General features: G+C 43.5%; 3 protein-coding genes, 1 long non-coding RNA gene and 1 pseudogene across 9 annotated transcripts; 3 read left to right on the top strand and 2 right to left on the bottom strand.

The window, feature by feature from the left end:
* Positions 1 to 21,657: 21,657 nt before the first annotated feature.
* Positions 21,658 to 25,895, top strand: GSTK1 (glutathione S-transferase kappa 1). Of its 2 annotated transcripts, XM_032867070.1 has the most exons (8): positions 21,658 to 21,783; positions 22,345 to 22,426; positions 22,626 to 22,754; positions 23,046 to 23,146; positions 23,315 to 23,350; positions 24,978 to 25,094; positions 25,468 to 25,561; positions 25,818 to 25,895. In XM_032867070.1, the coding sequence occupies exons 1-8, from the start codon at positions 21,712 to 21,714 to the stop codon at positions 25,865 to 25,867; spliced, it is 681 nt and encodes a 226-aa protein (XP_032722961.1). In that variant the 5' UTR covers positions 21,658 to 21,711; the 3' UTR covers positions 25,868 to 25,895. The 2 variants fall into 2 exon arrangements, with proteins under 2 accessions (XP_032722961.1, XP_032722970.1); XM_032867079.1 differs by lacking the exons at positions 25,468 to 25,561; positions 25,818 to 25,895 and adding an exon at positions 25,247 to 25,371.
* Positions 25,896 to 28,150: 2,255 nt separating this feature from the next.
* LOC116873352 lies at positions 28,151 to 40,526 on the bottom strand. Its single transcript, XR_004383796.1, has 2 exons — positions 40,084 to 40,526; positions 28,151 to 28,346 (listed from the first exon to the last, which is right to left on the bottom strand). It is a non-coding gene; the product is annotated as an uncharacterized LOC116873352 (long non-coding RNA).
* Positions 37,939 to 39,916, top strand: TMEM139 (transmembrane protein 139). 3 transcript variants are annotated; one of them, XM_032867111.1, is made up of 3 exons: positions 37,939 to 38,086; positions 39,029 to 39,278; positions 39,497 to 39,916. In XM_032867111.1, exons 2-3 carry the CDS (start codon positions 39,046 to 39,048, stop codon positions 39,876 to 39,878), a joined length of 615 nt encoding a protein of 204 aa, XP_032723002.1. In that variant the 5' UTR covers positions 37,939 to 38,086; positions 39,029 to 39,045; the 3' UTR covers positions 39,879 to 39,916. The 3 variants fall into 3 exon arrangements, with proteins under 3 accessions (XP_032723002.1, XP_032722981.1, XP_032722992.1); XM_032867090.1 differs by having other exon boundaries at positions 37,940 to 38,110; XM_032867101.1 differs by lacking the exon at positions 37,939 to 38,086 and adding an exon at positions 38,499 to 38,542.
* Positions 40,527 to 41,378: 852 nt separating the features above from the next.
* Positions 41,379 to 55,676, top strand: CASP2 (caspase 2). 3 transcript variants are annotated; one of them, XM_032867044.1, is made up of 11 exons: positions 41,379 to 41,526; positions 44,558 to 44,708; positions 45,001 to 45,168; positions 45,321 to 45,402; positions 45,990 to 46,084; positions 46,347 to 46,523; positions 51,367 to 51,495; positions 51,636 to 51,726; positions 54,916 to 55,065; positions 55,216 to 55,325; positions 55,457 to 55,676. In XM_032867044.1, the coding sequence occupies exons 1-11, from the start codon at positions 41,453 to 41,455 to the stop codon at positions 55,586 to 55,588; spliced, it is 1,359 nt and encodes a 452-aa protein (XP_032722935.1). In that variant the 5' UTR covers positions 41,379 to 41,452; the 3' UTR covers positions 55,589 to 55,676. The 3 variants fall into 3 exon arrangements, with proteins under 3 accessions (XP_032722935.1, XP_032722943.1, XP_032722949.1); XM_032867052.1 differs by lacking the exons at positions 45,321 to 45,402; positions 45,990 to 46,084; XM_032867058.1 differs by lacking the exons at positions 54,916 to 55,065; positions 55,216 to 55,325; positions 55,457 to 55,676 and adding an exon at positions 51,812 to 51,876.
* Positions 43,783 to 44,497, bottom strand: LOC116872675 (annotated as a pseudogene).
* Positions 55,677 to 59,399: the final 3,723 nt, after the last annotated feature.

The raw sequence follows: 59,399 nt of genomic DNA, 5'->3' as shown, positions 1-59,399 counted from the left end.
CCAGACATCTCCATTTGCCTGGGATGATCTCAGTTTGTGCCTGTTGTCACTGAGCACCCTTTCATTCTCAAGGATATCTTGGTCTGGATGAAAAATTACATGGTCACCCTAGTTAAGGCACCCTACTGATCCACATTGAAGAAAAAGGAGGGCTAGTGATGAGTGTAGTATGCAATCCAAGAGGTAGAAGGGAAACTGGAATATAGGGAAAAGGGATTCTGGAAAGAAAGGCTGGCCAGAATTCTCAAACGCCACAGAGACTTTAAAGAGAATGGAGGCTGCATACACTATTAGTGGCATGACAGGTGGTATTCCGATTGCAGAAGTTTCCGGAGAAGGTGAGGAAAACAGTGAGGGAGTTTGCAAAGACCAATAATTCCAGGACATTGTCTGGAGACAAACATGAAATACGGGGTGGCAGGTGGGGTGAATGGATGGTCAGCTAAATGCTTCATTTTTCCAAATGGTAGGGGGATAAAAGGAGAAGAGAGGAGGAATGAGGGCAAGAGTCATGTGTGCAGCCACAGAAAGAAAATAGGAGGAGTCCAGAGTAAAGAAATGTCTGTTTTGCTGTGCTCCTGAGTCTGTGGCTATGCAAGTGTGTCTGCCTCTGGTGTTGTCAGTTCTAGGTCTCCTTGAAGCGATGGGTGGTGCAGGGGCAGGTGACCAGGGAGGGCCTGTTTGAGAAGAAGGAAAACATCACACTTCACTGTCACTCTTTAGAATGATGGCATAAACACAGTCTTAAAGGGCTGTGCACAAAATAGGACACCCCATTCCTAGATATCTTGGAACCAGACAGTTAGGAACTGGGGGGTTTCTTGTATTTGGTGTTTTTTAAATCAAAATTATAGAGAAAAATGTGAAAAGAAGGCTACTGATCATACCAAGGCTCCCAAATGAAAATGAAACATCAGTAGCAAAGACTAAATGCTGAGTATCTGGGCTCTCAAGCACATTTTTCTGAGAAAGTCCCTTACATCTGTGAACAGCAAAAAAAATTATACACATACGCACACACACACTCAAGTACATCTCTTTAAAGTTCCAACAGCATGGGATTTATTCAACTAGAAAAGAAAAGATTCATGAAAATAAATAAACATTTTTCATAGTTTTCCTAACTGATATTTATTTCTGTGACGATTTAAGGCTAGGTTGGTTGGTATGATAAGACAAATCAGATTCTGAAGTGTCATTCCAACTCCTAAACAATAGAGAAATATCTTTTTTTCCAATAATACATGTATACCTATCTACTGAAAAACAGAGAAAAACAATTTAGAGCCACAATGTGATTGATATGAACAATCCCAAGATGAGAAACTATATAATCCCTCCCCATGCTTATTATGAGGAAATATTATGTCATTGTTTGCAAAAGCCAAAAGCAGCAGAGAGCTAACAAGAGCTTCAAGGATGGAGACGTCAGTACTCTTAGTTGCCCTACCTTCAACCAGATAAAGTTCCCTCCAGTCCATCCTTCCTTCCTTCCATCTTTTCTTTTTCTTTCTTTTTGTACAACACACCTAAATTTCCGTAATGGGCCATGACACCCTATTTTCAAATTGGTTGGCTTTAGACAGAAATCAGAAGTCCTAGGATGCCTGGGTGACTCAGTCAGTTAAGCTTCTGCCTTCAACTCAGGTCATGATCTCAGGGTCCTGGGATCAAGCCCCATGTTTGGTTCCCTGATCAGTGGAGAGTCTGCTTCTCTCTCTCCCTTGGCCTCCCCGCTGCTCATCCTCTCTCCCTCTCTCTCACTCTCAAATAAATAAATAAAATCTTGAAAAAGAAAGAAAGAAAGAAAGAAAGGAAGGAAGGAAGGAAGGAAGGACGGAAAAAAGAAATCATAAGTCCTAAAGGATCTAATTTGCAAACTCTACATAAGAGCACTGTACCCTGAGAGAGGTTCAGAAGTTATGGTGTGAAGAGTTCCTTTACCCACAAAGTCACTCTGGACATTCATCTGCCATGTGGACCAGCAGGGGGATGTTGGTTGTCACATGACTCCCATGTAGAAGGCCCAGAACAGGGCAGGGTGTCACAAACCTGGTTGAGTCCTGGAGAATGAAAACTAGAGTAGCAGCCAGGGCCAATCTAACAGCTGGGACTTGAGAGACAAAGAGTTGTTCCACAATCCCACAACAATCTTTGCCTCCTAACACCTCAGTATCTGCTAATTCCCCTGTGGTTCCTGCTTTTCTGGGAGTGGACTCTGCAGAAATTCTCTCGTATTTTTCTCTCACACACTCTTTACTTTGGGCTGCTGGGAAAGAACCTTCTATTGAATAAGGGAAAAGGAACTACACATTCAACCAACCAGTGAGTCTTGAGTTGGGGGGAGGAGAGAAGAAACCAAGTAGAAAAATCATGGCAGAATGGGAAGAAAGACTGAGAGTCCCATTAGACTCCTGTTTCTTCCCTCTGGACACAAGTGGACTCCTTAGAAGAGAGGTAGGAGGAATGTTAATTCCTTACATGCTCAGAAAGGTTGGTTTGTGGGAGAAGGAGGAAGGATAAACAAGCTGGGGCACCAGTCCTTAGTGTTGTAAGGCTGAGGGAGCTCTCTGGACCCCTTCACTAGACTGGGGACAGGTTGCTTCAGATATCAGAGGCAAAAGTCAGAGGAAAGTGTGTTCATCCCCATGTTCTTTGAGGAGAGGTGACATGTTATATGATTAGAAACTTCTACTAGAAGCAGGACAGAAGCATCTTAGAGCCTAGAACGTGGCCCAGGAAGGGCAGGTGGAGGCAGAAAAGAGCAAGGGGTAGCACAAGAGGTGTAGTGTGGAAAGCCAGAGTAGAAGGATTGGGAAAGGGAAGGGGTAAAAGTGCTAAGTGCTTGGCCAGGTTCACTTGGAAGAAGTACTCTACAGATCCTACCTGGCCCTTGGGAGTGATCCCTGCAAGCAGTAAAAGGTCTTCCAAGAACTTTCCAGAGGAAAATTTCTGGGCAGGGCCTTTCAGAGTTCAGCATGCTATACTGCCCAGGAACTCTGTGTCTGTGAAGCTAGCCTGTCAGCCTGGCGGGGGGGGGGAGAATGGATTTTTTGTAAAGTTTCTTGTCTCTCATTTGATCTTTCTTTCTTTCTTTCTTTCTTTCTTTCTTTCTTTTTTAAATGCCTTATAAATATTCTGTCCTATCTCAGTTGTGTTAGGAAAAAAATAAGAGAAAAGTGATTTTGGAAACAGTTGAAAAGAAAAAGAATCAACAATCCCCTGGGTTAGGTTGGGTTGGGTTGGATTTGGCTGTGGGAGCAGCAAAGAAGGTAATCCAAGGAAAGAATTCCAAGGCAGACCATTACTGGGAAAAATCTCACCTCTGGGCAGCTGCCCTCTCCCCTCCTGCCATGCAGTTCCTGGAATCACAATGACTTCAGTCTGGGGTTGGGCTTTGCTATTTCCTGGCATTTGATGCAGGCATGTTGTTGCACCTTTCTGAACCTCAGCTTCTATATCTGTAAAATGGGAATAATGATAATAATACCTCCCTCTTAGAATTATCTATCTCACCCTAAGAAATGAGAGAGATAAAACACAGCATAAGCTCTCAACAAATGGTAGCTGTTACTATTCTAAAGGGAAGGGATGCCAGGCTGAGAGGCCAGGAGTCTAGAATGAGGATATTTAGAACAGGCCAGTTGTGAAGAGACCAAGACCTGGGATGAAGGCACACAGGGGGCTTAGCCTGTCCCACAGACTCAGGGGAAAATGTGGCACAATCCACAGCAGCTCATTACCCCAGGCAGGGTGGGCAGGGTGGTGCCCTGAAATACTTGGCTCCGGCACACCCTTCTGGCAACACCAGAAAGACATCCAGTACTCCAGAGTTTAATACCCTGGCAATTTTGAATGAAGCAGGGCACTAGGTCAGGGCTCAGCAAACTTTCTGTCAAGGGCCACGCACAATAAATATTTTAAGCTCTTAGGCCACATACAGTCCTGGCCACAAGTCCTCAACTCTTCTGTTGTAGCACACGAGCCACCAAAAGCAACATGTAAACGAACAGTCATGCCTGCACTCTAATAAAACTTTATTTACAGACACTGAAATGTCAATTTCATATAATTTTCACACATCATGAAATATCCTTTGATTTTTTTTAACCATGTAAATATGCAAAAAGCTTTCTTAGTATGTGGCCTCTACAAAAACAGGCAGTGAGTGTAATTTGATCCCCAAGCCACAGTTTGCCAACCCTGTACTTGGTACTTTCTCCAACACAAGGAGGGACCAAAACCCACCACCAAATCCCAGCTACCTTCACTGAAAACCAGAGACACTCATCATGGCGATTTTGCCATGTTTTGAATGCAACTTCCTGAATATTTCGCCACTTTCAATTCCTCCAGCTTTGGCTCACTCCTTGGCGATCCCTAAACCACAATCCTTTAGTTCTTTGAGAGAAACAAATAAAGGAGTGCTTAGTCCCTTGCTCCTACCACCACCCTGCTGTTATAGACATACACAAGGCCCCAAAGGAGTTTGTATCTAAAGCTTTAAAAGATACTGCCCTGAAGCTATTCTGTGCGTAACAAGGAGTAAAAATCATGAAACAGGTTCCTGCAGGGTCCTTGGGAACATCTGGAAGGCTGCATCTCCAGCTCTGAAATGATCACACTCCTCCAGACTCCCACTGTGAGACTGGACACAAGGCTGCGGGTTCCTGAGGTTCTGACCCAACAGGGCAATGCTGACATGTTTGTGTCCTTTTTGGCTGGTTTATTAGACGATGATGGGAAATGTCTAGAGTCAGTGTGGCACAGGGGAAGAAATCTAGATTCAAAAATCTAGATTCAAGTCCCCGCTCTAAGTGATCTTTGGAAGGTCACCAACCATGTTTTGGCCTCAGTTTTCCCATGCAGAAAACAAAGATGATCATAATATTCACTTCACAGGTTGTTTTGAGGTTCAAAGGAAACAATATGTCTGTGCATAATAAACGACAAGCCACCATAAGAAGGTGAGCATGTAAATTCATTCAACAAGAGTGCACTGAGAGGGCTGCTCACTGAACGATATACCAAGCATTCAAAGGTTAACACAGCTAAACTGTCAATCTCCAAGGGCATGGAGACTAGGAAAGAACAACTCATTTAATTACAAGGTGGGAAACACTTCAGTGGAAGTCCCTGTACTGTGGGTGCAGGGATGTACCTCAAACTGCAATGTTTATAGTTCAAATTCCTCTCAAAAAAAAAAAAAAAAAGACAAAACAAAAGTGGAGTGCCTGGGTGGCTCAGTCAGTTAAGTGACTGCCAACTCTTGATTTCAGTTTGGGCTCTGTGCTGGGCATGGAGCCTACTAAAAAAAAATAATAAATAAATAAAATACATTTTAAAATAAAATAAAACTGTTGGGGCCCCTAGGTGGTACAGTTAGTTAAGCCTCTGACCCCTGGGTTTTGGCTCAGGTCATGATCTCAGGGTCTTGAGATGAGACCTATGTCGGGCTCCACACTCAGCTCAGAGTCTGCTGGGGTTTCTCTCTCACTCTCCCTCTGCCCCTCCCTGCTCACTCTCTCTCTCTCTCAAATAAATAAATCTTTAAAAAAAATAAATCCCGATCTTTCTGCTTTCCTTCTCGGACAGAAAAAGGGAAACTCAAGACAATTCTTCTCAGTCCCACTGGACCAGTTAGGAAAGACCAGGGCCAAGAATGTTCCACTAAGCATCCCTAGAAATCCCAACCACGGCCAGAGGATGCAAAAGAGAAAAGGGTCCCAATACATCCAGTCCTCCCTAATGACAGCTGTTGTTTGCATCTCCTCCCTAGAGCCCTCAGAGTCCACAGATAAATCTATGGTTGATTCAAACCAGATGCTGGATAATAAATTATTGCTGGTGGCCCTGAGTGCAGCTGGGACCAAGTGTGCAGAAATGCTTAGCCGGGAGATGGGGCAATTTGACTCTCCAAAGACTGGAGACCTCATAGGATCCTGGTCGGGTTTCCTGTTCATCTTACTTCTTAATGGAGCAGGACCTGACACTCACATTCCATTCATGAATGCAGAGAGAAAAATTTGCTTCCCTTCAGATTTAAAGGCCAGAAATATGCCTCAAAAAACTCAGTCTAGCCACTTGGAGGTTGTGGTTGTGTCTATCCTGGGCCCTGAAGCCGCCCTCCCCTTCCTCTTAGCCTAGGAAGAGTGGCTAATCTGCCTGGAGGACTCCACAGGGACAGGGAGGAGGAGCTGGATTTGGTGACCTTCGCTGAGGTTGGAAATAGGAGGAAACATGACTTCACTCCTAGCTCCACCCCCTTACTCCTCACCAACCACCCCCAACTGCCTGCCCTCACAGTGTGCATGGATCCCAGATCCCCCACCTAACCTGAGCAGGTCCTGACAGGCAGCGGCATCTGGAAGTAGAACTGGGGGAAGCATGTGTTTTCTCTGCACTCACAGAGTGTTGGAGATAGCAATGGGAATAAATTACACCAAAGGTAAGTTCTGGCCATAAAGTGACTGAGGTACAAGAAAGAAAAAGCCGTATGACTTTTCGGGTCTCCGGCTGAAGTATATCTGAGAAGACGGGGCAATGCTCCAATCAATCAGTGCCCAGCCAACTTTGGTGAATAAACCTCAAAGTCCCAACTGCAAACCCGAGAGACTAGAGAGCCTGGGACCTCACCACTGGGCCGGCTGACAAAAAAAGACATCCACAGTCATACTGGATCTTTCTATTCCCCAAAACCCTTAGCCGAAGACTTCATTCACAGTGCCCCGTAGCCAATGCCAAACAGACTCAATTAATCAAGTAGCTAAGATTAGCAAGTAGGGTTAAGATTCCTTGCTCTGGAGTATATAAGTTTGCTATATATGTTTATGTTTTATATTTATATTTATATTTTGACTAATATTTGCTCAGCTTTATGTGAAATTTAATACAGGAAAATATATGAGAAAAATTAAATCCTACAAGGGACTGCTTTAATCCTTGTATAAACTGATCAAATTATTAAATGATAAAATGCCTTTGCCTTTGCAGTTTACCTTTTCATGAGTTATTAACTAATTAATTTCTGAATCTGTATTCTAACACCAAAAAGTACTAATGCAATTACATTTTTGGCACTGATTAATTGTACCTGATGTTAGTTTTGGCTTTGGTTTTATATGGTTTCCAAAGGGTGGGTAACTGAAGAATATGTCTGGCAAGTCCTGATCTGAAGAGGTCATCCTAAAACATCCGATTCTATGGCCCGAGTATCCATCCTCTCCAGTTCTCCATGGCCTGGGGCAACGGCCAACAGCCTGTTTAAAAACTCTTCCCCCTAGCTTCTGCATCTGTTCAGCTGCCTGGTCTTTATCCTGTTTCCTTACCCATCAAGCACCCTTTAAACAAAGAACCCACTCACAGTTTGCACACTCTCTGTTGCCATCACTAAGGTGACCAACTACCAAGGTTTTAAAACTCAAAATCCCTCATCTCAGGAAACCCTCAGTCTTGGGCAAACCAGAGCAGTTCATCACCCGAGCACCACCCAAATGACTGAAGCTATATTCAGATTTCAAGTACTACCTTTCAGCGACGGCTATATTAGCTCCAGTCTCATTCCTCTAAAAGCAGACATACAGAGACTTGAATTTCATGCACAAACATACACACACGTGCGCACTTACTACCTGTGTCAAATCCTCCAATGGCTTCCATTACCTATAGACCTGCAGATGGGCTGCAAAGTCCTCCATCCTCCATCTCAGACCTACCTTTCCTAACAGATTTCAATGCTCTGTTATATTCACTGAACTGAATATAATCATTTGAAAAGTCTGATGGTCTGGAATTGGTTTTTCTTTTTTAATTATGGAAAACTTCAAACATACAGAAAAGTAAAGAAATAGAACAGTGATCCTTTATGTATCTTAGGCTTAGCAACTATCAACTTTCTGCCAGCATTGTCTGTGGAAGACTTTCGAAAGGGGTTATTATATGATTCAAATATTTCTAGGAGCTTTAGCCTAGATTTTGTGGGTTTTAAATTGGGAAGTTACAGCAACTTTGTGTCATTTCCCCTAAATGCCATGGCCACTCTCCCATCTGTGATTTGATCCCCTTCAAATTGACATACATGTGTTTGTTCTCTAAACTTTCTTTTTTTTTTTAAGATTTTATTTATTTATTTGACAGAGGGAGACACAACAAGAGAGTGATCACAAGCAGGAGAAGGAGCAGAGGGAAAAGCAGGCTCCCCACTGAGCAGGGAGCCTGATGAAGGCTTGGTCCCAGGACCCTGGGATCACGACTGACTGACCAGAGCCAAAGGCAGACACTTAACTCTTTGTGCCACCCAGGTGTCATGTTCTCTGAACTTTCTAATCCTACTTTGCACTTTCCACAATCCTTAAGTAGGTCCTGCTGCACTTAGCTTAAGTTCCTCTAGAAATGGTTCTGCTCACCTTTCCTGACTCATCTGTCTCTTTGACCATTTTTTTAAGTAATCACTATGCCCAGTGTGGCACTCAAACTTAGGACACCAAGATGTAGAATCGCATGCTCTCCCCAACTGAACCAGGCATCCTTCTGCAGCCATGTTTAATGTGTGATCTGCAACACAGACTGTACAACTGTTTTGCCTTCTTTCCTGCTAAAGCAAGTGAGCAACCCTACATTACTCTTCAATATATCTTCATTTTAAGGAGTTCTACATTAGTCATAAACTACCTGTTTTTGTTTTAATACCAAGAAAATGAAAAAGTCCCAAGATCTCTTTATACATTTTTCCCCCAAAACCGGTTTTGATTACTTTCCAAATCTCTTGCCCAACTTCCCTAAAGAAAGCCTAGGGCTATGCCTCTGAATTCTCAGTTCTCCTCACCCAGGGTATGTTGGCAAACCAGTTCTCTGGGAAAGAGTGTGGGGGAGGGAGGAAAGAGAGAGAGAGAAAGGAGAGAGAGAGAGAGAGAGAGAAAGAATGAGGGCCTGATGTGTGGAGTATTCTGATTTTCATTGTATAAATATTCTCACCGTGATGGAATTTGAACTACCACCGTGACGTCACTGAATGGGAAGTTGGGAAGAGACGCTCACCATCCATGCTGTCTGTCTGGTAGGAGCCGACTCTGGCACACCACTCTCAGGCAAAATAACAGGCCAAATAACAAAAAGACTGAACATACCAAAGCTATAGCCGCGCACTGTCAAGGTTTCAACATAGTACTACCTCTGTGACCTTGGGCAAGTTGCTTAATTCCTCTGAGGCTCAATTTCCTCACTTTTACAATAGAGGTCATAAATACCTCTATCTCGTGTGTTTTGCTGTAATGTGCACAACTCTTACAATGGTTCCTAACATCCTGTAGGCACTCTAGTATTTCCTGTTATTACTGGGACTGAAGATCAAATAGTGCCGTGTGGAGTTACTGCCACTAGATGGCATCCTCCTCATTGCCGAAGCACAATCCCTTTTTAAAGACGAATTTACAACTCAGCATTGAACAAGTCACTAACGGAATAAGATAATTAACTAACAAGACTTTCCCCACTCTAGTCTCCTGGCTCAAGCTTCCTATTTTCCTTTGAAAAACCCATTAGGAACCCAGCTTTTGACCCTTGTGTGCAACCACCTCTAGAGTTGGATACAAAAGCTATTTCCAATCAAGAGTGTCTAACCTTATTTAGTAATTACAGAAAATAATTAATTAATTAATTAATTACTAAACTGTAATTTGGTAACTACAATCAAAACAAAAGCCACAACTGTCCTTGTGACACAAGGGGTCAACTCTCTGATCTTTGCTCTCCTCATCTCTCTCCTCTCACTCAAGACAATATGGCTTCAAATGTGACATCCATTATCATCATCACATTGTTTCCTGCACAGTTACTTTGAAAAGGGACATAAATCAGTCTAACAATAGTTCAGTTCTATAAATACTGAGCTACTGGATACGTGAGATACTGTGCCAGGTAAAAAGGACATAAAGGTAAATAAGAATCATAGAAGGAAAGAATTTACCTATTGACAAATCTAGATCTTTCCAGAAATAAAATATTATTTTTTTATGAACTCAACAACTTAGTTTAAAACTTACATAAAAGAATAAAGGCTCTTGAATAACTAATCTCTACCAGGTACTAAGGCATACTACTAAGCTATTGTTAAATTAATATAACAGGAAAATGAGCATAAAATATACTCATTCATACATGGGAACTTAAGATATGATAAAAAGTGAACCATATGTAAGTGGGACTATTTATTAAAAAGTACTGGTGGGGGCACCTGGCTGACTCAAGTCAGTGGTATACACACTCTTGATTTGGAGTTGTGGGTTTGAGCCCTATGTTGGGTGTCGAGATCACTTAAAAAATTAAAATCTCTTAAAAATAAAACTAGGTATAATAAAAAGTACTGGGAATGAGGTTCACTGTTTGGAGAAGAATAAAGTTGGATCCCTTCCTCTTACTTTATACAAAGGAAAATCCAAATGGATAAAAGATCAAAATGTGAAAGGTAAGATTATAAAGTTAATAGAAGAAAATATGGAATAATTTTGTCACTACAGGATAGAGAATGCCTTATTAAACAAGAACCTGGAAGCTCGAAAATTGATTGGATTTCCCTTCAGTGAAAGAGAGGGATGACAGTCAGGCAGAAGGCATTTACAACAACCAAAAGCCACAGGAGATCACTAATGAGAGTGTACAAGGAAAACTGGTATACACACATGCACACACATATATACGAACAGGCAGAGAAAACTCAAGTGGCCAACGGATAGAAGAGGTGTTCATTCCCACTTGTAACCAGAAATACACAAGTTAAGACAACAATAAGAGAGGCACCTGGGTGGCTCAGTCCATTAAGCTTTTGACTCTTAATTTCAGTTGATTTCAGGGTCCTGAGATCAAGTCCCACGTCAGGCTCCACACTGGGCATGGAGTTTGCTTGGAGATTTTCTCTCCCCCTCTCCCTCTGCCCCTAACTTCCCCCATCCCTGCACACACATGCTCCCCTCCCCCCAAAAAAACATAAGATACTATTTCACATTCATCAAAATAGCCAAAAATTACTAAGTGTTGGCAAGGATGTGAAGAAAGGAACACCCTGATGCTAGCAGGGTGGGAAATTGCACCACCATTCCAAAGACCAATCTGTCAGTATTGGGGAAGTAAAATATTCACATACACTTTGACTTAGTGATCCACTTGCTCCTAGGGACATCCCTAAGAGAAACTCTAGCACTAGGGACATCCCTAAGAGAAACTCTAGCACCAGACTTGAGGAGACCTAGATAAGGTGTTCCTTGCAGCACTGTTTGTGGAGGCAGTGAGCTGTAGGCACCCCAAACAAGGAGAATGGGTCAGAAAGTTGTGGCAGATGCCCAGGGCAGAACAGCATGCAGCAGTCAGAAGCGGTGTGCTGGAAGTACAAACAGCACTGTGGTTATTTCCAAGAGAAAAGCAGAAGCAGAACAACAGAAAAAGGAGGGGAGGTAGGGGGAGAGGAAGGAGGAGGAGGAGAAAAACAAAATCCATAGCATGTATCTGGGAGTGTGCACGACACAGTAGTTAGGAGCATGGCTGCTGGAGAAACACCACTTAGATTCAAATCCTGGCCCTGCTGTTTACTGGTTCTGTCGCCTTGGGCAAGTCCCTTAACCTCTCTGTTTAATCAGTGTCTTCATTTGGAAAAGGGGAGATCATAAGAGCAAGTACTCTATATGCCTGTGAGGATTCGCTGACTTGATACAAGTACTTAAACAATGCGTGTCAGTTAGTGCTCCCTCGGTGTTACTGTTGCTATTATTATCTGTAATAATATGAGAGGGGGATCAAGAGTGGAAGAGAAAAATAAAATTTTAAAAACTACGGTGAGGGGCTCAAAATAAGGAAATAAATATTTTTTTTTAAAAAGGAAAAATATTTGGGGCCTGAGTTAGAATCACAGTTGTGCCTTTTACTATTTGTATGATTTTTGGCAAGTTACATTCCCAGAGGAACTACACCTAGAAAACACTCAGGCCCTAAGAATATATTACTAGAACTCAAAGACCCCAGCAAAACCTCTCTATAATCTCAGCTTTGACTAAGCCTCTCTCAAGTAGTTCATATCTCTTTAGGAACAATCCCCCATATTGCATATTGCCCAGCATGTACAAGTTAATCTAAAGGCCTGAAAATGCATCTGCCCACTGATTTGTTTAGAGTACATTGTAGAGCAAGCTGTTGCCTTTTTTTGTAATTCACAGCAAAGGAAGGGTCCTAAGGGGGGTGATGACATCAGATCTTGGAAGCAGAAGCGGGTGATGATGAGTCTGGTCTTTAAAACCAGGAGGAGGTAGGCGTGCCTGGGTGGCTCAGTCAGTTAAGCGGTTAAGCTTCAGACTCAATTTTGGCTCAGGTCGTGTGTGATCTCAGGATCTGTGTTCAGCGGGGAGTCTGCTTCTCTCACTCTTTCCCCTCTCCCTCTTCCCCTCCCCCTCCTCCTTCTCTCTCTCTCTTTCTCTCTCTCACTCAAATAAATAAATAAATAAATAAATCTTTTTTTAAAAAATCAGGAGGGTACCTGGGTGGCTCAGTGGGTTAAAGTGTCTGCCTTCAGCTCAAGTCATGATCCCAGGGTCCTGGGATCGAGCCCCCGCATGGGGCTCTCTGCTCAGCAGAGAGCCTGCTTCCCCCACAGCACCCCCCACCCCGCGCTCCCTCTGCCTGCCTCTCTGCCTACTTGTGATCTCTGTCTGTCAAATAAATAAATGAAATCTTAAAAAAAAAAAATCAGGAGTTGGTATTACTAGTCAGAGCCAGAGGGTGTTTTGAACGACTGGCCTATGAGTGGCCATCAGCCCACAAGCTATTATTGGCAAGTGCACTGCAAGATAGCAGCAGCTGCATTAAAAGGAAATCCAGCAGGCATACACTGATTCAGTAACTACAATGTCATTTTTTTAATCTTTTTTTTTTTTTAGTTATTTTCAGCATAACAGTATTCATTGTTTTTGTACCACACCCAGTGCTCCATGCAATCCATGCCCTCTCTAATACCCACCACCTGGTTCCCCCAACCTCCCACCCCACCACCTCTTCAAACCCTTCAGATTGTTTTTCAGAGTCCATAGTCTAACAATGTCATTTTGCCCCAAGAAAGGGGACTTGGTCACTGGAGAGTTTACAAATCCCAGTTGCAAAACACTTACTAGTTTTGTTCATTTTTCTCACAGAAGAAAAACAAAAATAAAAATACTTGAGTGGCCTGAAATTTGCTTAGGGAATGACCTTGGAAGTAAGGAAGAAAAAGGACATCATAGACATTCCTTCAGACACGATTCCCATGGACAGAACTGAACAACATGTTCTCCAGCAGCGTGAAACCAAAATCAGGTGAGGGATTTCATTTCATTCTTTGAAACTGAGAACAATTTCCAACCTAGGAAGTGGCCACCAAAGTTTAGTGTCAAGGTCACAGAGAGGACTCCAGACCACACGAGTTCAATTACCACCCCCACCACTTACAGGCTTTATGATCTTGTGCAAGTTTCTGAATCTCTCTATGCCCCCAGTTCCCCATCAGTAGAATGGGAATCAATGTGATAATAGTACCTACCTGAAGAGACACTAGGGAGTACAGGTTCTATTTCTTTTTTTCTTTAAGATTTTATTTATTTATTTGAGAGAGAGAGATTGAGAGAGAGAGCACAGAGGGAGAGTAAGAGGTAGAAGCAGACTCCCTGCTAAGCAGGGAGCCCAACTTAGGGCTAGATCCCAGGACCCAGGGATCATGATCTGAGCAGAAGGCAGACGCTTAACCCACTGCACCACCCAGGTGCCCCAACAGGTTCAGTTTCTTAAAAAGTTAAACTTACCATTAGGCCCAGAAATCACACCCCAGCTATCTACTCGAGAGAAATGAAAACACAGGCCCATATCAAGACCTGAATGCAAATACTCATAGCAGTATTGGTCATAATAGCCAAGAATCAGCAAACGCCCATCAACTGGTGAATGGATAAACAAAATGTGGTACTAGTACATCCATACATGAAATACTATCCAGCAATAAAAAGTAAAAAAAAAAAAATACTGATATATGCTACAACATGGATGAACCTCAAAAACATACAAAGTGCAAGAAAACAGATGCAAAAAAGCTATACATTATATGATCCCATTTACATGACATTTTCAGAAAAGGCAAATCTATGGAGACAGAAAGCAGATCAGTGGTTTCCTGATCCTGGGGGAGGGGGGAGGGATCAGGGGAGGAGTGGTTTTAACTGCAATCTAGTCCAAGGGAACTGTTTGAGGTGATGGAAAGATTCCAAGACAGTATCATGGTGATGGTTGCACAACTCTATATAATTAATAAAATTCACTAAATGGTACACTTATAATGGGTGAATTTTATATATGTAAATTATACCTCAATAAAGCTGCTAAAAAATAGCACCTACATTTGTTTCAATGATAAAATGAGTTAATTTTTAAAAAGATTTATTTACTTAATTAAGAAAGAGAGAGAGAGCATGAGCAAGAGGGGCAGAGGGAGAAGGAGAGAGAATCTCAAGCGGACTCTGGGCTAAGTGCAGAGCCAAGGCAGGGCTTGATTTCATGACCCTGACAACACAACCCTGAGATCATGACCTGAGCCAAAACCAACAGTCAAATGCTTAACCAACTGTGCCATTGAGGCACCCCTAAATGAGTTAATTTTTATAAAGCACAGTTTCTGACATCTAATAAGCAATGTGTATTCTACATGTATTAGCTAAATAATAAAAATAATTATTTGTGGCTATGTGATTCATCACAAGAGTAAATTACTGACAGTTTTTACATGAGTTCCTACACCACAGGAAGCATGACATCTGAGTACTCAAGCAATGGAATTACTGCTCTTCCATAAAATGTTTTAAAAATCAGGGGGCACCTAGGTGGCTCAGTTGGTTAAGCATCTGCCTTTGGTTCGGGTCATTCAGGTCATGATCCCTGGGTTGTGGGATCAAGCCCCAAGTGGTGCTCCCTGCTCAGCAGGGAATCTGCTTTTCCCTCACCCTCCGCTCCTCCCCCAACTTCGCTCACTCGCTCTCTCAAATTTAAAAAAAAGAAATAAAAATCATACTAAGTTGGAGGTCACTCAAGTAGAGACTTTGAAACCTGTCACATGACCTGGCCTCTACCTGTCACCTCCCCAGGCCACTGCCTTCTTTGCCCAAAAGAACTTCTCTTAGTTCCTGGAGACTCTGGACCACAGGCCGTCTTTCATACCTGCCGCTGGCTCTGGGGACAAACCTACCTCCACTCCCTCTCCATGGTCTAAATCCTACCGAATCCCTACCTACCACCTCTCAAGTCTTCATTAAGGGTCACTTTTTCTAGGAGTTTCATTCTTTCTTGTTACCCCAACACCCTCCACCCCAACACACACACACACATGCACACACACACACTTTACATTGAACCAACTTTATGCCTTTTGATTCCCATATCAAAAGATAAAACAGTGCTTGTATCCACCCCAAACACTCGGAACAGTAAGTGGGACATATGGAGGCTTCAAGAAACACTAATGCAATGATTCTTAGCCAGCGGTGATTTTTATCCTGCAGACAACATTACTTCAAAAAATTCTCTCATGCCAATTTTCAGCACTCCGCACTCCCACTCCCAGCCTCCAGAGAAACCACTGATCGCTTTCTGTTTTCTCTGAATATGTCATACAATACGGAGCTCTTTGCATCTGTTTTCTTTCACGTAGCATACCTTATTGTTACAGCTAGGGATGGGGATACTCCTGGCATCTAGTGGGTAGAGACCAGGGAGCTGCTAAACATCCTATAAGGCACGGGACAACCCCACCAGAATTATCCACTCCAATATGTCAACAGTGCTGACGCTGACAACTCCTACACTTGTGGAATGAAAAGTGTCAAGTAATGAACAAGCAGATCACGTTCTTAGGCCTGAAATTAAGGATTGCTCCCACTGCCCTTTCAGATTCTCAAAAAAGTCTCTAAAAATGCAATATCCCTTTCTCTCCATAACGTGAAATTTGTTTCTCTGATATTATTTTCAAAGAATTCCCCAGGATGAGGAACTATCAGAATTATTATATCTGGAGCGCTGTGGTGCTCTGCACCCATCCCCCTTCAGACATGACCCCCAGTTCATGGAGTGCTGCCAGCACACCGCCCTCCGCCAAAGAGTCACCTCAGCCAAGCTCATCCCACCTTCCCAGGACAGCCCACATCCTGTGACTGACTTGTGAGGGGCTGTAAAGGCCCGGCCAGCTCCCCCAGCTTCGGCAGCTCTGTGAAGCCATCCCAGTCTCACAATTCCTTGTGGGGTTGGCTGAGAATCAAGCATGAAGCCCAATGCCTCCCTCCACACGGTGCTGTGCCCTTCCTTCCCTCCCTTTCTCCCCCCTTCCTTTCCACAGGTGGCAGCTGTAACATCAATCCCCAATAAATAAATAAATAAATAAATAAATAAATAAATAAATTCTCCGCTCTGATCTCCATGAGACTTCGTCCCAGCTGTGACACCAGGAAACAATGGCTCTGGCTTCTAAAATGGATGTTGGAACATGAAGGGTTTTAATGTATAAAAAATATGCCAACTAATATGTAGTGGCAGAACGATTAGTGCAGGCTGGCCTCTAGTGACAGAAAGCCCCTCAGTGGTTGTTTGGGAATGAAGGGCAGGGATCGCCAAGGGTCTCAAGGAAGTTTGCAGCTATGTTTGCTATCTTGATCATGTGATGATTGCATGGGTGCATGCGGATGTCAAAACTTATTAAAGGTACATTTTAAATATGTGCAGTTTATTGCATGTCAGTTATAACACAACAAAGCTCTTCCATAAAAAAATAAATAAAGACATTATCAAAGCCTTAAGGAGAGTCTAAGAAATTAAGAAAAATTATGTATAATCCCTAATAGAATTATTTTCGTTTTCTTTAATTTTCACCCACATGCATATGTGTTTTATAAGGGTTTAATGAAAGCACATATTAGCTGTTCTCAGCTGCAATGTTGTCACACTGGTATGACCTGATGAACAGCAAACTGTGAGATGGTCCAACTAAGTTTGTTATAGTTATATTTCAAGTACACCAGTTTGCCAAGGTTGATCTCTTTTAATAGAGCACAGTGTTTCCAAGATTAGAACCCTAATAATGTCAACCTCACTGTCTTGCATTTTGGCACGATTTATTCAGGGACAAACCTAGCACACAGAATTTCACACACTCCTTGGTAAATCCTTATGAAAATGTCAGGCCTTGAGAACAAAGATGTAAATACTCCGTTGCATCTTGGCAAATATTGTACCTTAAAACTGTGTCACACATGCTGCTCCATGGCCTTCATAACTGACATTTTCCTTAAGCAAAGTAAAATATACAAATGGCAATAAATCAGATACCTAAGTCTCCTTCCAATCCCCTCCCTGTTCTGCCAGTACAAATTCCCAAAATCATCTTCCCTCCTTCCTTCCTTTTTCTTCCCTCCTTCCTGCCTTTATCCTTTCCTCCTGCCTTTCTTTCTGGGTAGATAAGATATTCACTTGGGTCGCAAATCAAAGGGTTAAATGTTACATCCAACAAAAACTTTGTCTTGCCCTGCCCCAGACCCCCAGCTTCCCTCCTCAAAAGCAACCAGTTTCACCAATTTCATCTCTCCACCCAGTGTTACCAACATGCACATATGTGTATATATACACCACGCACTTAGAAAGCATGGCAACCCTTAAAAAAAAAAAAAAACAGCGAATAATATGCACTGTTTTGAATCTTGCTTTTCACTTATTAATACATAGGATATGATGCAATACTAATATTTAAAGAGCTTCCGGGGGTGCCTGGGTGGCTCAGATTGTTAAGTGTCTACCTTCTGCTCAGGTCATGATCCCAGAGTCCTGGGATTGAGTCCCACATCGGGCTCCTGGCTCAGCAGGGAGTCTGCCTACCCCTCTCCTCTGCCTCTCCCCCAGCTCATGCTCTCTCTCTCTCTCTCTGTATCTTTTTGTCTCAAATAAATAAATAAAATCCTTTAAAAAAAATTTTAAAAAATAGCGAGCTTCCAAATTCTTTTTAAAGTTGAAAAATAGGGGTGTCTGGGTGGCACAGTAGTTTAAAGCCTCTGCCTTTGGCTCGGGTCATGATCCCAGGGTCCTGGGATCAAGCCCCGCATTGGGGCTCTCTGCTCAGCAGGGAGCCTGCTTCCCCCTCCCTCTCTCTGCCTGCCTCTCTGCCTACTTGTAATCTCTCTCTCTGTGTCAAATAAATAAATAAAATCTTAAAAAAAAATAAAAATAAAAAATAAAGTTGAAAAATATTATAATCGTGGTGAATTGAATTAGTTCCAGGTCTATGAACATTTAGGTAGTTTCCAAACTTTTGCTATTATAAATAATGTCATAATAAATAAACCCATAGCCTATCATATTGCCTGAAGGCAAACATATTTATAATATAAATTCTTAAAAATGGAATTGCTAGGTCAAAGGGTGTGTATATTTGCAAAATAGAAAGATATTGCTAAACTGCCCTCCTTAGAGGTTGTACCGATTTACACACCCACCAGTTGCATAAGACAATGATTTTCCACAAATCCCTGCCAACACCCTGAGTCATCAAACTTTTTGATCTCTCCCAACTGGATAAATAAAAACATATCATAGTGTAATCCTGATTCACAACTTTTTTAAAAGTATATACAAACACAATTTTTTATGTGCCATGCGTCCATTTCTGTCTATGTTCATATCATTGGCCCGTTTCTCCAAGGGGCTTCTGTTCTTTTATTGATTTTGTAGCTCTTTCTACACTAGGATAATTAGCTTTTTGACTATGAAATGAACCCAAATATTTTTTCCCAGTTATTTTTTGACTTACTGGAGTTTGCCAAATTTTTTAAATTTTATGTAATTGAATGTATAAATCTTTTAAAGTTTCTACATTTAGTATCACCGCTAACAAAGGGGTCTCTACTTTTAGATTTTTTTTTTTTTGAAGATTTTATTTTTCTAAGAGAGTGACAGAGAGAGCACAAGCAGGGGGAGGGACAGAAGTAGAGGCAGAGGGACAAAGAGACTCCCCACTGAGCAAGAAGCCTGATGCTGGGGCTCCATCCCAAGACCCAGAATGGCCTGAACTGAAATCAGACACTTAAACCACTGAGTCACCAGGTGCCCCAGTTACTCCCAGATTTTTTTAAAGGTTTTTCCATAAGTTCCTCAGGTACTTTAGAGGTTTCTTTTTTTAAAATAAAATATTCAATCAGGCTAGCCATGTTCCTTGCATAAGGTGTGATGTATGGGCCCAGCTACATTATGTTTTAACCTCCCAGATGACCCAAAACCATTTATCAGACAATCCATCTTTTACTTATTTGGGAAGGCAGTTTATTTAAAGCATTTGTGGTTTCAAATACTTAATTCCAAATTACATGATCAAAGCTCTAATGATGATTCAAATGTAGACAATATCATTGACCATGAAAGATAAGGATTTGGTTTACATATCCCACCCCTTTTCCACCCCTCCTAAGTTTGATAATCACATCATATTTAGTCCCTTTATTAGTTACTTTTGCAACTGTAAATAATTGGCTTACACCACTATTTCTTGTTCCAACAATTCTAGTCAGTACCTAGGCACTCCTCTCAGCATGTGTAAAGAAGTGTAAATATTTTTCTGTTATTCCTACTCAGAGCCCAGTATAATAATAATAATACTAATAGTAGATGGAAGCAGGATGTAGAGACTCAGATCAATGTTTTACCATTCTATGATTCTTAAAATATTCATCAGTTCATATGATATAAATAAATGACTGAATTAATAGATAAATACATAAATGGAACAATTCTCCTTTCAGAATTTCAATTAATAAACGTAGAAGAAACAAGGGAAATAGAAAATCACCATTAGAACACCATAGTAATAATTGCTGTAGGCAAAATCTACCTTACCATGAATGAGAAAATTGGCAGGTGAAATTTTAAGGAGAAACAGGACATTTCATAGCTTCAACATATCTCCCCAAAAATATGGGTGGTTTTATGAAACAGCCACAAATTCTTTTATGTCCTTCCCTCCAAGAGATGGGCTTAATCTACTCAGCCAGTACTCCCACCTCCAAACTAGGCTGTACTTAATGACTCCCTTCCAAACAATAGATTATGGAAAGGCAGAAACAGTGATTTTTCCATAGAGAAACCTGACAGTTTTTTCCACCTTACCCAAAAGGTCAAGGTTAACATCATGGCTAGTAAGTTATGTTAGTATCAGGAACCCCTGACATAATTCAAGGAGAAGGGCACTTCACCTTTGTGGTATACTTCCATAATATTCCAATCCCAGCCTAGACATAAAAAAAAAACATCAAACCCAAATTGAGGGACATTCTACAAAACACGTGACCAATACTTTTCAAAAGTGTCAAGGTCAAGAAACACAAGAAAAAGTCAAGAAACTTTCACAGATAGGAGGAGACTAAAGAGAAGGACAACTAAATGCTACGTGGTAGCCTGGAATGAATCCTGGAACAGAACAGGATAATTGTGGAAAAAATGAAATCTGAATGAAGCCCATCATCTAGTTAATAGTAATGTACCAACGTTAATTTCTTAGTTTCGATCATCACACCATGGTTATGTAAGGTGTCCCCGTTAAGGAAAGCTGGATAAGGGGTATCTAGGAACTTTCTGTACTATCTTTACAACTCTTCTGTAAATCTCAAAGTCATTCCTAAATATTAAAGTTTTTAAAAATAAGTGATGACTTACTTTTAAAATAAAATATTAGTATGGGTCTAAATTTGCTCTTGGATACTTTTAAATTAAAATTACTGGAGAAATGTGTAATTTTTCAGTTTCAGTTATTCCAAAGCAATTAATTCAATTTGCAAGTGGGTGAAAATAGCATCCTTGTTTCATTTCGTATGTTCTACTCTATGTAAATGTTTACAGTCTTTGTGTTCTAGTAGCTTAAGGTTGTTTTTCTAATGAATACAAATGAGAAGTGGAATCTTTATTGTTATGTTTTCCAATTCATAAAATTAGTAACATTAAGAATAATTTTAATAAAATTAAAAAGATATTTAAGAAATTATTTCCCTGCAGTAAATGTAATTAATCCCAGTGTAAGAGGATATGACATATTCACAAATAGAAATAGGACACACCATTCTCCATTCTCTTTGGGATTATCGTGGCAGAGAGGCCTCCTTCTCTCCTGCACTCACTCTCCGAAAAGTACAAAAAATGTATAATTTGGGCACTTCTTACTCTGCCCCTGCCCCGTCTCAGAAAGTTCCTGCAAGTGCCAAGTCACGCCAATAACTAACATGTATCCATCCTCACAAGGCTATACGAGGTAGGGGTTATCATCACGTAGGTCCATTTTAAAGAGGAATGACGAAGAAACAGGTTCAGAGAGGTACTGGGGCCTGCCAAAGCAGCACAGCTAAGTGAGAGGGCCAATAAACAACTCAAACACCTGCTTGGGCCCCGGACAGCGGCGGAGACCAGGAGGCGCGCGGAGCGGCCGGGGGCGGGGCGGGGGTGCTGGTGGGGGCGGTGTGTCGCTGGGAGTCACGCCCTCCCCAGGGGGCCCAGCCCCAAGCGCCCTTCGGCCACACTTGGCCCTGGGCGGTTTTCCTCGCGCGCCTGCGCAGCGGAGACGGGGGCGGTCCTCCCGGGCAGGCCGGGAAGCGGGGCGGGGTCGCCGCGCGGGCCGAGGGAAACGCGCGCTGCTGCAGCATGGGACCCGTGCCGCGCACCCTGGAGCTCTTCTACGATGTGCTGTCCCCCTACTCCTGGTTGGGCTTCGAGGTGACTCCGGGAGCCCCCTTGGCTGGGGCTTGGAGGGCAAGGGCAGAGGAAGTGGGGAGGCGGGGCCCGGGGACCGTGAAATTCTTGGCGCTACCAGCCAGGGTTGAAAGTCACTTTATGTCTCTAAACGGGAGACGGTCGCTGGCTCCAGATCGACCCTTTATAGCCTAAGGCAGTGGTTTCGCACGAATGTTTGGAATAAGGGGGTGGGGGGTAACTCCAAAGAATCAAGGAGAAATCCATGGCATACCCACCTCTTAGCCTACTCCGAGGTTAGTTTGGGGGTGGGGGTGCCGTGCAGAATAGGATGGTAGCTGTCCACTGAGCAAAGATCCTGGGATCGATGTCTTGGGACGGAGCAAAGTTCATGGGATTGATTTCTGGGAGTGGAGTTTTGCCGTTTAAAAACAAATCGTTTAGGGTGTTCGCATAACCCTTACTCTTCTGCACTTAGAGCTTCTGGCTAATCAGTTGCCATAGAACACCCCTCCCCCTCCCTAGGCCATTTTCACTTTGTCCATCTTACATACTGGCTCCCCATCTCCACCTCTGCTCCTTCAGGTCCTGTGCCGGTATAAGAACATCTGGAACATCAGCCTGCAGTTGCGCCCCAGCTTCATTGCAGGGATCATGAAAGACAGTGGTGTGAAGGCAAAAATGTTTGGGACAGGGATTTGAGGGAGGGCAGCTTCCAAAGGTCCAGGGGGACTGCCCTCAAACGGGTCTTTATATAGGCACCAGCAGCTAGTAATTTTCACTCTGCTGAAACCCGGGTAGGGGTCCCCCCAGGCCTGGGACCCTCAGGTAGACTCTCACCAGTGTGCCCAAATTTCCATTTGCAGGAAACCAGCCACCAGCTCTGCTTCCCCGCAAAGCCCAGTACTTGAGAAATGATGTCAGGCTCCTGGGACAGTATGTCCAGGTTCCCATGCAGTTGCCCAAGGATTTCTTCTCTGTTATCCTTGAAAAAGGTAGAGTGAGATACAGATGGGTTATCAAGTGGAAGGCAGCAAAGGCCAGGAAGTAGGGGCTGGCAACTACATGAAATGAAACAAAGCGTGGGAAAACACAGGTCAGCGCTGAGTGACCAGCAGCTTGTGGGGACCTGAGGGGAAGAAGACAGGGTACACCAGTTATGAGAAATTTGGGTGGGAGGGTGAGGGCAGTTGAGCTGCTCTGGGGGTGTCAGAAGCAGGAAAGAGCCTGTCCTCCATGGGAAACAAGCTAGAAGAACCCTGCCTCTGAGTACCTCTGCCCCACAGGAAGTTTATCAGCCATGAGATTCCTCACTGCTGTGAGCATGGAACACCCAGAGATGCTGGAGAAAGTGTCCAGGGAACTATGGATGCGTGTCTGGTCACGGGTGAGGGCACAGCTCTGGGAACCTACTTGGGAGACCCTGGATAACGTGCTGACCTTCCCCTAGAACCTGATTTCCAGAGTCCTGGTCCTGCCCATTGTTCACTGGCCTACTGTCCACCCATCTCACCCCTCGCTGCCCCCTTCCTGCCTAGTGTTCTCTTCTTCGCAGGATGAAGACATCACGGAGCCCCAGAGCATCCTGGCTGTGAGTATCCTGGCTCTGTCCCCACCCTTCTTACAGTAAAGCTGAAAATAGCTGACATTTAGGGGCAAAGAGGACACAGTTTTCATATTGGGTGGAAGAGGTCATAGTTATTTGGGGAGAAAGGATATCTGTATTTGAGGAGCCAAATTCCTGAAAGGTTGGAACTCAGAGGACTCTCAAAAGAATAGATCTCATGGTTGAAAGGGAAAGTGCAAAATTCTACATGGGTAGATTTTATTTCATGAAAGAACTCAATGGGAGGGAGATGTTACATGTTGGCACCCCCAGGTGGGGAGAGATGAAGTATTGGCCCCAAACACTCCCAACACCAGACCTCACTGATATATCCAGAGTAGAAAGCATGAGACTTTACAGACAGGCTTTAAAAAGAAAAAAAAAAAAAAAAAAAAAGAGAGAGAGAGATAACGGACTCAAGCCAGAATCCCACAGAAGCCTGAGTGGAAACACACGGAAATAGCTCAAAACATTTAAATGTGTGCCAGCCATAGATGGGGGTATAAAAAGTAAGTTTGTCTTTGGGATTAAATCAGGAAATTCAAAATGGTATTTTCCCTGCAGTTTACAAAAGATAGTTGAGGTATATTCAGATTTAATACATAAAATGGCAAATCAACAAAGAATGACCAATGTGTTCCTCCGGTGTTTTTATTCCTGCAAAGTATATGCACAGGCTTGTCTTTCTATTACTGAGTAACAATCATTTTCCATACCATTGTAAATTCTTTGAAAGTATCATTCTTAGTTTCTACACAGCAGTCCATTCAGTGGGCCTTCTTTTGCTTACTTAACTGTTTCCCTGTTGTTGAACATTTGGTCTGGGACACAATTCTCTCATGTAGCCAACTCAAAGACCCTGTCACATCAGAATATACTTCATGACTTTCCGTCTCCCCCTCCAAGTTGAGGAGGTCAGACTACAGTGGTTCTCAACCTTGGCTGTATATTTTAGTCACCTGGAGCACCTGGGCACTGCCTACCAAAAATTATGATGTAATTTTTCTAGGGGGTGACCTATGAGTGGGATTTTTAAAAAGCCCCCTCGGAAGATTCTAGGATGCAGCCAACATTGAGAACCACTAATCCCAAATGATACCAACAAACCCCAAATAGAAACGTTTATTCTTGTTAAGCCCTGCTGGTGACTATCTCCCTGTGCCCTGCTCAAAAGTCCTCGGGAAATGCCATGAGAATTATAGCCCAGCCCTTGATTTAAAAAAAAAAAAAAAAGTACAAGATACTCAGGAATTCTGAGAAGTAGAAAGGCAAGAGCCCAGACTTGGATTCCAGTGTTGGCTCTGCTACTAACAAGTTCTTTAATGCCAACCAAGTCATGTACTGCCTCTGGGCAGCAGTCCCCTCTTGGTTAATAAGTTAGGGAGCTTGTTTCTAAGATGCCCTCTGGCTTTAAATTTCTGCACCCTGTTCTTTCCACCAATCACAAGATTTTAAGGTGGGGGGGAAACAGGCCCTCTTAGCAAAGATAGACCTCTGTGGGTGGGTGAGTAAAGGCCTTACCAGGAAAATGGGAGCAGAAAATAAAGACCAGAGTTTCTTCTGAGCCCTACCTCACTAATAGACAGTTGTGTTCCCCACCGCATTCCCTCAGGCTGCAGAGAAGGCTGGCATGTCTTCAGAACAAGCCCGGGGACTTCTGGAAAAGATCTCAACACCAAAGGTGAAGAACAAGCTCAAGGAGACCACTGAGGCAGCCTGTAAATATGGGGTGAGCAATTCTTGATGTGGGTCCCCAACCCCAGTGCTGAAGACTGAGGCCAAGCATCTGCTGGGTCCCCATGCTCCTGTTCTAAAAGTTGCTCCCAACATGAGTCCTGCCAGCTGTCCAGACAACCCTTATCCTTTCCTTTCTTGTCCCAGAGTCCAAGGAAAGGAAGGGAGGGAGCTAGATGGTGAGAGGAAAGACAGAGCATCTGAGAATTAGAAACAGAAAACTCCTAAAGCTGTGGAGCCTCTTAGCAGACACCTTTTAGGCTGCTTTGCTTATATGACCTCAGACGAGTACCGACTCAGCCTTCTATCCCAGCCATAATGAACACCTGCTCCATCACCTTCCTCCCTGCACTAACTGCTCTCTCCAGGCTTTTGGGTTGCCAATCACAGTGGCCCATCTGGATAACCAAACCCACATGCTGTTTGGCTCTGATCGGATGGAGTTGCTGGCACACCTGCTGGGTAAGTTACAGGTTCATGGTGAGCTGCCCTCAACCCCAGCCCACCCCCATTTACCAGTTGACCAGGACAGATACAGAGCAAAAAAAAATATTCTATGTATTTCCAGCAATGAAGCCTTATACACAGAGGTTCTCAGGGCTGAATGTGAAAAAGGCCACTTTTACCCCCATAGAAGAGAATGATGCCAAACAGAGCTCTTCCTAGAAAACCACTCGGGGCTTGTGGAGCCAGCCTCTGACTGATTTTCTCCATCTAGGAGAGAAGTGGATGGGCCCTGTGCCTCCAGCCATAAACGCCAGACTTTAAGGATGGCCAGGAGAAGCAAAACTATTGGGATAAAAAGCAGACCTTCTGCTTCCCCTTCTTCCACTGTGTGATACTAGGACTCTGGTTTCTCTGATAGAGGTTCCTCTGTTGTCCTGGGAGATGTTGTAGAGGGGGTCGCCCCAAACTCTGCTTTCCCTCAGAATAAACATAATGCCATGAGGCATCATATTTCTGGATCTGTGTCCTCCCTGGTGTTTGTATGTTCTTCCTGCAGTCACCTCCTATCCACTCTAGGTGTTGGTGAACAGCTCTTTCCATACTGTGAGCCCTGCTGCCCATCTCAGGGCAGCTTATGTGGAAGGAGAGGAAACAGTCCCTCTTCAGGGATGGAAAAAGCCATATGTATTTTGCAGCTAACCAGTTTGGAGGTTACGGTCTTCTGACCAGCCACGGTACCTGAGACGGAGCTAGGATCAGAAAAAGCCAGAACTTGGCTAAGCTTCTGCCCAGATATTTGAACCAGCTCCAACGACACAGACTAGCAGAACCAGAGCAAGGTGGCAGCACAGGGCCACAGGCTGAAGTTGCCGTGGCCTGGGAAGTTGCTCACCCACAAAGCAGATCCTGAGTAAACCCCAGAGCCTCTCTCCCTGGCCTAGTATAACCCCTGTTCCTTCCCACACAAACCTACAGCTTTCCCACTCCCTCAATTATTTATCCAAAGGCCCTGCTCTGTATGTGCCAGCTGTGCAATAATCAGAAGACCTTTGTTTCAGTAGTCTTTCGACCTGGTTGACAATACCCTGAAACCATACTTGGACATCTGTTGGGAAGCAGGTATGTGTCTTTGATGGCTCAGTGGCTCCAGAGGCATTAAGAGGGGATTTCTTGCCCCTGCCCTCTGGCTTTTTCTGCTCTCAGAGCTTATTTTCCTCTCTTAACCCCCTTCACTTGCAGTTTTCCTCTTCTCCCCTCTTCTGTTATTCCAGCGTACTCCAGGATTTCCAGTGATCCTTACTAGGCTAATCTCACCAAGGCCAGAAGTACATCTCCAAATACACACTCCCTTTTTCAAAGGTTTCATGACATGTACAGTTAATATAAATTTAAAATATGGGAAAATGTCCAATAAGAAACATAAGAGCAAATTAAAATGTTACTTCTCATATATTGAAGTTACATATTTAAGCATATAGAAGTTCTCATATATGCTGACAGCATGGTGGTAGAGAAAAAGTTTTGTGAATAAAGATGCTTGTCTCAATAGTGTCTGTGATATCAAGTAACTTAATATATAACAATAGGATGTTTGAATAAGTCATGGTACATCCTGGATGTAAGGTTTTATAGCCATCAAAAATTATATATGTTTTGGGGCACCTGGGTGGTTTAGTCATTAAGGGGCTGCCTTTGGCTCAGGTCATGATCCCAGGGTCCTGGGATCAAGCCCCAAGTCAGGCTTCCTACTCAGCAGAGAGCCTGCTTCTCCCTCTCCCTCTCGCCTGCTGATTCCCCTACTTGTGCTCTCTCTCTCTCTCTCTCTCTCTCTCTGTGTCAAATAAATTAATAAAATCTTTAAGAAGTTTTATATATATATATATATTTAAAGATTTATTTATTTGAGAGAGAGGGAGCATGCACAAAAGTGGGAGGGGCAGACAGAGAGGCAAAGAAAAATCCCAAGCAGACTCCTCACAGAGTGGGGAGCCCGGCATGGGACCCGATCTCATGACCCTGAGAGCATGACCCAAGCCGAAAACCAAGGATCACTCAACTGACTTTGCCACCCAGGCACCCTCAAAAATTCTACTTGTAAAGAATTTCAACATTGGAATTCTTAGAATATTATTTGGAAAAAAGATGAAACTACTTAGTAGGATCTCAATTATGTCTTGATGTAATAAAAATACATTATAGAGGACACTAATATATTAATCCTGGAATAAAATATGCCAAAATGTTTCCATTTCATTTGTACACTTTTTGAAATGATCATTTATTTTGACATATGAAAAAATATATTTAAATGGAAAAATAAAAGAAGTTTTAGATTCACATTTAGGCACAGTTGTTTTTGAAATGTTACCATTTGCTTAACTTAATCCTAAATATTATCCCAGGCTAATGTGACATAATCTTTTATTGTAGATTCATATCTCCCAGCTCTGCCCAATCTTCCTCCAAGGAGTCTAGCATTCTATTTTCCTAATCTATAGCAAATTTAATCTCTGGAGGAATGAGACAATTTCTAGACTAAACCTTACAAATATAGTTTAGATTATAATGTCTGAACTTCTGCTGAGTAGACTCCAACAGTCAGGGTTCGCCAAAGAAACAAACAATAGACTATTTATAGGTATATATAAAAGGAGTTCTATTATCAGGGATTGGCTCACATGGTTATGGAGACTGAGAAGTCCCACAATCTGCCATCCGCAAGCTGGAGGCCCAGGAAAGCGGGCTGGTGGTATAGTTCCAATCCAGAATCTAAAGGCCTGAGAACCAGGAGCAGCTGTGTCTGAAAACACATGTTTCAGTGCAAGCAGAGAAAGCAAGTTTGCCCTTTGCTTTTTTGTTCCATTCAGGCCCTCAACAGATTGGATGATACCCCCACACACGCTACTGAGGGCCACCTTCTCTACTCAGTCTGTGGATTCAAATACTAGTCTCTTCTGGAAACACCCTCATGGACACACTCAGAAATGTTTTGTCAGCTCTCTGAGTTTCCCCTACTCAGTTGACACATCAAAGTAACTATCAGTGAGAAAAGGGGAAGCCCCCAAAGGCAGCTGTATTTTAAAATAAAGGAATTTTTTTCTAACCCAAAGAGTTTCATACTTACTATTAGTTTCTTCCTCTCCTCCCCTTCCATCAACAGTCCTAGTGCAATATAAAATTTGCAGTTATGTCAGTACTCAGAATTCACTGAACCACTTTTTTGCATTGCAGTTCAAATTTGAAGCTTACCAAAAAACATGCTTCTAAAACAAACTCCTTAAGTAAAATTTCTAGAATTTTATTTTTTACAGGCCCAAAACACAAGCATTTATTAACAACAGAAGGTTTCGCAGGCATGCGGTAAAACAAAAGGGAAAAAAAACACAGTACCAAGTGAAAAGTGAAAAGTCTCCCCTTTGTCATTCCCATTCTCTGGTTTTTCTGTGTGTGCAACCAGAAATGTCCATATGTTTTAACACACAAATGTCAGGTATGATTCAGAGGACTCCATCTACCCTTCATCAAGTTTCCCCAGTGGTAACATCTTGTGCAGCTACAGCCCAATGGCACAACCAGGAAATTGACATCGATTCACTCCATCAAACCCTGTTCAGATTCCACCACTTTTTCGTGCACTCATTTGTGTGTCTTTTTTTTTTTTTCTGTGTAATGTGTGTGGGACCACCATCACAGACAAGATACAAAATATTTCTAGCATAAGGGGTCCTCATGTTTCCATTTCATAGCTAGGCTACCTTCTGTCCTCCCCACTACTCTAAGCCCTGACAATGACTAATCTGTTCTTCATATAGTTTTCTCATTTCAAGAGTGCTATATTAATGGCGTCAGATTGGCTTATTTTCACATGCAAGGTGTTGTGTGTCTCAGTGGTTTGTTCTTTTTATTGCTGCGTAGTATTCCATGGTATGGATGTGCCAGAGTTTGTTTGACCTGTTGAAGGACATTTAGGTTGTTTTCAGTTTAGGGCTATTACAAATAAACCTGCTATGAGTATTCTTGTACACGTCTTTGTGTGCATGCAGATTTTCATTTTGGGGGGTTCAGGAATACAGTTGCTGGGTCATATGATAAGTGCATGTTTAATTGTACAAAGAACTGCTACATTTTTCCTAAGTGGCCAAACCATCTTAACCTTCCCACCAGAAATGTGTAAGTGATCCAGTTTCTCTGCATCTTCACCAGCATTTGGTGTCATTACTCTTTTTAATTTTAGCCATTCTGATAGGTGTGTAAGTGCTATCTCATTGTGATTTTAATTTGCATTTTCCTAAGGAATAATGGATATCTTTTTGTGTACTTCTCCATCTGTACATCCTCTTCAGTGAAATATCTGTTCACACCTTCTGCCCATTTTTCTCTTTATTTTTAAAAATTATTCTTTTATTCCCTCTTTATACGCTTCTGCTCTTATTTTCTTTTTTTTAAATTTCGTTTTATGTTTTCAGTGTTCTAAGATTCATTGTTTATGCACCACACCCGGTGCTCCATGCAGTATGTACCCTTAATACCCACCACGAGGCTCACCCAACCCCCTACTCCCCTCTCCTCCACAACCCTTAGTTTCTCAGAGTCCACAGTCTCTCATGGTTCATCTCCCCCTCCGATTTCCCCCAATTCACTTTTCCTTTCCTTTTCCCAATGTCCTCCGTGTTTATTCCTTATACTTCACAAGTAAGTGAAATCATGTGATAACTGACTCTCTCTGCTTAACTTACTTCACTCAGCATAATCTCCTCCAGTCCCGTCCATGTTGATACAAAGGTTGGGTATTCATCCTTTCTGATGGATTCTGCCCATTTTCTAAGTGGATTGTTTTTGAAATGTCCATATTATCCTTAATAGTTTGTTTATAAGTAGGCTTTACACCCAGTGTGGAGCCCAACGTGGGGCTCAAACTCACGACCCTGAGATCAAGACTTGAGCCAAAATCAAGTCAGATGCTTAACCAACGGAGCCACCCCAGGACCCCTTTTTAATTTTTTTTCAGTAGGCTCCACACCCAATGTGGGGCCCAAACCCAACAACCCTGAGATCAAGAATTGCATGCTCTACTGACTGAGTAAGCCAGCGCCTTAATAGCATATCTTAAAAGAATGTACAAACTGTAAGAACACATTTTGAGACAACTGGGGGAAAATAACATGGATTGGATATTTGGTGATACTAAGAAATTAATATTGATTTCATTAAATGATAATGGCAGGGTGGCTGGGCACAGAGTTCTCATCGGTTGGAAATGACATGCTGCCTTTAAAAAGTGGGAGAGGTGGGGCGCCTGGGTGGCTCAGTGGGTTGAGGCCTCTGCCTTCACCTCAGGTCATGATCTCGGGGTCCTGGGATCGAGCCCCACATTGGGCTCTCGGCTCAGCAGGGAGCCTGCTTCCCCCTCATTCTGTCTCTGCCTGCCTCTCTGCCTACTTGTGATCTCTGTCTGTCAGATAAATAAATAAAATCTTTAAAAAAAAATAAAAAGTGGGAGAGGTGGAAAGAGTAGATGAAATGTAATTACTGAAGCTGACTGATGGGTACATGGAAAGTTCATTACACTGTTCTTTCCTCTTTTATGTGTGTTGGGCTATTTCCATAATAAAAATGTCTTGAAAAAGTACTGACAGGCTGGCTTAGTCAGTACAGCATACAACTTTTGATCTCAGGGTCATGAACTTGAGCCCCACAGTGGCTGTAGAGTTTCCTTTAAAAAAGAAAATATACTGAGATTTCAATTCTGTGATATTACACATTCTCACCATGTCCCCATAGTATTGTACATACAAGGTCAGCAAGCCTTCATGGACTTGCAACTTGTGTACTCACACAGGGCCTCATGACTGCTTTGATGCTCTGCCTTGTCTTGAAATTCTTTTTTTTTTTTTAAGATTTTATTTATTTATTTGACAGATGGAGATCACAAGCAGGCAGAGAAGCAGACAGAGAGAGAGGAGGAAGCAGGCTCCCTGCTGAGCAGAGAGCCTGATGCGGGGCTCAATCCCAGGACCCTGGGAACATGACCTGCGCTGAAGGCAGAGGCTTTAACCCACTGAGACACCCAGGTGACTCTTGTCTTGAAATTCTTAATTTCAGTTAAGGGCCCTGCATTTTCCAGTTTTGCACCAGACCTCACAAAGTATGTACTGTGCTGCTCCTGTAAGCACATAATACATGCTGAGTAACTGCTTGTCAAATAAATGAGCCAAAAAAAAAAAGCAGACTATGAGCGAAAGAAAGGAAAAAGAGATGGGGATGGCAAAGGAGAAGGAGATAACTAGGTCAAGGGGGAGATACGGGAAGTCTCAAAGTAGAGAAGCTGAATGGGGACTGCAGGAAGGGATGCTGTTGGGAGGTGCACAGAGAAAGCAGGAGTCCAGCCGGAAGACGAACCTAGGGTGCACTATTCATCATTCTCCTCAGAGGAATCACAGTGTTTCATTTGACCACAATTCCTAGGGTTAAGCAAAAGTGAAAGCAGAAAGAAGTAGCCACTTGGACCCCAGGGAAAGAGGGGATTGGTGGCTCGGAGGCCAACTGGACCACTGTTCCTCACGCATCCCATGACCTTAATTCCAGAGAGTTCCTTCAATGTCTTTGCAGGGTACTGGGGAAAACTAAAACCCTTAGCTTGCATCAGACCAACTTCCTCCAAGTCCATGTTCAAGGGTATGGCTGGCTCTAGCTGATGCCAGATGGAAAAAAGCCTGGAAAGGTGGGGAGGCAATGGAAGGAGGATCAAGGGACTGAAAGATCATGAATCATTAACTCAGCAAATATACACTAATTGCCAGTCAATGATATAAGTATTTATTATCCACTCCATTCATAATGATGAGATGGACGTAAAAGGACTATAAACAAACCCCATCCGTATCCATGCTGCATTCAGATCCCCACCCTTGTCAGCGCCGAGTCTCTGCTGGGAAGCACAGCACCACTTTGTTCCTTGTCACCATGTACCCTGTCTTACAATTAGTTATGTACATGTTTCTCCTCTTAAGAACAATCACCTCTTTGATAGAGAGTGATATTCCTATCAGATCTACTGAATACACCTTAGAGCGTCCTGTGTAGCAAGTGAATAGTAAAAATTTATTGAATCCAAGTCCATGGGCAAACAGATATTCCTGCAATGTGAGCAGGAGAGTGAATTTTTATAACTCCTTTATAACTGATATATATGGCAATATATATCAAAAACTTCACTTTCAGGAATTTTTCTGATTTATAGAAATGAGTAAAAATATGTATATAGAGGCACCTGGGTAGCTCAGTTGTTAAACGTCTGCCTTTGGCTCAGGTCATGATCCCAGGGTCCTGGGATCGAGCCCCACATCAGGCTCCTTGCTCAGAGGGAGGCCTGCTTCTCCCTCTCCAACTTCCCCTGCTTGTGTTCCCTCTCTCACTGTCTCTCTCTCTGTCAAATAAGTAGAATCTTAAAAAAAAAAAAAAGACATGTATACAAAGGTAGGAATTGCAAAATCCTGGATAAAAACTAAATGGTTATCACTTGGATAACCAAATGGTTATCAGTGGTTATCATTAAATAAATTAATTGTTGTTTCATAAAATAGAAACTATTTTCAAGAGCATAATAGATGGAAAGAAACCAAAACAATAGTTTATGGGGTTGACAGGGAGGGGGCATGAGGGAACTTTCTAGATGATAGCAATGCTTCGCATCTCGATTGGAGTTTGCGTTACACAGGTATAACTCTTTATCAAAACTTACGGAGTGGTCCACTAAAAATCTGTGCTGAACACTAGACAAATTTTATTTCAAAAGAGAAAACGTTAACTAGGATTTAACTCTACTTTCATGCATGCAGAAAGATGAAATAGCTTACAGGTCACACAGCAAATAAGCAGTAGGAGTGAGATTTGAAACCTGGGCTGCACATCTCTAAAAATATGTGCTTAACCACAACCACAAATACCTCTCTGTTTTCTCTTATTTAGGGACATACTCATGTGGGACTCCTTTGCCGCTATCTGCAGACATCTCATAAACACAATGCTTTTTTTTGTCTCTGGGCAACAACCACACTCAACTTCTCAAATTTGAGAATTACTTTTTGTGGCTTAGTGCCGAATAGCTGAGATGGAGGGACAGCCTGAAACTCATATTCGTTCCGTGTGTTCCCAGTGAGCTTTGTGCAGTTTTACACCGAGTTGATGAGAGTAAGAATGCGTATTTATCCTTACGTACTTAGAATTCATCATTTATGGGAAGCATTTCCATCCCAGAAATAACCAGTGATGCTGATACACTTCATATTAAATCATTATCCACCTTTCCTACACATTTGAAAACACTGTGAGTGAGGCAACAAACACAAAGAGAAACACTCAAACCTGAGTTAAAAGGGAAAGACTCTGAGTTTGATTCTAACGAAACAAATCTACTTTCTCTGCTGATTTCCTCCTCTGTAACATGAAAATGATAATCAGACTCAGGCACACGATTGTCAAGGATCAAATGAGATTGGGCCAATTTGTTTGTACACACACACATACGCTGTCTTCTCACCTATACTGTTTTTTAAAAAGTTAACCTGCACATTGGGCTTCTAGAGCTATTCAGGTAAAAGTCTTACCTTTTGTAATCCGTCTTAATTAGCTCATAAAAGATAAACATCCCGATACAGGGGCTGCAACCATAATTTCCCATTCTTGCCTTATATATTGATAACTTTCTTTAATCTTCTCATACTCTCTTTTGCTGCCTTTGCTCTCTAAAGATCAGCCTTAAGACGCCAAACAGTGGGGAAAATAATGTCCAGGGAAGACCCCAGAGTTATAATTTTAGAATGTCAAAGGTGTTTTGTTAAATTATCATTACTAAATCAGCCAAAAAGTGTGTTTAGAGTTGGATGACATAATGTTTAAGAGTCAGGTTTCTGGAGTGGGACTACAGATTCAAATCATGGCCCCAACCTTTATTAGCTATACATTTTCCTCAAGTTTCTGATCGCATCTATAAAACGAACATAATAATAGCAACTACCTCTTATTATGTTATATTTTAAATTACTTAATTTGTGTAAAGCATTTAGCACAGTGAGCAATACACAAAACACACGTGTTGGCTACAAGTATAAAGCAGACTCAGATTCAGAAACACAAAATCACAAGAATACAGAGGTGTACAGAAGTGCTCGGTGGTAGACATTAACTACCTCTCACAGAAGTCTGTCAATTATCTCTGCTTCTCCCCCTCCCCCACCTCCCATTTCCCTTCACTATTCCCTTCCAAAATGAGGTGGGCATAGTGGGTCCACCTAGGGCAGTAATCTGACCTCTAACACGGTGGTTTGTAGAGACAGGCAAGTAGAAAACAGGATGAATGACCAATAGTATCTTTAGCATTTATATTTTGCTAAGGATACTAAGTTGAAGAAAAAAGGAAAGTAAAATGTTTGGGAAAAAGTTTGGCCATACATATTCAACAAAAGCTTTCTTTCTCATTGCTTTCACAAAATCTCAATGATAACATTTCCTGGAATTCAACAGTAGGAAATAATCTAAAAATAAGGCAAAACATGTAAGAAGAGGTTCATTGTAGTATCATTCTTTAAATGGCTTTATGGAGGCCTAATTCATCCTTACAAAGTGTAAAAAAATTCAGTGGGTCTTTAAAGCATATTCAGAGTTGTGCAAGCAACACTACTAATTTTTTAAGATGTATTTATTTTAGGAAGGAGGGCAGAGAGAGGAAGAAGGTGAATCCCAAGCAGGCTACACAGAGAGCCCAACGAGAGGCTCCATCCCATGACCCCAAGATCATGACCTGAGCTGAAATCAAAAATCAGATGCTTCACTGATTGAACTACTCAGGTGCCCTGCATCACTACTAATTTTTAAACATTTTCCTTACCCCCAAAAGAAATCCATTAGCAGTTAATCCCCATTCTTCCCCCTCTCCAGTGCCTAGCAAGCACTAATCTACTTTCTGTCTCTTGAAACATTTGATGACCAAAAAAAAAGAATAAAAAAAACTCAATGCAACTAAGTAACATAACATAAAGGTATGTTAAATTATGGTACATCCATTCAATAAAATACTATGTGGCTGTTAAAAATGACCACAACAAAGACTATATCAAAAGGTGAACTATATGTGATACAATATTTAATTTAAAAAAATACAAAATGGTGAGTACTCTGATTTCAGCCAAAGATCATTTCAACCAGTGTGTGGACAGACTAGAAGAAATGTGTAGAAATTTTAAACAGCCATGATAGAATAAGGAGATTGTGGATGATATTTTTTCTCTATAACCTTTAAATATTTTGCAAGATTTTATATTTAACAAGTGGAATTTTTAGGGTTGCCTGGGTGGGTTAAGCAGTCAACTCTTGATTTCAGCTCAGGTCATGATCTCAGGGTCTTGGGATTAAGCCCCCACCCTACACCCCCACATCTGGGCTCCATGTTCAGCACGGAGTCTGCTTAAGGATTCTCTCTCCCTCTGCCCCTTCTCTCTTTCTCTCAAATAAAAAGTAACAGTATAAAAAATGGAATTTTTAGAAAATCTATTTAAAATTATCATGATAGAGAATATATTGAAGGCACAGTCCAGCCTTCCTGACTTGGAACTGGTTCTTAACTAGCAAGTCTCTCTAGTGTAGGCTCCCGACAACCAAGAACCTTATGCTACAAAGATCTCATTCTCCCAACTGCAAATCCTTTCACACCGTAGACATTCAGCGCCCCCCTTGACTCCCTTGCTTCTCAGTCTACATGCCCCCCCCATCTCGCTATCCAGAACGCACTTCTTAACAAAGCCCTCTTACTTGTCATACATACCAGTGACTCTTGACCAATTTCCTTCTATTACTATATTAACTGTAGATGTAAATCCTTCTCTTTTTTTTAAGATTTTATTTTAAAATAATCTCTGCATCCACCATGGGGCTCAAACTCATGGCCCTGAGATCAAGAGTTGCTTGCTCTACCAACTAAACCAGCCAGGCTCCCCAGATGCAAATCCTTCTGATCCCAGGCGTACTTTCCTTATATGAGATGAACAGTAAGGAAATTCATGTAAACAAAACAACAACCAGCTCTCCCCCTACTCTCCGTTCCCACTTCCTATAGGGATACAGCTCATTTGGACTACCACAGCCTTCCTCTTACATCTCTTCCCTATCCTTTATCTGGTCAAAGAATCATTATTGACATTCCACCAGTACACACACCTGCATTCCATTCCAGGCACCCTCATCCTTCTTTCCCTCCCTCCCTTCCTCTCCCACTCTGTATGTCTCTGTTTCTCTCTCACACACACACTCACACACTCCACACATCCTCTGATGCATCAGCCCTGGCTATGCCCCACAACTGTCCTTGGGATTAGATTTGTGCCCCATTATCTCCTACTCCCCTTGGTTTGTCCAATGATAATACTATGAAGCCCTGGAACCCAGCCTTGTGTCCTTCTCTGACTCTCAAGAATAAAGTATGCCCATCCTCTACACCTCCCAGTACCTGCATCACCTAGACTTATTACCATAATTCCCCTTAAGAGTGGTCATAAGGGTGCCTGAGAGGCTCGGTTGAGTGTCTGCCTTTGGTCCCAGAGTTCTGGGATTCCAGGATTCTGGGATCAAGCCCCATGTGGGGCTCCCTGCTCAATGGGAAGCCTGCTTCTCCCTCTACCCCTGCCCCCTGCTCATGCTCTCTCTTTCTCTCAAATAAATAAATAAAACTTTTTTTTTTTTTTTTTTTGAAGAGTGGGTTCTGGATCTCCAGGGGGTGGTGAGGCCAGGCAAGATGGCAGCCTTCGAATGAGAGCATTCTACTGTTCAGTGAGCACCTACCAAGTCAGTTGCAGGGATTCAGAATTTATTGAAACATTTACACACTTTGAAAAGCTCACAGTGGAAAACAGAAAAGTTACTATATAAACAGCTAAAGGTTTGAACGGGGGTAGGAAGGAATGCTGTGGATACACTGTGGAGACAGCCTCCACAGTAGGCATCACTATGGACCTGGCTTTTGAAGAATCAAGAGTTAACTGGGCCAAGAAGCAAACACAAAAACGTCTTACAGGTCTGCAGAAAACAAGTTCAAAGAAATGGTACTTTGGCAGCTGAAGCACGACAGGCCATTCCATGCCCACAGCAAATCATGCAAAGCACTATGTGATCTAGAGATTAAATAAACCGTGGCCTCTGCTCTAGGCATAAAATATATTAACTAAATACAACACAAACTACTCACAAGGCAGTGTGCATTGAGAAGAGGAAACTGAATAGAACTCTGGTCCTGAGTACAAAGATCATTGGGGTGAGGGCGGGGACGCAGGAGCACTCTCATTAAAAAGAGGGTGGACGGTGTAAAAAAAAAAAAAAAAAAAAAAAAAAATCAAGGTTCGGCAGTAACAAGTCAGTTGTAAACAGAAAGGGGAGGAGGAAGCCTGCGCAGGAACTGAGGGATTGGAACAGAAAAGTGGGTGGAGCCACTGGGCTCCACCCCCGCTCCCCCGCTCCCCTACAACCTACTTTCTGCGGAGTCGGTCTGGACAGGTGAGGGAGGAATTCCTAACACCGGTGAGAAGGGTAGGAAGGCCATGGGATTGGGGTTAGGGTTAAAGCAGGGGATCTGGCCCCTACCTAGAGTCTGTGGCTTCTTGCTATGCAGAGTTCAGGGAATTCCTAATGGGTTGGTTTTGGGGTACAACTGCCTAGGCGTTGCTGCTGTGTTGCAGAGGGAAAAGAAGGCTTCTCCCCACCAGCTTCCTACCCCTTGCGGTAACTACAGGCAGGAAACTTGAAATCTGAGCTTCCTGAGTTAAGGCCCATAGAGGGTGGGATACCCTGGCAGATATGGAGAGATCAGGGGTTATCTGGGCCTCTGTCCATTGCCCTAGGCCTTTGTAAGATTCTCATAGTTGTGTCCCTTTGTTGTATCCGTGTGTACTTTCTCCCCCTCAACCAGAGCATGGGCTGAGTGGAAGAAATGGGAAGATGGGGTCAGACAGGGTAAGTGGTATTTCTCCCCAAATTCCCTCTCCAACAGGGTCTAACTGGGAAGATGGGGGTGGGTAGGGTGGAGGTCCAATGCAGAGCAATTAACAGAAAAAAAGGCAGGGCCTGCCTCATCACCTGGATTCCACAGATGCTGTTGAGCACTGAGGCCCCAGGCAGGGCACTGAGTCTTGTGTGGTGTAGAAAGATAGAGCCGGAAGGGACATTGCAGAGAAGGAAGAAGTTAGAAAGGGAGGGCCATGAAAGCTGCTGGGGTTATTTCCTGGCTACTCCACACATGCTGATATCCTGGGACAGCAGTGTGATCCTAGAGAGAATTATAAAACTGAAGGGAACCTTGAAGATCATATATTTGGGCCAGTTGATTTGAGATTGAAGAACCTAAAACCTAAAGGTGTCTAATATGGTTACTTTGGAATCTGATGCGGCGGACTCCCATCAACTGCCAACTGCTGGTTTAGACATACTGTCTTTTTGCAGGAGCCTGGGGAGGGGCGATGGTCCCAAGCCAGTTGTGGGGGAGACTGGAGAAGCCGCTTCTCTTCCTGTGCTGTACCTCCTTCCTCCTGGGGCTGGCTTTGCTGGGCATACAGCCAGACATCGCCCCCGTTGCTTACTTCTTTCTCGCCTTGGGTGGCTTCTTTTTGTTTGTCTGCCTCCTGGCCTGTTCTCTGGAATGGGGATTCCGATCAATGCAGACGGAGAACCCAGAGGCCTCGGGCAATGCACGGTGAGTTAAGGGGTGGGCGGAATTCTAGGAATACATGATGGACTCTTTTCCCCTGTATCCCTCTAATCTCTGACATACCGCTCTGCTTTCCTGTTACTTTTATCTATGAGGGGGTGGGTGGGGTCAGGGGTAGGAGGGTCTTTTGCCAATAGAAGATAGTAAAGGGGAAAAGGACTCCTTTCAGGAGGTCACCAGTGACGTTGTTTCTTCTCCCTCAGCGACAATGAAGCCTTTGAGGTGCCAACCTATGAAGAAGCTATGGTGCTGGAATCACAATGCCACCCCGAGCAGCTGGATCAACCACCCCCCTACAGCAGTGTTGTAATCCCTCCAGGACTTGAGGAAGGACAGCCTAGCCATCCAGACGGCCCCGATAGAGCCAGACTAGGAAGGCGAGTGGGCTCAGAGGGGTCTGTGACTGGAAGAGTTCCAGTCAGCCTCCGGCTTCGGGGACCCCGGGTCATGTCCACTGCTCCTGATCTGCAGAGCTTGGGGGTGCACCCCACGTTGGAGCCTCTTACTCCACCCCCCGCCTATGATGTCAGCTTTGATCAACCGGATGATGATGTTTTCTTTGAAAACAACTGGACACCCCCCTAAAAGACTTTCCCATGATATATTATCATCTCTGCACCAGACCCATTCATGCATTTGAACCAACATTTTTCCAGTTCCTGCTATGTGTCAGGAACTGTGTTTCTGCGTGGGGAAATGAACACAGAGGGGAGTCAGGCTATCATAAGCCTTTTCCAGCGGGGATGTGTGTGGCACCATTTGAGTATTCAGGTAACGTTCAGTGACCTACCCCATATCCTGTATTTCCAGAGTTAAATGGAGGGTGAGAGGAGGTGTATCCAGAGAATCTGGATAAGGAAGAAAAGAAACATTTGAGTGACAACTTTGTTGTTTCTGTTCTGGGTGCTTCTCTCTACCAGCTCAGTTAGGCTTTCCAGCCATATGAGATGTTAATACCCTTATTTGAAAAATGAGGGTTCCAAGGGACAGTGAAGTTTAAGAACTTGCACAGGGCACACTGCCAGTAAACAGCATAAAAATTATTTAAACTCTACTCTTCTGATCCCAAACCCTATTGTATTTTCAAATACAAGGTCACCCACAAATCTCTGTCTTTACCTTGGACAATTGCTGGAGAGGGGTGGGAGACTTCCTATAGACAGAATGGTGGAATAGTTGTGTCTACAGGCAGTGCGGGCTGAGTGTGACCAAGTGTGCCCAGCCTCCTGGGTAAGCAAAACTAATCAAAGCTGAGACCGCCCCTGCTCCAGTTAGGGAGCAGTTTCTGCCCAGGGGCTGAAGAACACTCTCTAGTGCTTGCTAACGGGAAGCAGTGGAGTAAATTGCCCCAGGAGCAGGGGCTTCCGATTTTGAGATGGGTGGATGAGGCTGAGAAAGGAGAAAACAGGAGCCTGGCGAGGGGTGGCGGAGGATCGAAGGTTCCCTCTTGAATCACCAGTGAAGCGCTGGAGCCACCCGCACGGTGTCTAACCGTTAAGCCTCACCCCTGCATTCTGACCACAGGGTTTTAGCCCCCCCCCCCCCCCCCCCCGTCCGGCTTCCTCGGATCCCAACAGAACACCAGATTCTCTGGAATCGCGCTGTGGCTGTGATGTAGGTTTTAGCCACTGAGAGCTGCCTCCTCAGGGGTGCGCTCCCCTCTTCGTCAGTCACCCACTGTGCGACATCTAACAACGCCTTCTAGTGCTCTCCATCCTCATCCATCCTTATCCTGGCCCTAATAGTTCAACTTCAATAAAATCAAAAGTCTGGCCAAACCCATCTCGGTAAAGTGCTTCCACTAGGCGGGTGAGGCAAGGTGGGAGGCGCCGGAGAGCCAGCCGTGATTTCCGCGGGAACCAACGACCAATCGCATTCCCGCGTAGGACGGAGCGTCTCCGCGTTACCCCCGCCCCTTCCCTTTCCGCCAAGTGCGCTCTCTCATCCCATTGGACGGTACGTCCAGCCGGAGCGCTCCGTACCTGCGCGCGCACCGGCGACGGGAGGGGCGGGGCAGGCCTCGCGTAGGGGTGGAGCTAGGAGAAGCAAGGCGCAGGCGCTGTGTGCGCTGCGGGACCAGGGAGGGATGCAGAGGGCGCCCGGGCTTTCGGTGCGTTTGGATTGTGGGCGGTTCGCGCACAGCCCGGGAAAAGCGGTAAATGGCGGCGCCGAGCACGGGCTCTCGGCCTGCCCTACAGCGAAAGGCGCTTATGGCCGCTGACAGAGGGCGCCGGTGAGTGAGGGAGGGTCGCAGAGTTCCTTCATGGGGCCGAGGGAGGGGAGTGCGGGTCATGGCCTCGGCGTCCCCAGCCCTTGGCATCCCTGGAAGCGGCCGTGTCCGCCCTTGCTGCCAAGGGTGGGAGGCCGGGTTGAGCCCCCGAGGGGCGCGCGAGCGGCGGCCTCCCGTCGGCCTTGTCCCTCGTGAGCCGACCGCCCCAGCCTGCTTTGTCCAACCCGCGGGGGCTCTGAACAGGAGGAGCTCTCCAGTTCTGCCAAATCTCGGCTTCTCTTAAAGATTCTCCATCCTTTCTTTCCCCTTATTCTTTTATGACAAACTTTACTCTGTCCCCTTAAAAACGGACGAGACCTGCAAACCTCGGGATACTGCCCGATGTGCATTTGACTTGGATTGAGTATATCATGACACCTATTGCTTTGGGTGTAACGATCAGGTTTTCAAAGCAGTCGACACAGGCTTTGGGGTTTGAGTACTTTGGAAGGACAAGGTGGTTCCGAGATTCGAGTGTGTCTCCGCCTCTGCCCCAGTTGTTTGATTTCATGGCAGGCATCACCCCGGATAACATTTTAATGACTCGCGGTCCAGACCCAGAGGATCAGTTCAGGACTTTGGAGCCAGAACCTGCAGAAAGACAGAATCAAGACTTAAGAATTCCCTTTGTGTCCTTTTCTCTCCTCTCCTTCCTCCCCTCCCAGTTGTGCCCTGAAGTTCTGGGTGATCATGGTTACTTTGGGAAAAGTCCATATTTAAAAGACTTTCACCCTAAAGTGGAGTGCAGGGAGGAGCAGGTGTGTGGAGAATGGATAATGGCTTCAGATTAAACTTAATGAGTTTCTGACTGAAACTTTAAGTCCAGAACTTGAAAGAGTCAAGAACTGGGAGTCAGTCAGTGAATCCTGTGTATGGATGAGAGTGAATAGGGAGAGGCTCCTTGAGGGGGGTTCCTAATGGCATGTCAGCATTTAAGGGACAGTTAAAGATCTTGTGAAGGATCAGGAACATAGGCTGAGAGAGGAACTGGAGAGAATAGTATTCAGGAAAGCAAGGGCAGAGAAAGTTTTAAGGAGAAAACGCTACTGGTAGATTAAGAGAAGAAACTTGAGTAGACCTGCCTCACCAATGATCCGTATCCTGAGGAAATAACCAGCATCCAGTTGTTGGCCTAATAACATTTTTACCAGAGTTTCCTATATCCTGTCACTGTCACTGCTTTGGTGTTTTCTAAGGTGATTCTTAATTTTTTTTTTTTTTTCTCTAGATGTATCGTAGCAGCTTTCTATTGAAGGTTTGGGGTCACAGGAGTATTTCTATAGAATAGAAACCTGAAGTTAAAATGGAGTTTCAGACATCATTGTCCCAAATCCCAGATTTAACCCTAGGTAGCTGCTTCCAGCCTTGGGAATGTTTTATAACTTCTCTGACTCAGGATCCCACATGCCACCTTGTTGGATCTCTCTTAGCAGTTTCAGGACTCCGCCTTTTCCCTCCTCAATAAATCTCTAACCTGGAGTCAAGCCAAGTACATCCTATAAATGCACGGTATCTAAGTAATTTCTAAGATGCCCATTTCCCCCCACACATACATATTTTAACATCTTTGAAATCCATATGCATTTTTAAATAGTTTTTAACTTACGAACTGTAGATGTTATCCCTTTCTCACTGCCATCAGGCCCTTCCTGTTGTCATGTTTTTGGAAACTAACTAGGCAAGCTGGGGAGCTGTGCATTTATATAAACTAGGCACAGAGATGATAATGTGTTGGAAATGTAATTTTTAAAATTCATAAACAGAAGCTGATTATCCTTAACCAAAGAATCCTTGAAATAAAGACATCCCTAATAAATTACCAAAACAATTTATCCTTTATGCTTTAACTCTTTCAGATGATCTCAAGTTATGTTCATTGTGTTTGTCATGGGTGTTTATCTCCTGTGACTTTCTGTCATACTTGCTCCTTACTCAGTTCTTAATTACAGGATTCTGATCATTTCTAGTGTCATTTTGTCACAGGAACTTAAGTTTCAAGACCACAGGTATAATTGGTAGAAGTGGGCTAGAGAGTAATGTGTGTCAGCCTATCTCATTTATTTCCCATTAAAGCCAGCCATTGGTTTGAGCTTTTGCCATTTTATCAAATTATTTTATTCCTCACCCAGGATCATCTTAACTCATATTATTTTTAGCAGCCTAGATAAATAATGTGACAGGTTTTCTGGGATAATCTCTTTTTTTTTTTTTTTCAATCTTTCATAAAATTTTATTTTCTCCCTTCACTATTATAATATGATACCCAAATTTTGTCTTAACCGGAGGGTCTGTAAACACAGGCTTAATCTGTGTTTACAGACTCTTACAGGCAGGGCAAATGCTGCTTCTTGAAATGGTCCCACTGTGGAACCTCTGGTCATCCATCCCAGGTCGCACCCTTGCCTGGCTTTATCTTCACTATAATGTGTGGCCACTTCATTGAAAGTCATTCCAGACTTTAACTTTTCCATGGCCTCCATGATTTTCTCATGTTCTTCACACAGAATGTGTCTGACCTTTGCTACGTTGCCACCACCTTTGGGACCCTGAGCCTTCTTGTCAGAACTGTCACTCCCAGAGGCTGCTCCCCCTTACCCTCTTTTCGCCCCTTTCTCGGAACCACTTTTTCCCTTGTGGCAGAACCTTCCAACAGCCTGGGATAATCTCTTAGTTAAAATTGGTCTGTCAGACAGAGTAGTCCTTCTTTTGTGTGTATTTTTGTCAAGGTAGATATTTCCCTCCCCTAGACAGACTGTTCACCTCAGAAGATGGTCTCAGTGGAACATACTCCATAAAAAATTATAAATTATTTCTTCATGATTAGTGTGTTACTGCTTAATACTACTTTGATTTTAACCAGATTCAATAAAGTATGCCTAATATTGGTTATCATAAGTCCCATTCTTTTTGTTCTTCCTACCCACTCCTTTTCCATTCCACTCTTCTGTGTCAGATCTTGTACTTGATGGCCTTTTCCTCTGCCTTTTATCCACAGGATATTGGGAGTGTGTGGCATGCATCCTGACCATCAGGAAGCACTGAAAAAGAACCGAGTGGTGCTAGCCAAACAGCTGTTGCTGAGTGAACTGTTAGAACACCTCCTGGAGAGGGACATCATCACCTTGGAAATGAGGGAGCACATTCAGGTATTAGGAAGCAAAAGAGAAATGCCAAATCAGTAAACTGGTTGTAGTAGGGGGAACAGAACACTATGAAGTGTGGCAAGGATATAGAACCTTACTAAGGAAATGAAAATGCCCTTCTACCCTAACGCCTTTTCAGAAAAGATACATAATTTTAAAATAATAGGAAAGACTGCCCCCATACATATATTTCTTCTGTAAAAGGGTTCTTGAGATTACTAGGAAGGTCATCTGGAGAAATAGAATTACAGCTGAATAAGTAAATATGATTTTATGTTGTATTCTTTTATCTTAGGCCAAAGTGGGCAGTTTCAGCCAAAATGTGGAACTTCTCAACTTGCTGCCCAAGAGGGGTCCTCACGCTTTTGATGCCTTCTGTGTGGCCCTGAGGGAGACCAAGCAGGGTCACCTGGAGGATCTCTTGCTCACAACCCTCTCTGGTCTTCAGCATGCACTCCCGCCGGTATGGAGCCCTAGACATGTGGTGGTGTGTTGAGAAGGGTTAGTTTGGTGGGAAGGAATTTTTGAGGCAGGGTGGGGTTGACTAGATTATGGTTTTGTTCAAACTGGACCATCTCCCTAAGTCCTGGCATGGTGGGTCCTCATTTCTTACAGTTGAGCTGTGACTACGACTTGAGTCTCCCCTTCCCGATGTGTGAGTCCTGTCCCCCTCAGAAGCAGCTCCGCCTATCTCCAGGTGAGAATCAATGAGATAACATATCCCACAGATTGACTTTTTTCTTGACTGATATCTGACTTAGCCCTAGCATGATACCTGTTTTCTTTCATACTGGGAACAGTCTCTTTTGTGAATTTGTTAGGGACTAGCAGCACAATTTAGTTGGGGGATTGGCTGGGCCTTGCTTCCCCTCTGTCACAGATGATTTTTTTCTTATGGCATTTGGTCCTTAGAGCAACTGGTACAAGTAGAAAATTCCGACACATGACTGGCCTGGCTCCTTAAAGCTGTTACTTTAGGATGAGCTGTTACATTATGGGCCATTAGCCTGCTGGCTGAGTATCCTAGTGATTAGAACAAGGCTTTTATCAGATATCCCATTCACTCAGGGGGTTAAGCACCTACTGTGAGTGGGCTCAATGCAGAGGATCCAGTGGTGAGCAAAAGCAGACAGGGTCTCTGGCCTCATGGAGCTTCTAACATAGGGGAATGAGCAAGACCAGTAATTTTTAAAACCCCAGTTCAGCAGGGTGCCTTAGGTTATAATGAAGTACTGGGATTGACACATAGATGGTACACTAGTTTTTCGACTCTCTGTGCCACAGATACTGTGGAGCACTCCCTAGACAACGGAGATGGTCCTCCCTGCCTTCAGGTGAAGCCTTGCACTCCCGAGTTTTATCAAACACACTACCAGCTGGTGAGTCCTACAGAATGCAAGAAGAAAAGTTGGGAAATGAGACACCCTTCCTGGGCACCTGAACTTAGTTTACATATATACCCCTTCCTGCTTTGTTAGTCAGAAAGTCCACACTGATTGGTTATCTTCTCTGGGTATTTCTCTATATTGACTTGGTGGGGTTAACAAGAATATGATGGCTTTGTTTACTTGAAATGTCTCATTTAGTTGGGGAAATGGTTTCTATCCATAAGAAGCTCTAAATGGCTCCCCTTTCCCCCAGGCCTATAGGTTACAGTCTCGGCCTCGTGGACTGGCACTGGTGCTGAGCAATGTGCACTTCACTGGAGAGAAAGACCTGGAATTTCGCTCTGGAGGAGATGTGGACCACAGCACTCTGGTCACCCTCTTCAGGCTCTTAGGCTACAAAGTTCATGTTCTACTTGACCAGACTGCGCAGGTACATCTAATGTGTACGGTAGAGAGCTGAGCAACACTGGGGCCAGACACATCCTCTACTCCTCTGCCTGCTGGATAGGTCTCACTCAGGTTACTTTCTTCTCCCTACCTTTTTACTCGTTCTGTTCTGTCCTACCTTACAACCCAGTTAAAAAAAAAAAAAAAAAAAAAAAAAGAATTAGGGCCGGCGAGCTGCTTCAGTGTTAACTTCTCAGAGTCACTGTGCTCTCCCTGGGTAATACTGGTCCCAGATTGGGCTGTTACTCTCATATATTCAGAGACTCAATTCCTAGCCACTCCGGATGTGAGGAGACCCTGAGATTCACCCAACCAGTCAGGAAAGATATTTATAAACCGGGACAACACAGGACATTTACTCCTTGGTTTGACTTTGTCCCTTACAAGTCCAGTTGTTGATCAGTTATTATTACTTCGGCAGATGACATTCTTGCAAATGAAAGTTTGCTAGAACTGTCCATGTCGGTTTAATGAGTGAATATGGGGAAATTCCTTATTCTTACCAGTTGTGTGACCACAAGACAGATCTTAGGGGAGATTACTTCTAAACTGGATTCCTGCAAATCACAAGCATTTTCATTATTCCCTGTTAACCCTCAGTTACTGAGCTATACTGCTGATTTAGTTACCTTTAGGTATTTCTGTTCTGAAATTGATAGTAGCCTATTAGTAAATAGATACTAATTATTCATCTTTTTTCCATTTCCATCCCTTTCCTCTTTTTTAAAGTTTTAATTTTAATTCCAGTTAGTTAACGTACAGTGTTAAAACAGTTTCATGTACATAGTACAGTAATTCAACGCTTCCGTACATTACTCCCAAATCCCCATCACCTGTCTCACCCATCCACCCCCACCCCTAATTCTTTATTTTGATTCCAGAATAATAGCACTTTCCTAAACTTGCCTTTGGGAATGTCAGTGGTAAAATCAAAGTTTCTAGGACATTCACTTCGATTTGTTGAGGTAGAGAATCTGTTTTGTCTTCAGCATTGTCTGTGGTTTTTATTTCTGTATCTTAGCTATCTTCCATGAGAATGATTGTGTAAGAGCATGTGACTCTTGATCTTGGGTTGTAAGTTCAAGCCCCATGTTGGACATAGAGGTTACTTTAAAAATTAATTAATTTTGAGCACTTTACAATGGTGGGGGGACTATGTTTGCTATACTAAAAATTTTTTTAAATGTGAATCTTAAATTCATAGGACCTCAGTTAGATGAGGGAGTCTTGACATCAGCAAAAGTAGAAGTACTTACCCTTACATTCTGAAGGACCAAGCAAGAGTAGACAGTGTATTCTACAGTAGTTAAGAGAATGAAACAATCCGCCTGGGTAGATCTGGTCAGAAGGATAAATGGAGGGTGTGGGACTTGAGCAGGACTTGAAAGAAGCTACTCAAGCACAGAGGAGTGATGAACGAGTCCTAGGCAGGGAGAATGGCCTACAGATAGGAAATGTGTGTGTGATGTTAGGGACCTAATGGGTAAACCAAATGTCTAGGACAAAGGAGTGCCAAGAATAAGATTGGGATCAGAGCGCCATGACCTTGAACTTCCATGTTTTAGAAAAACATTAGTAGGGGCACCTGGGTGGCTCAGTCGTTACGTGTCTGCCTTTGGCTCAGGTCATGATCCCAGGGTCCTGGGATCAAGCCCTGCATCAGGCTCCCTGCTCTTCGGGGAGCCTTGCTTCTCACTCTTCCTCTCCCTCTACTTGTGTTCTCTCTCTCGCTGTCTTTCTCTGTCAAGTAAATAAATAAAATATTTTTTAAAAAAGAAAGTAAGAGAAAAACATTAGTAATTCTTTTAACAGAAAGGTGATACATTCACAGTGATGATTCAAGGCACCATTGAAAAGAAAGAAGTAGAGACCAGTGGCAGGGAATCCAGTGTGGAGTTGATATAATGCCAATACAAGATGTTGGGAGCCTGGACAAAACAGTGGAACAATAGGGAAATAATATGTATGGAAAATAGCACAATGGCATGATTGTACTATAAGAGCTTGGTAGTTAAATAATTGCATATGGAAGAAGACAGAAAAATTAAGTAAAGAATTGAGGGTTCTCAAGAGATGTCAGGACCAAAAATGTAATTTGGGCATTACGTGTGTAGGAGAAATACTTTAAGTGATGAGAGTATGAGATCTTTGAGGAGAGTAGAGTAACAAGAGCAGAAAGCATAGGACTGAATTTTGGGATAGAACCCTCCCTGTGCAGCCTCATCCTCAGCTTTGGAGATTCAGAAATGTGAGGAGGACATTGCAAAGTCGGTTTCCAACAGTGGCCAGTCAAACTCTGAGATACAGTTAAAACCAAGTACTTACAATGGGTATGATAATTTGGTTCTTTGGGCATCTGCACAGAGTACTTTCTTCGTAATAGGACTTCTCAAGAGACTCAACTCGTAAAAAAAAAAAAAGGAGAGAGAGAGAGACTCAACTCTTTTATCATCTGATTATTTGATGAGCCAAAGAGAACCAAAAAAAATAAGATCCTCCACCCCCCATTATACCTTTTGACTTCAAAAATAATTGCATTTAAAAATTCAGAGTATAGTCTTAGCTAACCCTCTTCACTTGACAGTGCTGGACAGTGCACTGGTATTCTCACCGCTTGTGTGGGTTTTCAGTTTTTCTCTTTGTCATCAAAGTCTTCTGTCACCATGCCTCCCTCCTGAGGTTACTAGTTCTAGAATTACAGTTTATCCTGTGCTAGGAAATTAGATACATTTTAAAGTAGCAAATTTCCTTTTACCATGTGGTATTGATTTTTACCTTGCATATGGGTTACAGACTGCCTTGAAACTGTAAGGGTGCACTAGGGGCCATCCCTGGAGAATGCAGCTAGCCATAAAATTTTGCATATCATCTCAGAGGGTTTATAGTTTATTCCCTTGTGTCCCCCAACCTCCAGTCAAAAACACAGGCAAGAGTGAAGAACCTTGCTATTTTTAGAAGTACTATAATTTTATCAGAAATAAATCTAGAGATTCTGTTTTAAGCTGTGCTACTTTTGGAAAATTTCCCCCCAAATGAATAACCCCCAGTTTCGAGTTTAGTACTGTTAAATTTGATTACTGAGTATGTGTGTTCTTACTTGGGCTTTGTTGTCCTCTATTTACTGATCTAAGAGTCTCACTGAAGTTCAAAATGCTCATGAGTAGGTGCCAAACATACGTTCTTATTGCCTTCTTCCAGCAAAATTAGCATCAACTACTCTGTGTTAAAATTCCAAATAAATAAATGAAATCTTTACAAATGAGAATTCTATTATGGTCAACGCCAGAAGAACATTCATACTTCTGTAGTCTCTTGGGATTATATATTCCTGAAATAAATGAGTTTGGACATCTTTTTATTATCTTACGATTTCCAATATTATGATTGGCTTCTCTTGACCCAGAAAATGTACATACTTTTCAATCAAGCCAATTTCTTCTTCATTTCCAGTTTAGTTACAGACTTCCAAGTCTTCTATACAATTGTCTCTGTTACCTGCAAACAAAAGTATTCCAAACAGACCAGTAGTTCTCAGACTTCAGCGTGTCAAAGTCACCTGGAGGGCTTATTAAAACAGTTGGCTGCGACCCAAAATTTTGCATCTCTTGCAAGTTTCCAGAACTACTGCATGTATTATACAAGTGTGCTTTTTATTGGGAGCTGTACCTGATAACTGTTAAGTAAGGTTATGCTGTAACTGTCCTCCCTAGTTTGCTATCATTATACTCATTATAGTTCACTAAAATTCATAGTAAAATGAACTTGTTTTCTCTCTTCTGGTCTCAAATAGGAGAGACCACTCAGACTTCTTGAGTTGTAGAGGAGGCATAGGTTTAACAGTTTGTATTGGAGTATTTACTAATTGGTGTAACTTTCCATTGGAAAAGTTGCTTAAGGCAGAGTGATATTCGTGTATGGCAACGTGGTACACCGTAAACAAGAGTCTTAAGTTGGACTAAAGATGGACCAGTAGTAGGTTTTCTGAAAAGATAACATTGCTACTCCATGTTAGATATGCACATTGTGATAACGGCAGAATGATCAATATGTGCCAGACATTGTTATAAATCCTTTCTACATAGTATTTCATTTAATCTTTATGAAATTGGAGAACATTTACTCTTAATTATCTTCTTACAAAATGAATATTAGAGATTTGAGGGGCCAAAAAACTGAACTCGTTTGAATTTGTGAACCCAGGGCTCAAACCCAAGTCTTTCTGATCCTGTAGCCCATGTATGTAGCCATGGTCCTGTACAGAATTCTCCGGTGTGCTCTTCCGTGCATGAAGCATTTTACCCAGATATTGTCACGTCCCGGGGAACATAAAATCTCGGGCCAAAAACAGCATGGAAGTACTGTCATTCTCTACTGTCATGGTTCCATTAGCCCTTTGTCAGAATGATTTATTTCCTTATGGCTGGATAGGTGTTTTACTCATTCATAGCTCACCTGGTCATCCCCCTTGTGCCATTTATATTTATAGAGAGATTCTTTGCTCTAAGAAAGGGAACAGATTGATGATTGGGGAGTGGAGAAAGTTAACTAGCACTTAATTAGCTTTATTAGTGTCTTGGTTTAGTCCAAGAATTCTTGACATATCTCAGTGAGTCTGGATTTTGTGAGATAATATTCAGAATTCTGTATCTGAAGTCATGCATCTTTCTGATGAGTCCACAGCCTTTTTTAGCCTTTCCTAGGGTGTCTGACTTCTCTTTTCATTGACCACAGTAATAAACAGCTTAGGGTTAGGGTTTCAGAAACCAAAGAAAGATTCTGTTGGTGCTGACTGCAGTGAACAACACTAAAATGTGCTTTTCCTCCAGGAAATGCAAGAGAAACTTCAGAACTTTGCCCAGTTACCTGCCCACCGTGTCACCGACTCCTGCATTGTGGCGCTTCTCTCTCACGGTGTGGAGGGCGGCGTCTATGGTGTGGATGGCAGACTGCTTCAGGTGTGTGTCATCTTGTGGCGACAGCTGTTCAAGCTCGATGACTTCCCCTCCTGCCTACCTGTCTCTCTCGTTGCCGTAGTACATGGAGGACTCAGAAAGGCCTGCGGTCTGCTTAACCTCTCTTCTCGTCTTTCTGGCAGCTTCAAGAGGTTTTTCAGCTCTTTGACAACGCCAGCTGCCCAAAGCTACAGAACAAACCGAAAATGTTCTTCATCCAGGCCTGCCGTGGAGGTGAGTGCCCTGGCAGGTCCGCACCTGGGTGGTGGCTCCTGGGCAGCCTCCCACCAGCTCTCACTCTCCTGTTTGCTCCTCTCAGGTGCTATTGGATCCCTTGGGCACCTCCTTCTGTTCACTGCTGCCACCGCCTCTCTTGCTCTGTAAGTGTCTCCCAATGCATGGGGTGTGCTGGGACTTGGGCAGCCCATGGCTCTCAGGCTGGTCAGCTCTCTGTGCACCACCATCTCCTCTTCTCAGGACTCTCTTTCTCAGTGCCTGTGCCTTCTTCCTGGAGAACTCTCACTTCTTCTGGGCTATTAACTCTGGCGTGCTTGTTTCTGTTACCCATTGCAGTTAAGGAGCTTCTGTCTGTCTCTTCTTTCTCTCTCTCCCTTCATGCCCTTCCTCTTTTCTCCAGCCTCTTCCCCTCTTCTCTTCTCATCGGCACTCCGTTGTTGCCTCTTCTCTGCTTCATCCCTGTAGCGTGCAGGCCAGGAGTGCAGAAGCCCCGAGCCGGGCTGTGGCTCTTACTCAGCCTTGAGCTGCTTCCATCCCTCTTCTTTCTCGCATGCAGTCTCCTAACCTCGAAGAGCCGGGACCCCGAGGCTATGCTCCGAAGACATGCCAGCATACTTCTTCTCCTAGAGGGAAACCGTAATAATTAAAAGCTCTAACCACTTTTAGCTATATCAAGTTAGAGAAGTTCCTTGATGTCCCTCCACCTTAATTTCCTCCATATAAACTGTAGGTAGTAATCAGACCTACTTCATAATGTTGTTGTGATAATTGAATGGAATAATATGTATGAGGGGCTTATTTTGCACCTGGCTCACAGTCAATCCATAGAAGAGGCCAGCTGTGACTGTTAACGGCATGGTCCGTGCCCTCAAGGGGCTTATAGTTTCGTTTAAAGGGCACTTTCTCCTAACATTTAAATAATTCTTATCTCTCGTGTATTCAACAAATATAAATGGTTAGCATTATCTTTCTGATATCACCAAAGAATATAATTTATTATGGTTCTACAACATGACTAAGTTACTATCAGAAAAACAGAAGAAAATGTGTGGTCTCTCAAACTGCTACTATCTAAAAAAAGGAAAAAAGAAAAAAAAATGTGTCTCTTGAAAGAGCCTTCCAGTTACTAAAAAGATAATGCAAGTATACACGCAGTAACTTGAGAATGATTCGGAGGCCTCAAGCAAGGGGAAAATTAGTGAGATACAGGCCATACATATGAAGGAATAAGCAGTAAGGAATAGATTGTTTTAAGCCGGCTTAGTTTGAAGACATTTCATAAGTATTTTAATGTGGCTTAATTTGGACCCAGAAGGATAAAATCTGCATAGGTGTGGAGTAGTCAATAGGGCCTTTCAGAGGAGACAGGGATACAAGATGACAAGCACACCAAGACTGGAAGGACAGCCGCCCTCCCCCAAAATGTTGTCCTGGGCCAGAAGTCTGCCTGGATCTAATTTAAAGAAGGGGCATTGGTAGGTGTGTAGTAAGATAAGGCTGGCTGCAGGCAGTACATCCAGCTGATGATAAACCTTTAGTCAAGCTGAGATTTTGGGCTTCAGCACATAATAGTGTGGAGCTGTTGGTAGCTCAAGAAATAATGTGATGGATTCTTTTCCAGGACAATTACCATGCTGGAGAGCTACAGTGAGGGAAGAGTTTGTGAGGGCAGGAACTTACTGTTTATTCACCGGCTAGATGCACAGACCCAGGGCACTGCCTGATACATGGTAGCACTTAATAAATATTGAACAAAGGGATGAAAATTAATCTTCTCAAAAACTGTAGTAGTCACACAGAAAATAGATGGGATTTTGTGTTACTGGTAGAAGCAATAACATTTATTGATAAATAGATCTGAGACTCGAAGCCAAGAAAGTTTCCTTTTCCTTGAGGGACACATTTAGATAGGCCTATTGCCTTCAGGAGGTATTACTGGCAAAATAAAATGAAATAAAGACATTTATGATCATTTTCTCTTACTATATTCAGAGATATATATACAGTGTCAGATCTGGATAGGGAGAATTGCTCTTTCCTGGGGTAATCTGAATCTTCTCTCTAAAATGTAATCCTTCAAGAGATGACCTTTGAAGATTTGAACTCCCCTGTCTACTGTCGTACTTATTAGTTAATATAACTGATGTCTATAAAATTATTCTCCTTTCTGCAGTTGCCTGGCTCCTAAACTAGAGTGTGAGGTCTATAAGGGCAGGAATCTTTACATTCTGGGGCTTAATGCAAAATAGTGCCTGACACATGGCAGTTGCTCAATAACTTTTTTTGGGATCAGCGAATTTTGGTCATTTCCCCATAATTCTTCAAGCTTCACTTGCCTTTTGGGCTCTCAAGTGTTGCCTGGCGTAGGAATACTGTAAAAAGCTTCGCTTTCTTATTTTTGGTGTGTTAAGCTATGTGTCTTCCCTGTCTCTTTTTCCTACTGACTGTATCCCACCCACCTCCAAAATAAAACAGCAACATCCAAAAAAGAGTATGTCTGGGCATAGGTAAGGCCTGGGTCAAGAGGTTGGACATGTAGTCCAGGTATGTTGAAAATTGCTAAAATTTAGTAAGTGTTCTTTTTCAATCACATAGAAGAAAATAATCAAATTATCCCAATTTTTAAGTTTTTCCTTTTACAAATTTCTCTTAAATCTTGGATGCCTGCCACAATTTGACTTATGAAATTAATAAGGAGTAAGTAACCTAAAAATAACCAAAAGATTTAGAAACTGATCACATTCGGGGTTTTTAAAAATTTTTTTATTGATAACATAGATTTGAGGTGATTTTCGTACATCGTGCATGTAGTAATCGTATTATCCATTTATTAACTTGGTTTTCCTATTTATATATAAAACTGATTTGTCAGCATTTAATTATGTATTGTCATAAAAAGCACTGTGACTTCCAGGTGTATTGCTAATTGAACAAGTAAAGACATAGGATTTTTACTTCTGATTACAAGGGGTGTTTGGCAATTTCCGTCTTGCGCAGAGTGGATGAAGCTGGGCAGGAATGGGAGTAATGATTATTTTTTTTAATTCATCAGCCGGAGATTGGAGGCAGCAGCTGGAAATGGCTCTTCCCAGTGAAGGTGACAGGGAACTCTGGCTTGCCTGTGGCAGGCTCAGGAGCCACGGGAGGAAATAACGTCTTTGTCTATTCTGTCTGCCTTTGCTACAGATGAAACAGACCGTGGGGTGGACCAGCGAGACGGAAAGAACCACACAGGATCCTCTGAGTGCGAGGAGAGTGACGCCAGCAAAGAGGAGATGCTGAAGACCCGACTGCCCACACGCTCAGACATGATCTGTGGCTATGCCTGCCTCAGAGGTATTCGGAGCTCCCAGAGGCGTGCACATTTGCCCCCAGGCTCTCTGAGTGGGGAGGGTACAGGATGCCATGGAAGTCAAGTTTGGGACACCCAGCCGTGTAAGCTGTGCTGTGACCTTCACACTGTGGGTGGCACCATCCTTGTTGCAGGGACTGCTGCCATGCGAAACACCAAACGGGGTTCCTGGTATATTGAGGCCCTCACCCAGGTGTTCTCCGAGCGGGCTTGTGACATGCATGTGGCTGACATGCTCGTGAAGGTCAGTCATTTCCGTCCGGCTCTTGTCTGCTCAGGTTCTGCCCTCCTGACTCACCCTGTCTGTCATTGTCTCAGCCTGCCCCTTGTGCCGAGAGGCTCAGATCGGGGGACGGTGGGTTTCTGTCTTCGCAGGTGAATGCGCTCATCAAGGAGCGTGAGGGCTACGCCCCTGGCACGGAGTTCCACCGCTGCAAGGAGATGTCCGAGTACTGTAGCACCCTGTGCCGCCCTCTCTACCTGTTCCCGGGCCACCCTCCCACGTGACGCCGTGCCCACAGCCCTGCCGCGTGGAGGCCTGATGGGCCCTGTCCTGTTCTGGTGCGCGGTGTCTCTTCCCCCTCAGGGACTGGGAATCTCCCAGGGCTTGTGGAGCTTGCCCGTCCTCTCCGCCTGGGTGCAAGGGACCACAGGCCAGCCCCTCCTGTGGCAGCTCCCTTCCTGTAGAGCGGACTCTGGCCGGATGGGCAGCTGCAGTAGAGGAGCCTGGCCGATGATATTAAGAGCACAGTGTCTTTATGGGGAGAGGGCATGTGGGTTTCCCCACAGTTAGTGTTCACTTCCTGCCCCCAGGTCTTTGGTAGACAGCACTTTGGTAATTGCTTTTATTACATTAGCTGAGACGTTTCGGAAACCATCCCCTTTCTTTTTCCTTTCATATTTCCACCCCATTTATCCCAGACTGAGAGTTTGGAAAGCATTCTGATTCAAAGTAGACATTTTTCATTTTGCCTCAAAAGGGCAGACAGGACTGGCGGCATATGGCTTTCGCGTGTGTGGTCGGGACCCATGTGGTTGGGACCGCAAGGCCACCCAGTGGAAGGCTGGGGTTCTTCGCTCCGCAGTTGGCTCCTTTGGGCTCAAGGAATCCTACTGAGGACCCCTGGTACCTGGAACTCCTTGATCTTTGCTCAGGGAAGTTCCAGAGTTTTCTTAATCAGAGATTCTCTCTCTGAGCTTGGTTACTGAGATGAACCTCAGCAGAGAGTGTTAGCAGAGGCAGATTAGGGTGGTACGCTTCCTCATACTCTAACCTGTCACCTTATCTTTTGCTTCCTCTGAAATGTCCTTTTCTTAAAAAAGCATCCTAGTTGTTATCTCCCTACTTCCTGTTTCTCCCCTTTCACCTTCTTCTCATCCTGTTTACTGCTGCCACCAAATCTGTCTAATATACTACTTTAATTGGATCATTTGGCTGCTCACAGATATAATGTGGTAGCTTGTTCCTGCTTTCTGTTTCAGTATTAAATCCCCTTTGATTTTATATGGCCCGTTTTCCCTTCTCCCGGGTCTCCATCTTAGAGAGGCTGTTGGCTGTACGTGCTGTGTCCCCTAGAAATCTTCTTTATCTGTGCCATGTGTCCTGCTTTCCCTGTTCTTCAGGGACTTCTCTTGTCCCTCCAATCTGATCTCTATATGACAGATTTTGGTTTGGGGTTTTTAAATATAAATCTGATCATCTCACTCCCCTGCTAAGATTTCTGTTATACCTGAAGTAATGTCCAAACTCCTAACCTTGGCCTATATGGCTCCTACCTTCCCCTTGAACCTCGTTAAAGGCTGATTTCCTTCTAAGTGACTGTCTCAGCACCATCCCCAGTTTCTCAAACATGCTGAGGTCTTTCCCGCCCTGGACCATCACAGACACTTTTCTGGGGTCTACTGAGCTCCATTCCTCACAAATCTTGGCTTAAATGCCACCTTCTTGTGGAGGCCTTCTTGGGTCATTCTGTCTAAATAATCTTCCATGTTTCTTCATTACTGCATTCTGTTTAATTCCTTCATTGCACTTAGCACAATTTATAATTACGTTTTTGCTTGCTTCACTTGGTCATTTCTGTTTCCCCTACTAGGTTGTAAGCTCCCAGAGGATAGAAACCTTGTCTCTGTTTCTTTTGTTCACCAGTATATACCCAGCACCTGGCACATGGTAGGTCTTCAATAAATGTTTTTGGGTGAAGGAAGAAAGCAACCCTGGCTAGAACCCTACTTCTGGACAAAATTTCCCTTGAACAATATACACAGTTTAGTATTTATACTCTAGGTTTTTTCAAGTGTTTTGTTTTATCCACTGATAGTACTAGCTTGTGAAGACAGATGTCATGTGTCAGATGCCATCTTCCACATCTCCCATGATCCCTGGCACAGTGCTCAGCCTGTAGTAGTTCAGATGCTCAGTAAATACTTGTTGTGTGAGCCGGGGGGTTTGGAGATTTTTGCTGAGTCCTGCTTTTGGATCAGTATCATATGGAAGTATTTAGGTGATAGAACCTTTCCATTTCCCACTGCCAGGATTTTATATTGCCTTCAGGTGCCAAATAAATGCTCATATTTATTGCTGATGTGTGCCTGACATCTCTTTTTCCACAGATAATCTTCTGAAGTTCATATATTCTCATTTTCTTGGCCCTTCACAGCACCCCTCACCACATCCCAAGGCAAACAGAGCTGAACACCCTTCTCCCTTTGCTGCCACGATCTTTGTTACATATACAGGTGGGGACCCATCTCAGCTGTCATGGCCATAGGCAGCTGCCCAGAATATAGCTGACACTGGGATTTCTCAGGGTCAGAGGTGACCTAAGAGTTATTAGCAAGCAGTGTTGTTTCTGGATTATGTAGATTATGGGATGGAGGCTGGAGAAAGAGATTGGGCTGGAATTACAAAATGGTGAGGATTATAGAATCTCCGTGGCCCCAAGTTGGATTTAAGGTTTTCTAGAGTGGACACGGACTGTGGGAGAACTCAGGGCAGCATGAAAGAGATCTAAGCAGTGGGCTCTGTAGGTTGGTAAATTCTTGGGTTGCAATGTGTCCAGAGTATGTGCATGGAGAGACGAGTATGTAAGTGCATGTGGGCCATGGAAGGAGATGGAAAATTCTTTAGGAACATCTTGGTGGTAAGCATCAGTGGGACCTGGGGGAGAGTGGTTGGGAGATAGGAGGAGGAGGAAGATCAAAAAGAGATTAAGTTGAGCTGAGGCATATCAGCAAGTGGAGGGAGGAGAACTGGCTGAAGAACACAGGAAGGCATGAAAAGTCTCTTGACACTGCTTGGCTGCACCGCAGGGGAAAGCAGCGGCTGTCCTCAGGAGAAGAAGGGTTGCAGAGCCTCGAAGAGGTTAAGAAATTACTGGAGCCATAGGAGTAAGCAGAGTGCCCATTTCCAGCATAAGCAAACTTTCTGGAAGTGTACGTTTGGGAATCACAGAGCGAGGCGCTGGTTTCTGACTCAGATTGCGTGTCCTTCCCACCCCGCCCTTGAATGAGAGTATCAGGTTGGATTTCATAGCTCTCTTCCCTTCCCCCCTGCTACCTCTGCCAGGGATTCTCTGCTAAAATTATCCCCCTCCCTGAGCTGGGGGCTGCCCTTCTCTGCTGCTCTCCTCCATCCTGCTTCCTGTAAGGGGGAAGAGGAAACGTGGGCCAGGAGAGTGGAGCCTCTATTTGAGGGGCGGGCAGGGCAGGCATCTGGTCTGGTCAGAGGAGGAACACAGCAACGATGGCCACGGCAAGGGACCACTTTCACCTTTACAGTCTGCCCTCCCTGCAGGCCCACGATCTAGTCATTTTCCTAGTTGTTTTTTTTGTTTGTTTGTTTTGTTTTGTTTTGTTTTTTTCAGAAGAAGGAAATGAGGCTCAAAGACTTCAAATACACAAAAAAGGAAGAAATGTAGCTTTAAGGCCACGAACTCAGACTTAAATAGGTTTTGAAAGCTGGCCCAAAACTTTTGAGATACTGGAGACCTTGGCTAAGGTACCTAACCTCATGGAACCTCAGTTTCCCTTAGCTAAGAAGGAGGAAAATTATTTCTCCCTCAAAAGGTCCCTGTGAGGATGAAACAAACTCACAACATGGTGTTAGCAGGTATTAGCGCACCACAGACACTTGAGGATCTGCCACAGTGAGCTTCAGTTCCATGACACATTCATACTCAGTGCTTACTCTCGGAGCAGACACTGATGAGTTTTCTTTTATTACCATAACCCCCCAAGTTACTGCCTTTCTGTAGAAACTGAGGTCAGGATGTGAAAATGTTACCTTGAGTATACGCTTCTTGCTAACAGTATTGTGTTT

This window comes from Lontra canadensis, unplaced genomic scaffold, assembly GCF_010015895.1.
Source record: "Lontra canadensis isolate GAN:19392208 unplaced genomic scaffold, GSC_riverotter_1.0 scaffold2, whole genome shotgun sequence".
NCBI lineage: Eukaryota > Metazoa > Chordata > Mammalia > Carnivora > Mustelidae > Lontra > Lontra canadensis.
The sequence above is the reverse complement of the archived record's forward strand: the minus strand, read 5'-3'. Positions and strand labels throughout refer to the sequence as shown.

Coding starts and splice junctions, on each gene's coding strand:
- GSTK1 (XM_032867070.1), top strand. CDS start 21,712: ATGGGACCCGTGCCGCGCACCCTGGAGCTCTTCTACGATGTGCTGTCC. Junction 21,784..22,344: donor ACTCCTGGTTGGGCTTCGAG/GTGACTCCGGGA, acceptor CTGCTCCTTCAG/GTCCTGTGCCGGTATAAGAA. Junction 23,147..23,314: donor GGATGCGTGTCTGGTCACGG/GTGAGGGCACAG, acceptor TCTTCTTCGCAG/GATGAAGACATCACGGAGCC.
- TMEM139 (XM_032867111.1), top strand. CDS start 39,046: ATGGTCCCAAGCCAGTTGTGGGGGAGACTGGAGAAGCCGCTTCTCTTC. Junction 39,279..39,496: donor GAGGCCTCGGGCAATGCACG/GTGAGTTAAGGG, acceptor CTTCTCCCTCAG/CGACAATGAAGCCTTTGAGG.
- CASP2 (XM_032867044.1), top strand. CDS start 41,453: ATGGCGGCGCCGAGCACGGGCTCTCGGCCTGCCCTACAGCGAAAGGCG. Junction 41,527..44,557: donor GCCGCTGACAGAGGGCGCCG/GTGAGTGAGGGA, acceptor TTTTATCCACAG/GATATTGGGAGTGTGTGGCA. Junction 51,496..51,635: donor TGGATGGCAGACTGCTTCAG/GTGTGTGTCATC, acceptor TCTTTCTGGCAG/CTTCAAGAGGTTTTTCAGCT.